Source organism: Erithacus rubecula (assembly GCF_903797595.1).
Source record: "Erithacus rubecula genome assembly, chromosome: 3".
In the NCBI taxonomy this organism is placed as follows: Eukaryota; Metazoa; Chordata; class Aves; order Passeriformes; family Muscicapidae; genus Erithacus; species Erithacus rubecula.
Window position 1 is genome coordinate 119,570,837 of NC_136689.1, and position 72,089 is coordinate 119,642,925.

General features: G+C 38.0%; 1 protein-coding gene across 1 annotated transcript; it reads left to right on the forward strand.

Annotated features, from left to right (window-relative positions):
- The first annotated feature begins 6,805 nt into the window (after positions 1-6,805).
- Positions 6,806-53,044, forward strand: PKIA (cAMP-dependent protein kinase inhibitor alpha). Its single transcript, XM_079301119.1, has 3 exons — positions 6,806-6,980; positions 45,509-45,686; positions 50,520-53,044. Exons 2-3 carry the CDS (start codon positions 45,536-45,538, stop codon positions 50,597-50,599), a joined length of 231 nt encoding a protein of 76 aa, XP_079157245.1. The 5' UTR covers positions 6,806-6,980; positions 45,509-45,535; the 3' UTR covers positions 50,600-53,044.
- Positions 53,045-72,089: the final 19,045 nt, after the last annotated feature.

A 72,089-nucleotide genomic window follows, 5' to 3' on the forward strand; every position in this document is an offset into this window, starting at 1 on the left:
ATTTTCTAATATACACTCAGAAATGAAGAAACAAAATTAAACCAAAAAAACTTACTAGTCAATTAGTTTTTATACAATTGGAAAAGAATATTCACAAGCATTGATACAAAATCACTACAGTACTTGGTTTGGGAAATTATTATTTTTAAGCAGAAAGCCCTAACACCCTGACTGCTTTAGCAAAACCACCCAAACAGCTTTTGGCACAACAATTAATAATGAATTTTCTTTTTTTTAGTCTGTAGGGAAGATTAAAAAATCACAAAATATACATACTTGTACAGCTAAGAAAAGATTTCTCAGGAAATAGACAGCTGTCTTAACTGATAAAATATATTCCTAATGATGACTTATCAATCAACTTGAACTCCAAATATCCAATTCTGTCCTGATAGCACTAAAGTTAGGAAGAATTACACTTGTACAAGAAAAGGCAGGAGGAGGACCTACTCAAAAGTTGCGAAAGATGGTACCCAAAGAAACAACCAAGAACTGTAAATGCCTTGAAAACCAGAACTGGATATATTTAAATGCCACCTACTCACCAACATTAAAAAAATGACAAGAAACCCACAAGCTTTTTTTATTTAGAAAACTGAGATTAGTTACCATCCAAAATAGTTAGGTTTTTTATTTATTTCTGAACTGAATTTTTTTTCCCAAGAATACTAAACAGAAAGGGATACAGAAAGGGAAATGGGAAGCAAACCTAATATACAGAACAAAACCAGGCAATCTTAGTTTTAGAAATTACTTTAGACAAAGTTTTAAGGGTGCTGAGACATTACTGAGAAATGAGTTGTGCTAGATCTGGAATTACAAAAATACGTATTTTCTCTGGTGAGATAGACAGGATTCTCATGTTTCTTAGCTGGTTTTTATTGTTTTGGCAGAGAATAATAAACAAAGATATACAAAAACACTGTGACACATTTTTGCTGTCAAATTTTCTGCATCTGCACAGGCACCGAGTTTTGGCAGCTCTCATGGTCTTTGCTTCTCTCTTCCCTGTTATGCACTGCAAATTTTAGTAGCAATCTTTTCCTTTTTTTTTTTTTTTTTTTTAATTAAATATCTATGTTGCAAGAGGCTGCTGCATAGTAAATTAAGAGAAGACAATATTTTGGACAAATCTCTTTTTAGAGGCTTTTACATAACAAGCACCTGGACTCACAGACTTATCTTAAATGGGTTTCTTCACTAAAAAAAACCCAAAAACAGGTGTAAGAGAAGAAATCTGAAATCAGGATTTAAACTTTACAGAACTTAAAATTTGTATTAAAGACAGTCAAAGAAATAGGCTGGTATAGGAAACTTGTAGATGGGAATTAGGTGGAATATCCAGTAGGATGCAAAGACAGAGTTAGAAGAGGGCATGAACAATGTCAGGATTTTTCCTTTTTTTTGTACTGTTGACAAACAGTAATGGAAGCAAAAGGTAAAGTACTACATCTCACTTTAATGTCATACAATCATAGAATTGTTTGGCTTGGAATGGACATTTACAGATTACTTAATCCAAACTCTCTGCCATGGGCAGGGACAACTTTACACCAAGTCACTAGATACCCATTCACATAAGTAAACACACTGAAGACCTATGCAGGTATCAGAATTGTCATGACAGTATTTTTTTTTTTTTCAAAAATAACAGATTTCACATACTACTTTGAAAAATGTGAGAAAACAGAGGCTGACAAATCAATAACTCAGAAAACATTGTGGCTCATGCCAGAATTGAGATCGCTTAATGTCTTAACTTCTCCCCTTATGGCATATGCATTATAGCAACAACATATTGTTACAAGTTATTTTTCCCACTTGGAAGGACGCTTTTTATTACAATTCTAGTAATGTATTTTTAAGCATAAAAAATGTTATGATTGTTATATTATTTGTTGTAATATTCTTACCAACTTTAGAAAACATATAAGCAAGCAATGAATCTGACAGTGGAAAATGAGAGAGCCCAAGCAGGTTTCAACTTAAAAATTAAGAACATCAGACTCCTTTGGAAGTTCCAAGAGTAAAGAAAGGAGAACACATCTGTTCCTACTGACATCAAGGAGGAACAGGGCCAGGCTCTGCCCCTGTACACACCCAACTACCATTACTTCCAGCTGAAATAACTTGTAACTTAATGTTCATCTGAGTCCTGTGCACTGAATTCAAAAGTTCATAGTATTGTTAAGTGCCATTAATTATTACCAATGCATTTTACTCATGTCTAACAATGTTGTACAATCTAAATCTTTGACAGCTCCTACCTTGAAAACTTGAGTATCTCAAACTAACATTAAGAGGAGGATACTGAGAAACACTGGCTGTCTCCATCCAGAGTTTGGTTATTCTAAACTATGTACAACAAGATCACATTGCTTCAAATTTCCTATTGCAGAAGATTAGAAAATAATTTACTGAATGCTTTTCAATTAATATTATTTTATTAGTTGTTGAGTAATCAACCAGAATTTACTTCAAAAATTATTCCCTTCCAAATGGTTTGCAGAAATATATCACTACTTTAAAAATGTTTTCTTGATAATCATTCAGTTATAAAGAAGTCTATTTGAGTATTGTTGACACTGCAGCTCATCTTGAAATGTTCTTCTTCATCATAGTACTTTTGAGTCACTGTTTTTGGCATATATATTAAACCTTAACTAACTGAACAAACTATGTTAATTTACCTAATTTACTTAACAGCTTATAAAGCTATAATGGAACAAAAGAATAAATAAAGAAAGGAAGAGTTAGGAAATGAAACAGTGATCACAGAAAAAACAGCTTATTCTACTTGCTTTTTAAAAATATCTGCAGAAAAAATATGTGCAATATCAAGATTTTTAAATATTGTCTTTTCTCAGTAGAAAGCCTTTAGCAATTTTTATTATGTGCATAATTTTATTTGTGGGACCCAAAATTACTTCAAATAAACAGTTCCAGATGGATCAGCTGGATATTGACATATTAAGGGGTTTAACTAAGGGTTCTTATGGTGCACTCCTACACTGTATTTCAACATAAGACTGTTTGGATATCCAGTAGGAATATTACTGTACTCTACTATATTCTCCTGTACTCTACTATATTCTCCATGGGAACCATAAAATAGTGTTCAGTATCTTAAACTGAACTGCTGTTGACATGTGACAATTGGCTTTTTAGTCATTTTTTGAATGTTTATGTAAAATTTTTCCCACATCTGTTAAAAAAATTGGTAAAAATTATTAAAAACTGTTTATCCATCGTCTTGCTTTCATTTAAATGCAGTCTGAGGACATCCAGAAAAACCCGTTATTAAAGTGTACATTAGTACTCAGTTTAATATTAAAAGGGGGAAAAAAAGGTTATGGCAAACTGAGGATAAACTGGTTATAAAAAAATTATTTTTGCTCTTCAGGAAACAGCACATTGGTTTGCACTGCAGAGGCTCCCAAAGTATCAGAATTTTGGAAGACATGAATAACATAAGCAGGTCCATAAGAAGTAGGCTATTTAGACAGAAAAAAAAATGGATGGGAGATGAGAGTCCTTTTTTTATACCTCAGTAAAACAATTTTTCTCCAGTTTCGGGAGCATAAACCTTAAAGAAGCCTGTGTGCAGTGGTCCTTGTCTCATGTTCTTGTACTGCTGGCTGTGTTCTTGCATGCTATCACCAATTAGGCCATGTAACTGTAAATTCCTAGGTCTCTTCATTTCCTAAATACTGCCTGACAATCTCCAGGAATGGGGCAGCAACTCTGACTTCACAAATTTAGATGGAGCTTTACTCCTCTGATTTGAACACACTATTGATTTTAATTTCCCTGTGAAAACAGTAACATCCATTTCTATACGTTCATTTAATCCCCTTCATTTCTTTTTCTTTTGCTTCACCTTTTATTCCAGTCAGTAATTACTGGAAAGCCTGTACTCAGTTTGAGTAAGAGAGCCTTGATTTTTCACCCCTTCCTCACTAAAAAAATGGCTTCTTTATTTTAGGATTTCTTTATATTTTTACAAATGATGTGCCTTTCTCCTCCTGCTACTTCTGTTACGTTGTTTTAAGTCACACCCTTTGTAAATAAGCAGTCTTCCTTGTACAATGTTCTCACTTACCAAAGACACTTCCAGGCTTTCCCCATATTCAGATATTCAAGAGATCCCACTATTTCCTTTTATTTTCCCTACAGCATACTTTTTAAAGCTGAAATGCTTAGATTTCAATCAATTTATATCGACATTCATTTTAAATTGATTTAACCCACGATTGCTAAATGAAAGACTATATCCTCTGAGTAAAACAGGATTTTTGAATGCTGCTAAATGAGGAATATCTATATGTTTTTCTACTAAAATAAAATCCTATAGGTGTCTCATTCATTGCCTTTTTTTTTGCAATCATGTATATTGAATAATACTAATTAAAGCCCTTGGGCCAAGAGCATTTACTTCTCTTGACTCTGGAATTTACCGCTACCAAAGAAATTATAAACATTTAATCATAGTAATTCCTGCATTTGCACAGATCTAGGATTTTCTAGTATGCTAATCATTTAGTGAATTGTGCTATGAGTTGCTGAACCGTACAGCCCAATAGAAGACAGGCTGCCATAGCAACGTTTCCCTAGGCCTAGTCAGTAGCAAGTCTGAACACATATTCCTAACAGGCATGCACACACAGAAAGTGTGTACACACAACTGTATATACATATACATAAATAAGCACAAGGCCAAACCCACAGATCAACACACACATAAACAATCAAGTGCAGACGGCATGAACAGTGAAATCCTGTCCTCCTCTCTGGCATGAGTCCCTGTAACCTGAGGTGTGACCCTTGCTGCTGGCACTTACACCCATGCAGACACACATAGAGCACAGGGAGACCTCTCACACAGCAACATTTAGAAACAGTCTAGTCTAGGAGACTGGTCTAGGAGAGACTGCGCTGATCAGGTGCAGGGCATAGCCAGACAAGCAGACTCACCAGCAGTTTGTTTACACTGGACTAGACATATTTACTTCCTCATCCCACTATTTTCTCACACTTGCTCATTCCCATATCACCTTGATCCCTTCCTTTCCCCGTCTTCAGTTCTCGCCTAAACATCCTGTAAGTCTTAACCCCCAAACGCTCTATTATCCATGCCATAATGCGTCGTGTAGCCCTAGGCAGGAACACCCACACAGAGATTTTTGGTTGACTGCTGGGCGTGTCCCCCACCTCCATGGGAACTGAGGCTTCCCTGGGAGGGGCTGGGCATGGGCTCCCTTTGCCCGACCTGGCTCCCTCACCTGCCAAGTGCCCCTAAACTCCTCTGTGCATGTGGAGATGAGCCTTCAATCACCCAACCTAATACCGGGATTAAATATCACTGCTGAGATGCTGCCGGTGCTGCACACTCAGGTCTGGAATGCCAATCAACAAAAGAGGTTCAAGGCAGGGAGTAAACAGGAGCAGCCCAAAATAGAGCAACTGCAGAACTGCACAAGGGGAAAGCCATACCATAACCACTATAAAAATAAACACAATTAATTTCCAAAACGGAACTTAGGTTCAGAGCTTTTATATTTCATCTCGGACACTAAGAACTTTTTACCTTAATGAGATTTTTCCTTGCTGATTTCCTCTACCACTACAGACGATCTTCCTACCTATACCCAGGCCACTGCAACAGCTTTTTACGTTTCAGACCTTGCCACAAAGGAAATCATCAACATTTCTAGCGTAAGTCTAGTCTGAAACTGAGGCACCACTTGACCACGGGGTCAACTGCAGCACCTTGGAAACTCCCGTGTTTGTTTTTCCTGGGAGCTCATCCAGCACGGCTTCTCTCGACCCTGCCTTGCTCGTAAGATATGAAGAGCTCTCAGACTACAATGATTTGGCTTGCACCGGTGCCATGCATTATTAATCCAAACTAAACTACTTGGTGTCATTTATGTACCAACATAGCTGTGCTTGTCCCGCACACGGGGATGGGTGATGGGGTTGTAAACTGTGATAGGAGCCCAGCCTTCTCTACAAGCCTGTCGGTCACTCAGTATGCGCACAGCACTCTGTCACTAACAAAAATAGACACGCTGCCCACTGTTGGCTCTCAGAAATATCAGGTCGCCCTTGGTAAGGGGGAAGCATGCCCAGGTGACCTTGAGCACAGCACAGCGTCTGTCCTCTGTTCTCCCGTTCCAGGCACAGAGGCCCCTGCCAGAGGAGCTGCCCTGCATCCCAGGGAGCGCTGCCTTTTTTAGGGGCACGAGCTCGGGAGTGCTGGAGCGCCCTGAGGCCGGGAGGCGACAGTGGGAATAGGGAGCGCACACACGAGCACGAACAATTACAGCGCCTTTTGCTCCAAACGCAGGCACACAGCTCTCCCCGGGGACACTCCCCCTCGGCTGCGACCTTGCCCTCCCGCTTTCCCCAGCGCGGCACGGCCGGGCACAGCGCTGGGAACGGGCCCTCAGCCCCGAACGCCGGGCGGGAGAACAGCGCTGCCCGCGCAGGGCATTCCCGGGAGGGCATGGCCGGCCGGGGCGGAGCGGCCCATCCCGCCGCCGTGCCTGGGGAGGGACCCCCGGGCCGCCACCGCACCCGGGAGACGGTACCGCCCCTCGCCGGCTCCCGGGCAGCCGGGCACGGGTGTGCCCGCGGGAGCGGCGGCCCCTCCGGAGCGGGTGCGGCGCCGGGGCCCCGCGGAGCTCGGGCTGCCGGGCGGCGGGGCCGTCTCCCCCTCCGCGGCGGGAGCGGAGTGCGGCGGCCCGCGGAGGGGGCGGGGAGGATGACTTCATGCCGCCGGAGCGCCGTGAATTTAGGAGCAGCAGCTGCCGCCGCCGCCGGCGGGATGTGGGGGTGAAGTGACAGCGGGAGCTGCCGCCGGCTGAGGGAGGAACAGCGCCGGGCACCCGCCGAGCCCCGGGGCTCCGGGCCCACCAGCAGCCGCTGCGGGAGAGAGGCCGGGAGGGAGGAAGATGCGCTGAGCCGGTCGCTGAAAGGTGAGCGGGAGCTGCGGGGGCGGGCGGCGAGCGCTGCGGCGCTGCCCGGCCGGAGGAACGCGGCGCTGCCGCTGCGAGCCCCCGCTCCGGCTCTGGGCAGCGCCGGGAGCCGTGCTGCCACTCCTCTCCCTCTCCTGCCTTCTGCCGCGGTTCCCTCCAAAAGCCGCAAGCATGCCCTCTCTGAAGCGCCACAGTGGTGCGTTTTATCTCCCGTGGCCAGGATGTGGCGTGGCCCGGTGCCAGCTCCCGCTCGCTGCTCTCGGCGCCCGCGTCGGTGGCGCAGCGCGGGACGGGGCGAGGGCGGCGGGGCTGCGGCAGGTGCGGGATGCGCTCCGCTCCGCTCCGCCGGTGCGCCTTCCGCGGGTGGCGGGGAAGACATCTTAGGGCAGAAGGGCTGCAGGGCAACAGAAGCAGAAAAAAGATGTCACCTCGTACGCATTCCTGGATTTGGAAGTCGCTTCACAGGAGATTAAAGAGTGTAGAAGTTGGGGAGCTGGCCCTTACACCAAGATGGATTTTGTCGGTTTTTTCGGAGATTTGCATGGGTTTTTTTCCCCCTTTATTCCTTTTTGTCATCTAGCCTAAGGTTTGCTGCAAACAAAATAGCAGCAAAATTCTAATGCATTTGATTGTTAATGGAAGAATTAGTGAGTTGCTGTTCCGTCATATCACCTGTAGAAGTGGAAAAAGCAAGAATGTATGCATATTGTAGCTTGGCAGTTAACATTGCACATTGTGGTGTGTCCATAGGTCTTAACAAATGAATGGTGTTTTGGAATTGAGAAGAAGGGAAGAAATCTGCCTGACCTATTTCTGTGCCTGATACACTGGTGGTTTTTGTTGAGTTGGGTTTTTTTTGTTGTTGTTGTTTTTTGGGGTGGTTTTTTGGGGTTTTTTTGGTTTTTTTTTTTTTTTTTTTTGTGCTGTTGGTTGGTTTGTTTTTATTTTTAAACTTTGTTCTGCTTAAAAAAAAGAAAACTTGCCCTGAAGCAGGTATGGCAGTACAGGAGGTTGGCGTGCAGAGGCAGCTCGTTAGCATAAGCACGGTCTGCGTATGTAGTGGTTAATGGCTCTGTGTGGTTTGGAAATGGAAGCAACGACTGTGTCTCTGGCAAGTAAAGAATTAGGAATTAATCGCTTAATGAGAAAGAAAGCAGGATACTGGAAGCTAAAGGTTATTTTATTCAATGTCTGCTTACCTGTATGTTCATCTTCAAGGATCCTGTTACCCAAGTGTTCACAGAGAAGCTCAGACAGTTGTGTGATTCTTGGTTGTAGCTGAACCCTCTGGTCATGGTGCTAGAGTGACACAAGTAATACTCAGGGAGGTAAACAGGGAATTGGTTTATTTCTTGTCATTATTTCTGGAAAGATATTTAAATACAGTCAGTACTGTTGCTGGGTATGCAGAAGGCAAATGACAGCTACAGAGACAGAAAATGTGTATAAAAAAACAATTGAGGCTTCACAAGGTTGAAACAAAGAGTGAGTGATGAAGTGCGGAGTCAGAAATCAGTCCAACAGACAAATCTTTTCTCTGAATCAGTCTTTAACTATGATCCTGTATAGGCTTGTTGCTTTAAGCATGTCATGGCACATGCAATGTATGTATTTCAAACTGGAAAGAAAAAACATTTTATCAAACCTGTGTCTTTCATCTACCATGCATTTAGTTTGTTCCTGTAAAAACTTTGAAAAATTGGTTACGATGTTTCTATTGGTTTTTCCTTTCTAGAATTAAGCATGGCTGACAGTTTCAGAGTTGCAGTGTTTACATTGTTTGGCTGATTTCCTCTCTAGTTGCATTTGGTTGGAAAAAGAAATAATGTAGCTGAGTTCAGATGCTTCACATATTAGCCCACCCATTCTATATAAAGTACATTTCTTCACCAAAGTGAAGAAATCAAGTAATGGTCTCCCCATCTGTCATTGCAAGCACAGGGTAGTATGAGTACTCACTAATGTTGACACCTGTTACCACAGCCAATTTAGCTCTTTGTGCTTCCGGGAAAACCTAATATTTCAACACTCTTAATTAATGTTTTTTTAAGAACAATATGGTAGCACAGATGAAGAGTGGTTAACCAAGAGCCCCTCTGCAAACTTGAGTTGGTTTTGTTCTTTCTTGTGTACTCTAACGGCAAATGGTGTAATGCGCATGCGTCCACAGAAGAAAAAGTATATCTAATTATCAATGTGAGCTTAGTTATGGTGTAACTGATGTAAATCCACTTCCTACAGATTTCTTTCCCAGAACTCTTCTTGCTCCTTCTGTTACTGTAACTTCCATACTTCTGCCAGCCAAAGGAAAGCATCTTTATTGTGGTTGATCTGGGACAACATCACCACTGACTTGGAAGAACAGCCTTGTTGGCCAGCTGGTTGGTGCCAGACAGACTGGGTAGCAGCTGAGATTTAGTTGTCTTTTCCTCAGAGGTTCTTCTATTTTGGAATTCTTCATCTGGGTTTGTTCTTCAGATTTGTAAGAGTTTAATTATCTTTGCTGTCAGCCTTTGAACCAGCAGGTTCATTTACCCAGTTTTATTAGTGGGGACCAGATGGGTATGTTTGTGAAAGGCTTGTTTCCTCAGTAGAACAAACTGGAAAACGCAGTGACCTTGAATGCACTTGAAGATGCAGAGGTTTTATTTCACTTGTAGTCCTTTCCAAGGGCTGAGATTAAATACTTCAGTTAAATATATTTTCTATTTTTATGAGAATTTTAAAAATCATGTTATGAAGTGCTGTTTGAACTAACTGAAATAACCATATCTCAGAGTGAGCCAGTCATTTTTCATTTATGCTGTTACTAGGCTTTCAGTTGGATTATTTTTTTCCAATTTAAGAATTCTATTTAAAAAGGCTTGAGCAGGGTAAAAGGGGACAGATATTACACAATGAACTTAAAACTATTTACTTTAGCATGTTCAAACAATCAAGAATATTTCAACAGTAGTAATTATATTTTTAGTTTGAAGAAGAAATGCACTCACACTTTCCAAATGTATGTTCTTTACATGCAGTAGCTCCTGTTTCAAGGACAGAAAAAAAATTATTTCTGAGAAATAAATGCCAGGGACAAACTGAAACTTTGTCTCCTACTATGCAAATGGATTTCATGTTGGACTAACAGTCAATAGAGAATCTTTATGTGAGTGCCCAATCAACTGCCAAGCTAGCAATCATTAGGGAGAACTAAGAGTTTTATCCATTTATAATATATTAATGGTGGCAGCAAGATAGGTCTTGATAATTTTATTTTGAATTTGACACAGTCAAGTAAGTCAGCACTTCACAGCCCACATGAGGAGCCACTGAGTTAAATATGAAATATGGAGATAGAAATGCAAAGTTCATGCATGCTTCTTGCAAAAGAAAGCTGCTTGAAGGCTTTCCCTTGAAGGGGACTGCATGTAAACAGCAGCACAAGCATGGATCTATTTATATGCATTGCTTTCATGATGCATCGAGAGACCAGCTCTGACAAAGCCTCTGGATTGTCTACTCTTAGAAAATTATTAAGACAACATTATACAAAAAAGGATCTGATTGTACAAGAAGGTTTCTGGTATATATCCCAATCTTAAAATATAATTCCATCAGAGTAGAAAGTAACAAAAAATGGACTCTTATAGGACAGTTGGTGCAAATGTTCAGCCAAATGCCAGATCAAAAAATTTCTTTTTCCTTTAATTCTTACGGTAGAACCAGTAAGATATGATAGTGGTTTTTGTCTTCCCTAAAATACTGAAGACATGCTGCATTTCCGAGCTGGTCATATTTCTGTGATTGTAAAGTGATTCCAGGGCGTCTCTGCTCTTCTTCCCTGGTTGAACCAAATATAAAATGAACTATGAGGAAGAGCTCCAGTAGAAGAATTCCCATGTTGGGCTGGGGTGTTGTTCTCTCTTGTGGAATTTGGTTTGTTTTCTAACCTTTATTAAAATGAATTTAAAAATTGAATACATTTTTGTTCTTTGCCTTTACAGGACTCATGGGGAATTTAACCTGCCTTTATGGCAACTGTCTGGAATTTGCACGGTTCTGTGTGTCTTTCTGCACTCGTGTCCCAATCATTCATCAGATGTGATAGGCAAATAGGTCTAATGCCAACATACATTTTTAGTTTCTCTTATTCTGACTGCTTCTTTTTGTCACATTTTTGTTCTAGCGATTATTCCAAAAGATTCAAAGGTATATTGAAGTTATCTTGGCAGATATTAGCTTGCCCATTAAATGTGCTGCAGTTTTAATGAGATCATATAGATCTTAATATATCCATATAATTATATATATTATATAATATATATATATTTGCTAACTATTCACTCATTTGCCTTCTACCTCCTACAGTATTTCCACTCACACATATGGTGAGCACATAACTTTGGTGAAACGATCTCACCACCTGTTGTTTTAAAATAGCACAGATGCTTATTAATGGTCCTTCCATGATACTGTTTATAGTACATGTGAAACCTCACTTAAAATACTGTGGATCATGTTGGTAAAGGATATTATTACTTCAGCAGCAGCCTTAAATTGATTCCTGTTCAGCATCTTTACTTAAATTGTCAGTGTTAGTAGGTAGGAGAGAGGTAAACTCCACAGAAGAGTCAAAGCTGTGATGCTCATCAAGTGAGCAGTCATTGGATCCTTCACAAGGTGTTCTGTGGAAATACCTGCTGCCTTTTGGATAACTATTTAACCCCAAGAGCTGCAAAAATCATGAGCACACAGATTATCTGCACTCGTAAATCTTGCGCTCAGCTGAAGTGAATTCCTTCAGGCCAAGCTCAACAGCACTTTCACACTTCAAAACAAGGGAAATAAATAACTGCAGAACTTTAACCTTGACCAATACTATTGTCTAATATATATGTATATTTTTGTCATAAAAAATAATTTCTAAACTCACTGAATTAAATTTAGGTATATAAATGTTCCATCAATTCCTGTTTTCTCTCATGAGTTCTCATGAGCTCAATCTCATGAGTTCATGAGAGTTCAGTCTCATGAGTCACTTGGATTTCAGTTTTACTTTCAAAGAATTTCTAGAGTTCTGCCTAATATTTCTGATCTGCAGCTTGCTACATTTGTCTTGGATTTTTTTTTTTGTCTAACCCAGTCAAAGTGGAAGTTAAAAATGTATTTGTCATTTGAAATCATATATCTGCATGTAGAGCAAGAAAAGCTCATTGTTAAGAGTCACTTTGCTGAGATATAAATTTTAAAGTACAATCCAACTAAACAGACTCAGCTATCTTCAACCCTCCCAAGGTGCTCACTTGAGGCCCAGAAAGTTCTTAATATCTGTGTGATGCTAGTGAATTCCAAGACAACACAATTATACACTGAAAAAAAAAATATAACAAAAAAAAGGAACAAAAGATGTTTCATTCCAGTTTAGACAAAACTCCTCATAACTACTAGTATGAGTAGCTCTGGATTTTTTTGTGATTTAAAAAAAAAATAAATATGTAACAAAACTTTTTTTTTTTCTTGTGGTACATGACAGATGGCATTGATTTGATTTAGTATTGCTAATAAATTAAAGAAATAGTTGTTCGTGTTAGAACAGTGACTGTCAGATGCCAGTTCCAATTCTATAGGATGGGCAAAAAACACTTTTTGTTCAGTAAATAAAAACTCTGTGTCGTATTACAATGTAGCTTATAAGAACATAAATTTGCTATTAAAATAGGATGGCTGGCAAAATTCCAGTGAAGGATGCTTAGATAAGTAATGACTAAATTAGGTGGAGTCATCATCTTTTGCTACAGTCTCCCAGAGTTTGGTGCTCAGATTGATTAGGAGTTCCTTGGGCATAAAGCAGTGTTTGCACTGTTATGTTTAATTGCAGGAGACATCGTGTCCTCACTGCATGGGTTTGGTTGATCTGTTTTCTCTTCACAGTATCCTTTGGCATGATTCAGAGCATGTGGAGTGTAAGGAAGAAAGTCTCTTTGTTTTCCCTTAAAATTTGTTGCCTAATGGTTTAATTGGGCGCCTTTTTAATTGACATGATGTGAGTAATGTTAAACAATTTTTTCCTTTTCAGTTTCTCACTAGTCAAGATTTTCTGTCGCATTCTTTTTCAAGAACAGAGTCATCTTCATGTATGTACTCTTTCTGTACATATAAACTCTATTTAATATTTTATTTATTCTTTAAGACTATTTTTATACTTCCTGATTTTTTTTCCTGATGTGCAGGATTTAGAAACTATTTAGTAGTACAGTAATTTCATATAAGTGTCTCTTTTCTTTCCTGTTTTTTTCACTATGCATATTTTTTCCAGTTACTAATTACATTTCAATTGGACTGATCTCTTGTGTCCCTGTGAGCTTCCTTTTTATTGTAGGATCAATATATGTTTGCATGCCATTAAGGTACTAGTGCCATGAGCAAGAGACATAAAAGTTGATAGTTGGATATCAAAAATGCATTTTAATTGTAGGAAAGAACTAACTGTAGTGTGTAGCCTTACAGAGAAATTCAGTTTCTTTGTTTTGTGTTTCTCTTGTTTTAAAACAGTTGGATGATGACAGCTTTACTGAGTTGGGTTGATGTTCTTGAGCTCGGGCATGGGAAACAGAAAATAAGTGAATAGGTTTGTTAATACATATGAGAATTGGAGCATGTGAAAATAATTCAGACTCTAAAAGGCAGACATAATGTGAAACACTTTATATAAAAAAACTCCAAAAACAAACCACACAAAGCCAAAAATAGACTGCTGCATTTTAAGTAACTGTTATTTGTAAGGTCTCATGGAGTTGAAGCGTGATAAGAGATGTGAATGGAGTCTGCATAAATATAGAAGCTGTATGACTTGAGAAAGAGACATAACTTATCAAAATTATTACAACATGCCTTTACAGCCTAAGGGAGCTACAGCTTTTTGTCAGAGAAATAAGCTCATTTTATCATGTATTTGTTTATATACTAGCTAATAATGTTTACAAACACCAAAACCTTTTCCAAGAAAAATATCTACCCTGAGTAGGAAGTTCTCTTAAGTTATTCTGAATAGCTTTAGGCTTTGTGGAACATTTTTCCTCCCCTTCTCTCCCTTCCTTTTCCTATGTGTTCATTTGCTTGCAGGGGCTACAGGTGTTGATTTATTGAATGGCAGCTATAATATTATATGATAGTAAGGATTGTATTGATGCTAGGGTCATTCACTTTGAGTGACAATATGCAAAAACAATGCCACCACTGCTATGTGTCCTTTTAAAGTTTAATTTTTCCTCTCTGTATCTGATGTGGTATTGCTTGAGTCTGACTGGGGCAATAGCAACATTCTCTTCAGTTTTACAAAAGCAAAATCCCTGCTACATGGTGAAAAACAGGTGCAAAGCCTTCAGTCATCCCCGACTTGTGCACAAAGCATCTCCAGAACAGATAAAGTTTGAATGGGTATTTATAGAAGATGAACATGATAGCCTGCACCCGGAGGAACACAGATACTGTATAAGAAATTTAAGCATGTAATATCACTTCCTCACTGATACTTTAGTATTCATTACATGTTCATGTAACAGTAGGCTTTTAATATTAGCTAAAAATGGGGAATGACTTCATTAGCATTTAAGGAAGGACTTGAAAGTGTTTTACATGGTATAATTCATTAGCTAATTGTCACTCTAGAAGATATTTTTCAATTGTACACTCTACACGCTTAGAAATTTGCTGTACAGACCAAAGAGCCAGAAGAAACATTTTTGCTATTCTCTTTTTTTCACATACTGGAGAAATGTATTATTTATGTGGCCCCTTTCATCATGGAGGATCTCAAAATGCTTTTCAGCACTTCCATTTTCACTGACAATATTTGGAAATAATGGATGAAAGCTGTTATTTAAGCGTTGTTTTCCTGTAATTGTATAGCCAATAAGGCAGGAGATCTTTACTTATGCAAGTCTCCAGGAAAAGGTACTGATTTCTGATGACTGCTGCAGCACGCTGAACCGTGCTGTTTGCTTCCAGGCAGAAAATTCTCTTTCCTTTCACTTTTGTGCCTCATAGAAGCAATTTTTGAAGACCATTCATCCGTTACAGGCTGCTGCTCTGCTTGTTAAGCAGTGTTTCTAGTGGGGTAACACACTATGCAAATATATTTTGTGTGAGTTTTCTAGGTCTTCCAAGTCCACTCTTTGTTTGCATTTCTGTTCCTCCATCCCCCTCTAGCATTCTTTGTCTGGCTGAGACAGGGACTGGTACTCTTTTTGTGAGTATATTTTTCTACTGATTTTAGTGTAAAATTTTTGAGCTTAAAGTAGTGTCCCTCTTGGTAGCATCATATTTCTTAACCAGTGTCTTAAACGTTTATTTGGAGACTAACAGTTTGTGTACCTTAAACAATTGCATGTGATTTCTTAAGCCAACTACAAGGCAGAGGAGAAAGAAGACTTCAGCAGTGTTCTGAGGTCAGTGTCCAAATGAATGCCCATCTTCCTGTGATGTGCTTTGTTGCTTTTCCTACTGCAGTGGGAGAAAAGAGATTTGCCAAAAACATCCCAATCTTCGTCTGCTTTCCAGACTGTGTAATCTGAACATTGTGTATTTTTGAGCTTAAGGCAGCACCTGAGCAGTTCATTTTGATGTCCAAGCATGTTTTTAGCAAGTGAGCTCTTCTGTCCAGCTCTTCTGTGTCTCTGTGCTTAGTTGTGATTTATTACACTCTCAGGGCTGCTCTTCAGTGTCATCTTTCATAATTCTATTCTTGTATGAATTTTGGTGGCAAGTATGGAGTTTCTGAGTCGGGGTTGGGTGGTGGTTTGGTTGTTTTTTTTTGTATGGAATGGCTGTCAGCAGGTTCAGAGTGGCAATCTTTGCTATAAGTTAAACAATGTCTCTGAATTGTGATAGGCTTAGGACAGTTTCATATATGACTGTTAAATTGTTGCCAAGGATTTTTGTGCATTTTTTACTTGTGTCAATTTCTCTTCTGAACAAGGCAAAACTTGTTCTTGGAATTGTTGTGGGTTAGATGCCATTTTCCAGTCAGTGATTTGAATGTTGTTTAGAGAATAAATTCTCCTTTTGGAAGCCTCTTAGCTTACCTGACTCTCCTTTGATGTGGTTACTGCTGAAGCAGGTCAGATTTTTTAGCTAATTTGTTTGGCTTTTCTCTGTTCCAATTGCCAAAAACAGTGGAAGCTTTCAATGTGTCCTGCATCCTGTGATTCCTGTCTTTCAGCTAATGTTGTTTCAATGGCATTCTTCTTGAACACTTAATCATATCTGCCATTTGTTCTCTTGAAGAAATTTCACCTTCCCATCCCCCTTTCTGAAGTATTCCTGCTCTGTTTATTGAGCAGTAATTGAAATCAAGTGTTCTACTTTATCTCTGTTTTTGAGCATATTTGAAAGCTTTGTTAAGGAAAGCAGAAATATTTTGGAGTATCATGGTTTTCAAAGTAATAGGTATAGATACTTTCAGTAGTTTTACTTTGTACATGTGGGGTTTTGCGAGGAATGTGAAAATCCAAGATAAGTCATAATTTAACACTTTAAATTTCTGGACTGTCCCTATATAGTGTTAATTTATAATGCAATTAACATTCTGATAACCATGGCCAAAATACTAGACTTTTATTTTGTTACCAAGACTCCTCTGTGATAAGAGATCCTTTTGTAAGTAAGGATATAGATGTGGAAATTTGTTAATAGGAGTTAAATATCACCAGAAGAATGGGAGGGTGGCTCTAATGCATGTCCTTCTGGATAAGTCAAAAACTTAAGATCTAAAATCTTGATTGTATGCACATAGTAATGTTGATGTGTTAGTTGTTTGTCCAGTGGCTGACTTTTTTTTCTCCCTTCCTCCATATGAAGTGCCATCTCTGCAGAAGTAACAACCGTGAGCCCAGTATGAGTGAAGGAGTAGTTCCTTTTATGAAGATTAGTAATAGCAAATTTGGGTAACACAAAGTAAAGGTAGATGTGGTCTCCACTCTGAACTTTTCCCCTCCTTTATCTTTTCTGTATGTATATGTATCTTGGTATTAATTAGATGCTTCTATCTTACAGTTTGGGTATAAAGACCGCTTACAGGCTAAGGATGAAAGGCTTAATGTAATGTAAACCCATTAATGTAATGGGTTTTCTTACAGGTTTCTACTGTTCTCCCCAACCAGCCAGCTCACTGGAAGCCAAAATCTTATATTTGGCTTGAAGGTTGTTTATAGCTAACCCAGCTGATGTATCACTAAAGGAAAAAGTATTCAGAGAAGCATGAAAAGATTCAGTAGGATTAAATAGCAAAGCATAAAGGCTTATTCCATGCAGGAGCAGCCTTTGAAAGCTAAAAGCAAGCTAAAGAAAGAGGCATTAATTGTGGGAAGTTAATGTAAAATAGGAATCAGAAAAGATGATTTTTCAAATCCTTTCAGCTACTGAAAGCATTGAATCAGGGTCTTAGGTTTACGAGTGATCAAGTATAAAGAAAGATAGAAAAGAAGTCTATTAGGGATAAAGTAAAATTGTTGAAGTGGCTGTAATGTACCTGCACACAATCAGCTGAGTGTAAAGAGTATAAAGCTCTTCTCTCTTACCCTTGAGGATGGTTTTAGACACATTTGACCAGAATTATTGGTTATTTAAAGTGGCATGAATGACATCTGAGAGTGAGACAGAGTTGAAGTTAGTATCCATGTGGTTCTATAAATAAAGAAGGTTGCATGCAAGGCCATACTGAATGATGGCTTGTCTGTTAGCTGAAAGGGCTAACTCTCCCCAGTTAAATTCAAGTTTTATTCCTTCAAGTGCTTGATTGTTCAGAACCTAACCAAAGCAGAACACTTGCTGCTTTCTTTTTGTATTTCTCCTTCCCTATTTAGTGATTGCTTCCAGAGCTTCACATCAAACTTGATGAAAACATAATTCTTGCTTTTGTAGTCATTTGATTGATTTCACTTGGGAAATCTGCACACAACTATATCTGACAAAAACCAGTTACTCCTGAAGGATCCTTTGTCATCCTCTGAAAATCCTTTTGTGTCTGAAGACCACAGGAATAAACAAAGACTGGAATAAGCTCTAAAGTGCCAGCTGACTGCCTCACCATGTGCACCTGGGTAATCCATAGCACAGTTGGACTGTGCACATGTGCATGTCCTTTCCATGGAAACTGGAATAAGGCTGCAGAGAATGGGAATGCCTAGGTCTCATCCTGACATGTAATCATGACAAATCTGCAAAGTAATCATGAAATATGCAACTTTATTGTTTGGTCTCTCTGACTGTTACATTTTTCTGCTTTTTCTACAGGTACAGTTGTGGTATTTTTAAATTTCTTGTAATTTTTAAAATCACAAGAGCTAGTCTGCTACTTGCACTGAGTAATGCTTCAAACCTTTCGTTTGCTGGAGCAGATTCAGTAGGATCTATCAGATAGTATGGTTTAGCCCTCAATTGCTGATGAAAATACCTGTTTTGGCAAGTAGTTTCCATTTCCACAATTGCTTGGAAGAGGATGTACTTGATGCTTTCCCATCTCTCTGAAGCTGAATAAAAAGTACATACTTACAGTTACAAGACTTATCTCAACATGCAAACTTTCTGCCAGGTGCTTTGAGGAAGCTAAAATTGTGTTCCTTCAAGTAACCCATTTCAAAAAGTAGTTAACCAAATTGTTATTTGTAGTTTTCACTACTCAGTGTCTTTTTGAAAAGATACTTCACCTAATAACTGAAATGATTTTGACTCCTTCCTCAAGCTTCCTGGGAGAAGACATAGGAAAGAGAGGTTTTATATTCAAAGGAGATTTTTCTATGGAACTTTCATGGCATTCTCATCTTCAGATAGCATCTGTCACAAATTTTCTAGTCTTTTTCTCCTACTAAGTGTATATAAGCTACCAAAAAGAGTGGAATTTATTTGTCCCATATTGTTGGATAAACTTACTTAAAAAAACCCAACAGTGTCATTCAAATTTAAATTAAAATGTTCACCATTTATTCTTCCATGCTTATGTACTCTTCTCTTAAATTTTTTTGAATAGCAAGGAAATTACAGAAGTCAAAAGAAAGCTAATCTAATATCTTCTACAAAAAAAGTTGCATATAATGACTTGGTTACCAAGGTCTGTTGATCTGATAAATCCCAGGCAAAACAGTAGAAAAAGCAAAGCTTAAGTGTGAAGTATATTGAAGGACAGGATTATAATTAATGCAAATCACTGACAGTTAATGAAAAAAAGATCTTGTCAAAGAGACCCTGACATGCTGGCTTTACATATTTTGGAGGTTACAAAAAATACACTATTGAATACACCATGAAAGTAGAAGTTGATGTAATTTCCCCTATGCCAGGCAAACAGTGGTAATTTCAGCACTGTTCAACATTCAGATGTGTTCTGTTCATACCTATGACTTATCCACTGTAGCTTTTTCGTAGCTATCATATATATGTGTGATAACTTGCCAAAAAGTGCTCCATATTGCTGTTTAGATCAGTACTGGCCCAGACTGTAAGCAGCTCCTTCTGTATCCACTGTGAAAAGATTCCTAAAAAATGGAGTTAAGTCTTGCCTCCTCAGAAAATACCAGTGACTATCTATTTGAAGACAAATGCCTTTTTCTTCCCTTTTTGCTCTGTCTCTGCAATAGTTTGCAATATTTATGAGTGTTCTCTTACCTTTGTCTCTTCCCTGACTACCACTACCTCCCTCACGTGCCCTGCCAAGAAATAAAGGCAAGAGGGAAGTTTTTCCTACAGCAGAAAGTAGAAACAGAATTTAGAGGTTCTCAAAAGAGCTGTGAATATCTGGAGAGCAACATGATGCCATACAGCTTCTGTTCTGTACCAGCTGGAAAGAGTTGTTTTCCTACTGATAACTTACCTTGACACAAATATTTCTTTTGAAATAAAACTCTGAAACAAAAGAAATGTGTGCTAAGTTTACTTGTTCAAAAGTGTTGGTTCTCAGAATATATAAGCATAGCAAATTTCTCAACAGTATCTTAAAAATACCTTTTCATAAGGCTCACTAAGAATGTCTGTTAGATGAATTCAAAGGCAGCACGAAGCAGATTAAGAGCTCTCCCAGACCATCTAAAAGACCTGCACAGCTAGTGCAGTTTTGTCTGTTTACATGTAATGCATCTGTGATCCTGTTCATTGCAAACTTACTTATTAAATGGTCCCTCTTTTGCTGTAAAACTGTCAAATTGTTGAAACACTGAAACTGGACATCTCTGTTTCTTTCAATATGACTCATCACTTTTTTTGCCTCATTTAAATGTTTTGCACCTCATTAATTTCTTGTCGTTATTTTGTGTCTTGGTTTCTTTCCACTTTGTTTGTAGTGGACAATAAGAACTTTGTTTTATTTGTCTTTTTGCATTTTAAACTTGGGTACAGGCTGTTCTCCATTACAGCTCCTTGTTTCATCTGCAACAGGGTAAGATTCTTCCAGACATCATGTTGCCTAAAAAATCAAAGAGGAGGTTTAATGCCCCAGTATTTTCATTACTCCTCTTGTAGGAGATAGAACAAAATCTTGACTGCTGTGAAAACAGAAGACTGCCAGCTGTGCCTTATGCATGTTGTCTAGTAGCATGAAGAGAACCTCTTGTATCTGTTACAGTCAGAGCTTGCTGATTGGGTCTTTCACATCAGTTACTGAAACTGGCATATGAAATACAAGATGAAGAAATGCAAATAAAAAAACTCACCAATTGTAATGAACAAGATCTTTCAAGGAGTCTCTGAGAAGCAGCTTAATAAAAAAGCACCAAAAAAGCCACTAAAGAAAATACCCAAACACCAAATAAAAAGTCACCAAGCCCTTCCAATTTAGAAAATACATATTTTGCAGTGCTGTGGCCAGAGCACTATATGAGAGTTGCTTTTGCAGAATCCTTTATTTTCAGCCTCTAGCAGTTCTAGATCACTCTGTGTTTGTATCCTTCCCCTTTCTTCTTGTATTTTCTCTAAGAGTGAATATGAAGGTCATCTCTGGGCTCAGTCCATCTGTCTATATATATCTACTGCTTTTTTTTTCCTAGCTTCCTTCACAAATTCCTAGTTTGAAAACAAAAGCTTTGAAAGTTCATAATTGCAATATACTAATGAGAAGGCATACCTGCAAAACTGCATAATTATATTTTTTTCCAGATGCTGTTAATAGATACAAATTCTTACTAGTTTGTTTGTTTTTTTTTAATTTTGCTACTTCAAAACTCATTTTAAAAAGAAAGCCTTCTTTCAATGCCTGCTTGCCCATTGTGTTCCAAAGGCTCACTTGTGGGCCATTTTATAAAGATCATCATTCTGCCTTTTGTACTGAGCTTGTAGGTATAGTATATATGTAAGAGTTTGTTAGATAGTATATTTATATTTATTAAAAGCAAAATGCATCACAGCCTTTAAGCTGTCATCAAGCTGAAGGCCAGAGAATGTTTGTTCTTGCAAGTTTAGGAGTTAAGTATGCAAATCCTCATCTTCTTTTGAGAAATTACATATTTTTGACTGTATTGGTAGAATCTGAAGAGAATTCAGCCAGTGAAAATTCTCCAGTAAAGTTAATTAAGGCTGGCATCCTGAGAACACTCTGCATTAATTTTGTGTCAGATTATACTTCTACTTTCTGCAACCTTAATTAATCAAATCTTAATGGTTAGTCAATCTGTAGCACAGTTTGGGGCTTAATAATATCAAGGGGTATGTTTCTAATTGAATACTGTTATGTGGGAGGGGAGGGATAGGTAGATATTGGTCCCCTTTTCTAGCAGGGAAATAGATTCTGAGCAGAAGGCAGAGAGAGACAAAAAGGGCAGCTGGTCCTTCAGGACAAGAAATGGCAGCAGAAGGGAGGCAGCAAAGTAATTAACAGGTCTTTCTCCACATGAGAAAGTGTCTTTTTCTGTGCCTAATTACACAGACAGTAATTTAAAACATGTCTCACAGTTGGATCTCTCAGAGCCTGGTTCATGCAGGCAGCCTCCTGGAGTCTCAGGCCTGTAAGCAGAAACCCAGGTTGTCTTTGCATGAGGCCACAAGCTGAGAGGACAGGTTTCTTGTGAAGAGTTAGAACTCTCAGCCTTTGTGGATTAATGTTGTAGTTTAATCCTTTGTTGATCAATGCCCTGTAATGTTACCATTTGCATTGCACCAGGATACAAAGGAGTATCAACCTCGGTGTAACCCTGGGCTCCAGTAAGCAGAAAGCTAATATCTGATTTTACAAACACTGTGCAGATGTGTGATTAAATAGAAAATACTTAGGTACTTGTACTATATGTCAGGAAGGAGGAAGTCTAGAGCAGGCTGTACTAATGTGAGGGAATCATCTTGCTAAGACACAGCTGTGTGTCTAAGCTGAGGGCAGTATTTCACCTGTGGCATGGTGATAACTTAAAACTTGCTGATCATGGATTAACCAATGTTCATCTACCCTTCACTTCTCCAGTGCTTTTAATAATATTGGACTCTTGAGCCAAGAAAATATCTGGGAACTACATACAGTCTTTAGGAAACTGAATCCAAGACTCTAATCTTTCCTGTTTTACTTAAAAGCAGTATCTAGGACTGCTGGCCAGACTCTTGGTATCTGTATAGCTTTGTGTTTGTATCACCTAAGATCTGGTAACTGGATCTCTCTGATCTTGAACTCATTATGAGACATCAGTGTGCCAATCAGTCACTTGGACAACAGGGATATATTGACATGCCTACTCAACTTTAGTGGAGGCTACAGAAAACATGAGGCTGGAGCACGTGATGCACAAGCAGGAGCTGTGGGAGCTGGGTTTGTCCAGCATGAAAAGGACACTGCAAGATGTGACAGCACTGCCCAAGGAGGCATTGTGGAGATGTTAGAGACTTTTCTTGGAGTTATGCAACAAAAGGATAAGTGGCAATGGAGAAATTCCAATAAGAGAAATTTCAGCTACATGGAAGGAAAATCTTTCACTTAAAAGATGGTTTAGCAAAATTCCTGGGGAATCTCCAGCCTTGGAGATACTCAAAATTCTTCTGAAGTCCCTGAGCAGCCAGGCTGAAGTTTGAGGTTAGCCTGCCTAACCTCAAGTGGTTGTTTGACTTGGTGGCCTCCAGATATCCCTTCCTAAGTTTTTCTGTGATTCAAAGCGTGGTGGTTTACTAGTTGTGCCATAGAGACCTATCAGTCCTGACTCAGGGTCCAAATTTATCTTGTGTGAAGGTAGGGAAGAAATTAATCTCACTGCTTGTCTTTCATATAATAGCTTCATTCTAAGGAAGGGGAAGGCTTGGAATCCAGACAGTTCTCAGTCTCAAGGAACCCATGGACAGAACCATCAGTATAAAAGATTTGTTGAAACTGGTTTATCAGTTACAAGCACAATTGTTTTTTTTCTGGTCCTGTGCCTTTCTGCAAATGAAGATGCCTAGCTCTGTAGTCTTATGATTTGTGTGCTGAAGACCAGGAAACTTCCACTTATGGGCCATGTTCCTGAGATTAAGTGCTTTGATTTTAATGGTCTCTGGAGTAAAATACATGAGCAGTTCTGGAAGTCCTCTTAGCTTTTGTTGTTACTCTTAAGGCAACCTTTTCCATCATACAGTGCTTATTTCACAGGAATAAGCTGATCTAAGATCATGCAAGAGACAGTGCTTTAGTTACACCTGAGCATATCCAAATGCAGCAGAGCAATGCTCAAGTTCAGAGATTAAATGAGTCTCAAACTGCTCTGTGTAGAAGAGAGTGATGGCAAGCTCCTTTTCTCCTGGATCTGCAAGATGTGACCACAGTCATTTTTGTGAAGAGATGACTTCTGTTTTCCATATACTGCCACGTGTGTTCTTGCTAAGTTCTTGCTAAGACAATGAGATATAAACAAAATAAGCAAATCCATATTTAGATATTAATGACTTTGTCATTGTTTAATGTATCTTACTGTGGTGCAGAAAAGCACAGATATGAGACAACAGGCCTTGCAAACTAAATTTATCCTTCTGTAAAATCCACCCACGTAGAAGATATTCAAGAAAAGCTCCGTCACATGCTGAAATCTGTGAAACATAAAAGAACTCTGGGAAGTAAATTAATTTAAATTAATACCAGTATATCATATTATACTGGGAGAGAATAACAAGAAACCACAGAAATCCATTAAAAAGTGTAGAATTTTAAGACTGGGGGTTTTTTGTGTTTTGGTTTTTGGTTGCGTTTTAATTTTTAATTGTGAATATTGTCAACATTATTCTAGGAGACCCTGTAGCTTCTTCTCCTGAAGTGTATTCACTTGAAACAACTCCCAAAGTCTTTCTGTACAGACCTGTTAAGGAAAGCTAGTAAAAAATATTCATTCTGGATAGGGAAAACACTTCTTTTCTGATTCTCAGAAAAAACAAAAATTGCATTTGGTAATAATGTTGCCAGTGGCATAACATAAAGTCATCACTTTGTATAGAGCAGGTTTTTTATTTTTGCATGCTGCACTATTATAGTTTATATTTTTTTTTTCCTATTTGTAATTCCCACTTTTGTATAGCAAAACTATCTTCCCAATTCTGTCCAGATCTATTTGGTGTTAACCATGATCAGCACAATATTTTTCAGTCGTCTTCAAAGCAAATAGAAATACCCTTGTGACATAGCATATTTCTGGTTCTGTGTGTTTTAAGAAAAATTATATTCAGCCCTATAATGGCATAATGAGAGTAATTTTCTTAATGAAGCATGTGAGCTGACTTGATATACTTATTCTTCTAGATGTACCTCATCACAATTTGTTTCTAAGAACCTTCTTATTTAGTATGGCATGGTTCTGTCTCTGGACCTCCTCTACTCTATTACTGTTGCTTTAGAGTGCCCAAGATTAGTGGGAAGAATGCAGAAAAAATAACAATATGAGGTTGAACAGAGCAAAAATTACCCTAGTCTTCTATGGTTTAAAAGACTTGGTTGTTGCTGTTGTAACATCTAAAATACATGATGCTGTGCTGCTTCATTAAAACTTCATGCAGTAACATTAGAGCTCAGTGGAATCTTTGATTACCTGCTTAATAATCAGACTAAACCAGTTTGCCTTTGTTGGCAGTGTAATCATAATCTGTATTTAATCAAATTACAGGTGGTGATTGTTTTGTTTAGCTTATATGGGTTATTTTTTCTTCAAGTTGTCATTTAACCAGAAAATTAACTGAAATTGTTCCAACTAAACCTTATTGGGTAAGAAGCATTTGTTTGGTCTTGTATGTGATGAGTGGAAGAGTTGTGTTTGTGTTTGTGTTTGTGTTTGTGTTTGATTTTTATCAATAAACATCCCCCCCCTTCTTTCTGGTTATCTTCCTAGAGTGAATATGGTGAATGGCTTTTCCTGTTCTACTGTTTTTATTATGAGGATGATGTAGCACTTAATTTATTCCTGTCTTCATATAATATCCTCTTTTGATTGTCAGACTTGGAGAATCTGTGCATATTTCCATGTTCTCAGCAGTCCAGATGTATCTTTTTAAGAAAAGGAAAAAAAATCCTTCAGTATTTCTTTTTTGAAGGGAAATTTTGATTAAGTTTGATATTATTTTCTGTTGAACCCATTAGCTTTTGAAGTCCCTTAAATAGAATCCTGAAGTACACCAAACAAGAGGAGAACTTATGAAAAATAGCTTTAATGAATCTAAGAATCATCATGTTATGTGTATGTGTGTACATATTTATATACACATTCATGATATGTATATATATATATAATGTGATAGATGTGGAGTTTCACACAATAACCAAATTTGACTTTGCAGATAAATTTGCTTCATTTGGCTTATGAGTCAATGGCTAAAAGATTTGTATTGATTCCCAAAAAAAAAATCTTGTCACACGTAGATCACTGCTGTCTGGTTACAAATGTGTTAATCCTGTAATGACATCATGAAAAAAAGCTCTGGAAAGGAGGGGACATGTCAAAACGTGGATTTAGAAGTGCTTCACACAGAAATGTTTGTGAGTCTTCAGCCAAAAGTCACCTCTGAGGAAATAGTTTTCTTGTAGGTAGCCTTCCAGATTCTTGATTTTTTTTTGGCCTTTTAGTGCTCTGCATGTTTAAATTTTTATATTTCATAATTCATAACATAAGTGTTTTTGAATGTAATGGATTTTATTATTTGAGTGCTGTAGTTTGAATAATCTTCACAGGGAGTTGAGCAAGAAAAGGTGCAAAATACAAAAGAGAGAATATATTGCTTGGTTTTGAAAGTAGTACTTTAAAGATATTGCCCACAAAGGGTTAACAAGCAAGTAGGGATAGTTGGGGAGATAGAAGCATTTTGTGAAGAAAGATGTCAAACGGACTTGGAGGCTGAGCATGGTATAGTTAAGATGTGTCATATAAGAATGTTATTTCATTCAGACTGCTGAAAAGATTTTCTGAACTGAAGATACATTGCCTTTTCATTTTTAGCTTGGCTCTGAATTCATTGGAGTCCGATGAAAATAAATATGGAATGTTATCTGTTGTGCAAATATCAGTGTTATTTGTTTAAAAATACTGGGAGTGTTTCTGCTGGATCAGAGGAGGCTGTAGGTATAAGGTATGTAGTAGGAAAGGAAAATCTTGTTAAAGGGGAGGGTAGAAAAGATAATTCTTGGTGGTTGAGATAGCAAATTTCAAATGCATTGCACTAAAAGTTAAAATTTATTTACCTAAAGGTAAATATGTACTCTTTGGAGTACATATTCAGTGAAGCTTTTAATCCAGCTGTAAATAGGCAGGTTAGAAAATGTGGACATTAATTGTTTAGGAGAAGAAAAAAAATGTCTTTACCTTCTCTCTCCCATCCCCTGTATTTTTTCCCTTAGAGTTTTTTACAGTCAGGATGAACTTCTGACTGAGCTGAAATCTAAGTGGGGTTTTTCTTCATCAGCATTTGTTCTTGAAATTTGCATTTTATCTTCAAATGTCATGGGTGGTGTCCTACATTTCTACATTGCATTAAGTTGAATGTTCAGAAGAGATAAAAGGGCTTGAATTTGCTAGTTTATTTCACTACTTATCCCTAAATACTTTGACAAAGGCTAGTTCATACTAATCTCTGAAGCATAAGGTTCTTTGTAGTATATCATGTTGGTCACCTGAAACTGAGAATATGAGTCTCTATATATTTTAATTATTCACAGAAATTTGGCATATGGGCAAGTGTTGTCTTTTTACCTGTTGTTCTTTTGGAATGTTTCCTGTATGAACAAGCTAATCAATGCTTAGAGTAGACTCAAAAACAAACATGTTACCTCTTGCAGTGTGTTTGCATTCTTGGCACTTCTGGCTGTTCTGAGAGGCATTTGTTCAATTGAATAATGTGGTGTGATCTTGAAAAATAACTTGTAATTTAGTTTCTATAGTGAATGATTTCTTGGAAGTAGCCATTAAGTTAAAAAAGCTGGCATATACTCCTTTTTTACATTTCTCAGTACAGAAACCTAAAAATGCCAAAGATAATTTTGTATTAATATTAGTATTTTCAATAAGAGGAAAAATTCATTGTCCTCTCTAATACAGAACAGAGCTCCAATCTTTGGGAAAAACACATTGATTCTGGTGCTATAAAAGTCACAGCTACAGTGATCATGAGCACCGAGTTTTTCTCAGTCTGTGATGGTGGATGCTGGTGAGTAGAGAATAGTGTCTTACTGTCTGTCTCTCGTGGTGTTAATGTGCTTATCCACATAGCCTTTGCTTGGAAAGAGGCTGCCTCTTATCAGCTTGAGACACCAGGGATGAGATCCTCTCTGTTTGTGATTTCTAAGTCTTAAGTGAAGGAAAGTGGCAGAAGGGCAGTCTCAGCAATTAGTGGAGTTTAAGGAAGACACTGGAAAGCAGAGTAAGTACTTCTGGTCATTTGTAGCCACTGAGTATCTTCTGACAGATGTGAATTTTGTTGTTGGGTAGGTGTTGATGGTAAGGTGGCTTTAGGGACAGCCTCTGTGAGGAAAGGCCAGGCCCATGCTGGGCATAGATCAAGTCAGCTCCATGGATTTACTGCTGAGCCCTTCAGCCTGCACAGTGGTGTCTCTGGGAAAACTTATTTAAGCAAAGGAATAAAAAAACCAAAAACAAAGGTAGAGGAGAAACAAAGATAGTGATACATAGCATAATGGTTGAAGGAAAAGGAAGAAGTGAATGTGTTGCTCCAGGCACTGGAGCACAGGTTCCACCGCAGCCCCTGGAGGAGACCACAGTGAAGTAGGTGTAGAAATAAGTATTTGCCTTCCAGAGTGTGCCACCCTGGAGCTCCCTGGTGTTTCCTGAAAGAGTTCCAGCCCACACTGGAGCCTGTGGGAACAGCCCATGGGAAGGATCATGCTGGATCAGGGTAAGAGCGTGAGGAGGAAGGAGCAGCAGAGAGGAGCTGTTATGTGACTGCACATTCCATTCCCATCCCCTTGGGCTGCTGCTGGGAGATGGGGAAGGGCTAGAGCGAATACTAGAGAAGTAAAGCTGAGCCTGGCAGAGGGGAATGAGGGAAGGTAAGGGACTGATACGGAGGAAGGGTGTTGATTTAACTTGTCTCTGTTTCTCACTATCCAAACCTGTTTTAATTGGCAGTAAGTTAGTTTCCCCCGAGTCAAGTCTGTTTTGCTAGTGCTGATAATTACTACAGTATCTCTCTGTTTTTATCTCAACCAACTGGTTCTTTTCATTCTTTAATCTTGCCATCATCTCCCTTGTCCCCCTGTTGAGGGAATGAGAGAGCAGGGCTAATATCAGCCACAAGTGATTCTTTAAACCTAATTATTTCACAAATAAATAGGCAAAGGTTTGGGATATTAGACAGTTCTCTTACAACTTACGGGACATCTATGAAGCTACTGCTAAATATGTCTAGATGAAAGTAGTTATGCAGATGGAGTTAATATTTAATGATACCCATCTTGGCCGGTTGTCACGGTATGACTTGGGTTTGTCAATTTTAATATATTCAGTTTCTTTTAGAGGTAGGATTTAGGAGCAAAAACAAGGCAGACCTGAAACTTAAAAGGATATAAGAAGAAATTTAATAATAACACACCAAAAAAAAAAAAGAAATTCAGAATAAGATTTCCAGATTATTCCCTCCTCCCACTTCCTTCATCTTTCACATTTCTTAACAGCAACATACAGAGAACACTTTATAGTCAGTTATCTACTTAAATAATCATTTCAGTTCTCTCTAGAGAGAAAAGTTCCTTTTTTTTGGTTTAGGCTTAGGGGGTGTCTTCACTTTCACGATGTGCATCCACCTGGAGAAAAACTGCAAACTATGAACTTCTCTCATCTTCGCAGTCGTTTTAGAGCTGTGCTACACACTTGGGGTACCACTTTTAAAGGCAGGCTGCTGAAAGACAAAATTACCTTCATCTCTTTTTCTATTAAATGTCTTTGTTCGTATTTCCAGTCCCAAAACAGACAGCCCCATTCCCTCGAGGCAAAAGATCCTCTTCTCAAGCACTTTAACCTCCCCAAGTATATTTCACAGTTTAAAGGAATTTCAGTGTAGTCACAGTCACCTTATAGCCCACAGAAAAAAGGTTTTCAGCTGCTCATCAGTGGCATCTGTTCAATCTCTTCCCATCTGGAAACTTAATCTTCATTTCACTGACTTCGGTAGACTCCTTGCTTTGTTCTTCTCATTCAGGGGCGCTCAGGAGATCTAGGTCTTATCCAGGCATTAAAACAGTTTAATTTGCATCCAGAAAGTGAAGAAGCTGGGCCAGGCCATGCTGGAAAAACTCTGGGTGACATGGAGAAGGCTGGATGAAAACTCCAAAGCTCAGCTGCACCTCCCCACGCTGCACGGTCAGCTGGGGGCCTCTCTTCTCCTGGCTGCTTCTGAAAACAGCGGCAGGAGCCCGACCGAGTCATGGCCACACTTGGGAGAGGGAGGGGAAAACAGGACCTCAGCAAAAGCCTCCCCCACCTGGCCACCAGGGCTCCCCAGCAGAACAGGGGAGAGGAGGGGAAGGGAAGGGAAGGGAAGGGAAGGGAAGGGAAGGGAAGGGAAGGGAAGGGAAGGGAAGGGAAGGGAAGGGAAGGGAAGGGAAGGGAAGGGAAGGGAAGGGAAGGGAAGGGAAGGGAAGGGAAGGGAAGGGAAGGGAAGGAAGGGAAGGGAAGGGAAGGGAAGGGAAGGGAAGGGAAGGGAAGGGAAGGGAAGGGGCTTCGGTGGCTCCCCCGCCCGGCCAGGCCGCATGGCCCCGCTGGCTGTTACCTGCGCTGCCAACAGAAGGGAAACCAGGACAGATTGGCTTTACCAGTGTAATTTATGAAAGCAAAATAACTTTTAATTGGTTACTCAGTTTGTCAGCCACTAAACCAGCTCTCTGACTGGTCCCCACCGCCCACAGAGGAAGTTCCCAGAGAGGGGACAGCCCTTCTGTTTCTGTGCCCTGTTTTCTTCCCCCTAGACCCCTCTCAGCCAACCTCCCTCTGTGCAAAACCAGCACACTGGTATACATAGATATTTTTACAAGGGTGGATCAAGTCATATTCAAAGTTCTCTCACCCTGAACACTCAAACTGTTGCAGAGGAACGTTACTGGTTTCTACCAGTTTTCTCTGATGTGATGGTCCATGTTTTTCTAGCTATCCAAGTGGACAATTGTACTTGGGATGGGATAGAGACTTACAGATAGCTGTCAGCATCCCAAGATTTTTTTGCCAGGGGGAATGACAATTATAAAATAAATAAGAATAAAATAAGTCTCATCTCTGTCAGGAGACACTGTTGACAAGTTGATTTTCTTCCTGCTCAGTCTGGGAATCCATTTGGGTTTGTTTTCATGCGCTTTCTTACTGTGCTCTGCCCGTATGTCTTTTCATTTGCTCCCACTTGCTTAATTATTTTATTCTCGTTATTGCTAAAGTTTAGCTTTTACTCAAACAAAGCACTTCCTTAGTGACTATGAGATGTGGGTTTCGTCACCTCAGATTTTGAGCAACTTTTTTTGTAATTTTACCTTCTTCTTCTGAATTTATACCTGCAGCTTTCCTTTTATGAGGAATATGGTATCCAGGAATTCACATCTTTTGGTGATTCTTGCTCTTAAAAGGTTTTTCCCTGTGCCAGAATTTAAGTATTGGAAGTCTTAAGAAGTATTCTGCCCACATATGCATTCTTACTGTAAGCAGACAGCTGGTATTTCCTTTCATTTTCCACAAGCAGGTAGTAAAAAGGAGGAAATCTGCAATTTGCACGACCCTGAAGCTCAAGTAAGGTATTCAAATACAGAGGAATTTGTGTAGTCTGACAACGTGAATTCCTCTCAGGAATTTTGTAAGGGTTTCTGTAGGTTCTGCTTATACCTGTGTGATTTTGCTCATAACTAGAAAACAAGACTTGAACTTTACTGTATTTTATTGAGTTTATGCATATGGCAGGAACTGTATGTTCAGATTCTTCTTAGGCTTTTCTAATGTTTCTTAGTGGTCAGCAAATTCTGTGAAAGGGAGAGTTGCAAGGTAGATTTAAGGAGTTGAGCTGCAGGAAATATGTGTTTGGTTGGATAACTTTTCTTGGCATGAATATAAAATGTCTACTGTATGTGATTTTTAATAAGCCATCTTTTAAAATGATTGAGCAGTTTGTTAGGGTTGGCTGAAATCAATGAGCTGTGTGAGAATCCACAAAATTCTTTGTTTATATGCTTCCATCACTGACTTGTAAATTGCCCAAACTGGCATTTTTGTTTTGTAGATGAAGAATTGGGACATCAGGGAAATATGAGTTAAGTATTTGAGCTTTAATTTCACTTGAAATTGGGGCAATGAGAAATATTTGACCATCAGGTTCAAAGCTGTAACAGTGATTTTAAGTCACTGTGGTTTGCAAAACTTGTATGTTCCTTGATTGTGGTTGGGTATTGTGTTTGTCCGACTACCTGGGTGTGCATCTTAAATCTGAGTATCTTAAATCTTACATGCATCTTAAATCTGAGTATCATGGACAGATTGTGTAATGCAGCAGAATTGCTAATTAAATATTAGTATATGCAAGCAAATTTTTTTTTTTTTTTTTTTTTAGTTTCCATCTAGTTTTAGTACATGGAACCTTGTCAGAAAAGTACTCTGTAGTGCATAGTTTTCAATACAAAGTGTACAAAATGATCCTAGGTGACAAAGGATTATTTAGCAAGAGAATTCATGTTTGTTTTGCTTTTTCCTCTTTATTTAATTAGATTGGACATGCAAAAGAGATTGCTAAGGTTTCCATCTTCATGCATATTGTGGCAAATATAAAGGACTTCTTTTGGGTAGATTAGAAATTATTTGACCTGTCTTTGAAATGCCCATAAATACTGCAAAATATAAAATACAAACTTCACATAACAGATTTCACCATTACAAAGAATTATTAATGCTTTCTCCTTCTCCACGTGATTCTGGGTAATTTTTGAGGTTTCAAACTGGCTATTTGCCAGGAGATCCTTCCAAGTGTTGCTGCTCTTCAGGTCTTGATCTCTTTGCTTTTAAAACAGTATCATTACAGATTTGAGTGTGAGCTGTACTACTTACATGGTTTTAAAGAATACAGTCTTGAAGTCTGGGAGAGTCCCACTCACTAAACCTTGCTGACTCATATTCTTGGATAGCTTGGCTATTATGTATGTATGTAGTTATGCATATGAATATGGAAAATTACCCCTTTAAGCCACCTCCTGCATTTGGTTTTGAGAAGCCTAGCACAGTCCACTCTCTTTAAGAAAAAGTCATCTTTAAGACTTATGATCTTGCAAACAGTATGAAATTGCTGCTCTCTTCCCCCTCTTCCTTTAAAAGACTGCAGGTGGACTTGCCTCTGCAGGGACCTTAATTTAAACCTTGCCTTTATTTTATCTCGCTCTGGCAAACATCCTTCTCTTTACCATAATTTTGGACTGACAAACGGCTCTCTGTAGATGCAACTGCTGCTGAACATGCTAAAGTGAACAAGAGAGAAAAAAGAATAAGAGGTAAAATACTTCCTTTCACTAAAATATTCTGTACTGTTAGACCTCCTTCCTTTGATCCCTCAGCTTGATGTATTGTAGGTCGTTTGGCCCTCTGGAATTAATCCATGCTTTTTAAAAAGATTTGTATTTATATTGCTCTATGTATTTTTGCAGAGATTAATTAACTTAAAATTCCCAATCATGCCAGCTCTAAGAAAAAACCACATATTTTTCCACTCTTGAAGCAGGAGCTACTAGAAGGTTCTAACAAGAAAAATGCTGTTGAATACTAGGAAGATTGAAGGTTTCATGGGACAGTTTCTCAGGGGCTGCTTGATGATACCTCAGAGAGCAAATTCAGATGAAGTTTGCGGCATCGCAGTGTGATTTTAAAAATTTGGGACCTTATCCTAAAGAATTCTAACATCAACTTACTTGGTAACGAATTGCAATAAAGAATATTTGTATATGTGTTCATTCTGTTGAGATGATTAAATTTATAGTATACTTTATATAAGGAGGGTTCATTTTTCCTGAGTGGTGGGTGACATACTATAAATAGAGAACTCTCCTTTTCCCTTGCATGAAATAGAAACAAAGAAAAATAAAGAATATTTTTTTCCTCTGATAAATATATGGTTCTCATACATAAGTATAACATCTGGCAAAAATATAGGGATATTTGTGATATTTACCTCCTTGTGAAAAAGTAGCAGGTATGTCTGGAATTTTGCAAGCAGTAACATTGTTTTTTTTAATCTTAATTAGCTACCTATGCTTCCCAGGTGACCACTATCTAACATTGTGGTAATATCAGTGGTCCATTATAAAGAATCTGTAAAGTATTCCTGCTGGAAACAAGTCTAAAAAAAGCACATTTGAGACAATTATTTCAGGAAGCCCTAAGTAGGCTATGCAGTTGCATAGCAACAGAGCCTGGCAGTCCTTAGTCTCTAAAGTAGTCAGTGTACACATGGGAACAGAATGCAAAAATGATGGAAACCTTGAAAAATGTAAGGCTGAGATTAGGAGAAACTAAAGTGAAATGATATACAATAGAAAATGTGAATCTATTTTGTGAGGTATAATAAATTGAACTGCTTTTAAGTTGAAAAAACTGAAATGCTGTTAGCCAAATTGTTCGCTTTTTTTTTTTTTTTTCAGCTTCTAGATAGTAATTAAAAGGCAGAATGTCTGATGGCTGAGAAAACTAATTCAAATGTAAAGTAGGTTTTAAATGCCTGCCACAGGACAAAAAAAAGGATGGCAAAGGCAATTTGTTATTAACAAATCAAAAAGCCAGCCAGATAAACCAGGAATGTGAATATCTTTGTGCCGCAATACATTAATCAGTATTTTATAAATTGCCTTTTCCATCCTTTTTTTTTTTCCCTGTTCCAGGCATAGAAAATATACTGTAGATGTCTCATGTTCACAGGTCTTCAGGCTAGCCCAGTGGTATTTATTTTTGCAAGTACTGAAAAATGTGATGTCATTGAGTGTATTTTTAGAAACTCCAACCTTGCACGTGAAATGTGAGATCTTTACAGAAGCATATTATCCTATAGCAGTTTTATTTTTTTGGAGAGGTAATTGATTTTTTTAAAAGCAAATAGGAACCAATATTTAATATTTAGAAATCCATGGTTGTGGTTGATCTTGCTATCAAAAAAAGGTAAATCCCTTCCTTTCAGTACAATGTTTGCCACTGCCCGAGAAGAAACAGTAATAAGCTCAAGCTCTTCTGTTCTGGATGCTGCAACACATACTTTATTGATGAGTCATGACTGCATGATTTTGAAAGGTAATCACATGCAAACAGTTGAGCTACTTCACCAGAAATTGCTGAAAAGATATGTAATACAACAAGTGCTGCTTCTGTTTAGTAGTTTACATTGCCCTGAAGATTTGAGGGAGCTGCCTTGTGAGGAAGACAGCTGTTTATTTTAATAATAAGGACAATTTAACTGTCGAGCATATAGATAGCTTGAATATTTGATAGCCAGACTATACATTGTACTGAAATACTGAAGAATCCTAGCAAATAGTTGTGGAAGAAGGCTTATGAAAATGCTGGTGTTTCCTCCTGTTATAATGCTGAGTTACAAATGCTGTCATGATACTGTTGTCTAGAAATTTTCTTTTTGCTGTTCTAACTGCATGCTTTCCCTTTCAAAGGCTTTTGTTACCTGCAAACGGCTGTTGTAGATGCTATAAACATATCAGTCAAATTGACAGAATGCAGAACATCACAAAATGCAAACTTTAGCTAACTTGGGAATGTAAGCAGCCCATTGCAATGGGGGAGCCAAGCCCTGCAATCAAATCAGTGGTCCTGTGTAAAGTCCTTGAGTAGAGTTACTCTGCTATGAGCTTTTTGGTAGAGCAGCTGGAATAGTCCACCACAATCTTCCATTTTGATTGTAAACTAGTTTCTCTAACTGAACTCTTGAATTATCTTAGACAATTGCTGCCTCCTCCCTATCTCCATATGCTTTTTTCTTCCTTTCTGGTCTTGTTCTGCAGACTGCCCTTTCTGGATGGTACCTCCCCACCTGAAATCTGATTCTTCACATCCATACTGTGTTTTTATAATGCCGTCATCCTCCCTTAGCCCAGCATATACATAGATAAGTCCTGGCAGTGCTAGTTAATCTTCTTGCTAGCCATTACTTTTACTGATATTTTAAAACAATGAAAACATAACAAAACAAACAATTGCAAACAAAGCAACATTTTGCAAACATTTGCATAACAAAGTATTTTACCAGGTTGGGCGTAAGTTAATATATAACAGATGGGCTACATTTCTTGACTTGTAACAAAGAGCAATGAATCTTCATGTTAGTTTCATGGTTTGCTGTTAGGAATTGCAACAACTATAATGAATTACTTTGGAATGTTCAGCCATTCAAATCCATAGTTCTGCTGACTATTTGAGCCCTTACAAAGAAATGGAGGCTGCCTTGTGCTATGGAGCTAGTTTTTTGGAAAACACAGCTGGTTCCCATTTAAATGGAAAAGTGCAGCACAGTGCATACAGTCTTTGTGCCACTTTGGGGGGTTTTTTCTTTATTTTTTTGTTATAAGAATGAAGGCTTTTTCTTTTGTTTGTTTGGGTTTCTTATCTGTTTTTCCTGGGGGGTTGTTGGTGTTGTTTTGACCTCGAAAGTCTTAGTGCTAGTAAAGTAATATCTAGTAAGATGTATAACTTCAAATTAAAAAAAAAAAAAAAAAAACAAAAAAGATAGTGAGAAAAATAAATAGATCTTACATTGATAAATATTTTATGGATGCTGAATTTGAAAACTCAATAGACCAGAATCCTTTTAGGTCATTGCGCTGGTTGCACATGGAAGGTTGGGGGGGCAGAGGGGCTGTCCCCCCTCTGGGGGCTTCCCATGTGGGATGCGGGGCCCAGTCGGAGGCTGATCTGGTGGTTGGCATCCCAGGTGGCCAAGAGAGAGTTGTTTTGTTTTCATAAATCACATTGGTGGGGGGTGGGCTGTGCTCTTTCTGTTTCTGGCCTCCCTGGGGGTGCGGTGGATCTGGCCCTGGCACGGCCCCGGCTCCTGCCCTGGCCCTGGTGACCCTCTCCACATGGTGTGGCCAAGGGGGATATGAGGGAGCCACCAAAGTCTCTCCCTTCCCCCCTCCCCATTCTGAGAGAAGAGGCCTCCAGCTCACCACGTGGCTTCTTCACGTTCTGGATGCAATTTTAACTGTTTTAATGCCTGGATAAGATTCTCAATCTCCTGAGCTCCCCTGAATGAGAGGAAATAGAGCATGGAGTCTACAGAAGGCAGCGGAATGACGATAAAGTTCCTGATGGGAAGAGATTGAAAAGATGTAACTGATGAGTAGCTGAAAATCTTTTCAGTGGGGCTATAAGAGGACTGTGACTACACTAAAATTCCTTCAAACTGTGAAATAAGGTTTGGGGAGGTTTGGGTGCTTGAGAAGACTTTTTGCCTCGGGGAAATGGAGCTCTCTGGTTTAGGACTGGAATATGAACAGAGACATTTGATAGAGAAGGAGATTAAGAGAATTTTGTTTTTTCAGCAGCTTGCCTTTAAAAGTAGTACCCCATGTGTGCATCATAACCCATAACACAGCTCTGGAAGGACTGTGGGAATGGGAGGAAATCATAGTTGTAGGTCCAGGCGGATGCAAATTGTGAGAGTGGAAACATCCCCTAAGCCTAAACCAGAAAAAGGGACTTCTCTCTAGAGTGAACAAAAATGATTATTTAAGTAGATAACTGACTGAAGTGTTTCTGTATGTTGTTGTTAAGAAATGTGGAATGAAGGGAGGGGGAGGAGGGAACAATCTAGAAATCTTATTCTGAATTCTTTTTTGTGTCATTAATAAATTTCTTCTGATACCCTTATAAGTTTTAAGCCTGCCTTGCCTCTACTCCTGAATCCTATCTCTAAGGAAACTAAATATATTAAAATTGGCAAACCCAAGTCATACCATGACAGTTTCTATAGTTAGGATTCATGGAATCATATGATACTAGGTTGGAAGGGGACTTAAGGATCATCTAGTCCAACCTCTCTTGGCAAAAGCATTTCTAGACAAGATGGCCCAGCACCCTGTTCAGCTGAATCTTATAGGTGTCCAATACTGCAGAATCCACCACTTCCCTGGAGAAATTATTCCAATGGATGAGTGTTCTGATTGTAAATAATGTTCCTCTTGTGTCCAACTGGAATCTCTCCAGTAATTATTTGTACTCATCACCTCTCATCTTTTCCATGTGACTCCTTGTAAAAAGGAAGTCTCCATTTTCTTTCTAGTCACCCTTTAGATACTGAAGGATGGTGATAAGGTATCCCCTAACACCTTCTTTTCTCAAGGTTGAACAAATGCAGTTCTCATGGTATAATAGATCTCATTTGTAGCCCCTTCCACAGTATTAAACTTCTTTTCCAGAAAATGGGAAATCTGTTTAATAGAAAACCCTTTATCTGAGTGGCTTCCACGTTACTGGTGTGATGTACCAGTAATTGGAATTCTAATACCCATCTGTGGGTAATTCACAGAACTATCTTGCTATCAAACCTTCAGATAAAAGTTTGCTAAACTTGTATTTTTAATTTATTTTCTTTTCCACTGGGGAGCTGTCTGAGGAAGACAGTGGCTCACAGAAGTTTGGCCCAAAATATTTGCAGGTTACTGATCATGAGTGTTCAATGTTTTGGAGGTTTTTTCCCCCATGAAGCCGTATACAGACTGTTGTATATGGTTTCATGGGGGACATGGCTTCATGTCACAGGCAGTGACTAAAGGAGATGTGTCTGTTACAAAAATAGTCACTACAGCACTTATATCAAGTTCTCTAAGGAACAGAGTCTCAGCTAATGAGACCTGTGTTGATCAATGTCTTTAAATCACTGCCTGTGAATGCTGGCGCTACTGACAGAAGCGTCTGAGAGAATAAACTTGATTACAGCACGAATCCTGAATTAAAGGCAGGGTTACGAAGATACAGAGCTTCATGAGCAAAGCCCACACAAATTTCCCTCCTCCCTAATCCCCATTGCCTCTACTAAACATCCTGATCCTAAGCAGACATCAGTTTCACATTTCTGCAGAAAGTCTTGTCTTTCCTGCACCGAGCATTTCCAAGTTGCCAATCAGTTGTGCATTCTCAGTAGACTGGTCTTTTCCAGGATCTCAGCAATTGAGCAAGAGCCTGTTTTTGTTGTTGAGGGATGGTTTTTGTGTCATAGTCGTCATGGGCTTCTTTCCTCTCTCTGTTCTATAAGACATGCTTCTGGATTGCCATGTAAACACCCCAATAAACACACTTTCTCCAAATGCCAAAACAAGTCCTTTTGAACAAATGCTGTACTTGTTCAGTGTAGTGTTTGGTTCAGAGCGCCACAGCATTTAAGGTGCTTCATACCTGGCCTCATCCTCCCAGGACCTTTAAACATCAGCCTCCTTTCAGCTCAGGTGGATGTGTGAATGCTCAGCAGGCTGCCAGGTGTGTGTCATGTGAGGAGTTAAAATGCTCTCATCTGGTTTGAGGCCTTTATCTGTCTCTGTGGTTGTAAGGTGCTTGCAATGGGTTTTGTTGTTCATAGAGAGTATCAGATTGTCCTGAAAGGTAGTGCTGTAACTTGCTCCTTTCCTTTACAAGGCAAGAGGCTCCTTCACAAACTGCAAGTAAAAAGTCACACAGCAATGGAAGCCTTTTCCCACAAACAGGTTGCCTGCCTTTAGTATTCTTTAGGTTAGGCAGTGAACAGTGATGGTAGATTTTAAGTCACCCTCTTTTGCTCTGTAGCAGAGTGTCCCTATGTAGTTGATTAAATATTGTGATTGGTTTCTTCCATAGGGTGTTAATTTCAAAGTATAAAAACATTTTTTTTTTATTTTTTAATTACTCCCTAATCCATCAATGATATCTGCCCTGGATCTTTCCAAAGAACCAAGGTCTCTAAAGTATTGCTTCATTGGTTATGTTTGCTTTTTTTCCTAATTTGCTGCTGCTATTTCACTGCACAGTTTTATGGAACAGTGGAAGCTAAAACTAAATTTGTGAATTCAGATTAAATGGTGGATGAAAGACCAAATTCTTATGGTCATGGGCATAATAAAATTTGCCTGAGCAAGGACATGGTAAGAACTGTAGATCAGTTCTGTAGATCTCTTTAGGAAAACTGCAACTCAGATAACAGAAAGAAAACCTATTAGCTGTCTTCATGAAAGATCTCCTGAGTAAGTTGAAAGCTGAAGGTCATAGTGGTTTTTCATGCAGGTTTAAGCAGGCTTAGTGTTTTCTGGAAAAAATCTCAGGTGGTGATTTTCTTTGTTCTGTTTTATTGTTTAACCAGCTGATTTGCCTGCTCATTTCTATTAAGGTCTTAGTAGTACTAGGATTGCTACATATAGAATGTGAATCCTAAAAGCATGCTAGTTGTCAAAGGTAAGTGACCTGTTCTGCATTACTGTTTTAAAGAGCTGGTCACTTCAGAAACATCAGACGTAAAAAACTACACGAGGAATTTTTGAAGAGCAGATTAAAATACTGCCCAGCTTGGTATCTTGCATTGTTATTAATATTTTCTTTAACTAGTTCAAGAGTTAATGCTATTTTCCTGTTCATCTGTGTCCAGGCAAAAGCACATTGTTGTATAACACAATATTTCCAATCTCCGTGAAAGAAAAATGCTTTTGTTAAATTATTCCTCTGGTATTACTTTCAGCTTAGGAGACCATGCATGAGGTAGAAATCTAGGTACAGGTTGCTGTGGAATAGATCTGTATGCTTACTGGAAAGAGCCCTGTAGCCCTGTCTCTAAGTTAAGGCTAGATTTGGAACCAAAATTTATTTTAAAAGCATAATTATACACCTTCTCTAAATCAGACATGCTATTAAATGACAAATTCTCTTTCTCCTTTTTTTTTTTTTCTGTTCCCTTGTGAAAGCTGAATATAGATAATTACATTTAAATAATGTGCTGATCGTGATACAACATTTAGCAGCCAAAGCCTGGGAGAGTTTTATTTGAAAATCTCTTATTTGACGCTGCCGTTAAGAATAGATGGAGAAGGAGCAGGAGCACACATTGAAGGATTGTGCCTCTTGCCCTTACACTGCAGGTTTGCCAAGACAATAGCAGCTCTCTGGTGCTTGCCAGCAGCTTGTGCCAAATTCACAGACAAGCTCTACGTGTGTCAAATGCCTGCTCTTGTTCTGTCTTCCTTCTGAAATAATAATGAATACCAATTAGCACAGGTACTTCAGATCCACTTGGGCTTCTTTTAGGTATCTAGTCCCGTAACAGACTTAAGTTCAGCAACTCTGGGTACCTCTAGCCCATAAGCAGTAGAGACACTGATTTTATTAATCCATGCTGGTATATCACATAAGTTCTATACTTTTCCTCCCAGACCCTTGAGATCAGTGGCACTGTGTAATACTGGCTTTCACTGAATGGCTTTCACAGTCAAATTTGGATTACATTTGTGAAGTTACATCAATAACTTTTTAGGATTTTTTTTTCAATTATAGAGATTTGACAGTTATCTTCAGAAACTTGTGAGAAAACATTTGCTATATATAGTATGGAAATGGAAAATTTAACATAAATTGGATTGTGGAGTTAAAGGAGTATTCTGGTAAATTTCTGAAAACACAGATACTAATTCTTTTTGTAGGTGTTAAGTTATAATGTTCTCATCATAGAATCATTAAAGTTGGAAAAGACCTCTGAGTCCAACCATTAACCAAATACTACCATGTTCACCATTAAAACATGGCCCTAAGTGACACATATACATGTCTTTTGAACTTTCCCAGGGATGGTGATTGACCCTTCCATGGACAGCTTGTTCCAATGCCTGACCACCATTTTAGTGACCAAAGTATTCCTAATATCCAATCTAAAACACCCCTGGTGCAAGTTGAAACTATTTTCTCTCATCCTGTCACTTGTTACTTGGGAGAAGAGACCAACCTCTGCCTGGCTACAACCTCAATTTAGAGTGATAAATTCCCCTGAGCCTCCTTTTCTCCAGGCTAAGCACCCCCAGCTGCCTCAGCCACTCCTCACAGGGCTTGTGCTCCAGACCCTTCCCCAGCTCCGCTGCCCTTCTCTGGGCACACCCCAGCACCTCAATGTCCTTGCTGTGAGTGGTACAAAACTGAACTCAGGATTTGGGTGCAGCCACACAGTGCTGAGTACAGGATGACAATCACTACCCTGAACCTGCTAACCACAATATTTCTGATACAGGCCAGGATGGCATTGGCCTTCTTGGCCATCTGGGCACTCTTTGGATCACATCCAGCAGATACTGACCAGCATCCCCTGGTCCTTTTCCACTGAGCAGCTTTCCAACCACTCTTCCTCTGGTCTGTAGCATTGCATGGGGTTGTTCTGATGCAAATTCAGGACCCAGCACTTGGCCTTGTTGAACCTATCCTTAGCATCCTTTTTTTCTCCTTCTGCATTAGTTGGATACTTACTCTACCCCTTATGTTCAATACAGAATATTCATTAACAGTACAGGAATGTCTTGATAGACTGGCTAAAATCCAAGGTAACAACTCTACCATTCTCATCCTCTGTAATTTCTTAAGTACTTACAAATAACTTTTAGCACAACATTTTGGGAGGAAGGAATTGGGACAGGAAAGAGGCAAAAGTCTAAGATACCCACATTTCTGTGGAAATGAAACCAAGAATCTGAGGAAATAAAAACACTGTATGAAAATCCCCTGTGCTGTGATGCAAACTCTAACCCATTATCAGGCATAGTGACTCTGCATGGGAAGAAAGGTAAAGCACAGCTGGGGGGATTTCTGATGGGATAGTATCTTGTCAGTTACTGAGGAATCCAATCTTGCAACAGCAGGTTTCATTAATCCTTATTCTCCCATCTTTCTTCAGTTTGCTGGTTCAGCTGGCAGAGGCAGTGAGATTTGTAGCCCTCTTGTTTCAGTTTAATTCTGCATAGCAGAGTACTGGTTTTGCAACTTCTTGAAAAATTTAAATTAATAGAACTAGTGACCACAATCTTTAATGCAGGAGTACCTGTTAATACAGTTATTTAGGAAATTCAAATTATATTTCCCAGAGTTATTAGAAAATTCCACTCCTTCCACAGAGACTGAAGGAAAAAAAAAGATTTTTTTTAAATGAATGTTAATTCCTTAATTATTGCTTCAGTGAATAAGCACAAACTGCTGGGCACTGAGCCATTCATTGGAAGGGGAGCTCTTGGGTGATGTCAGTGGAGTTCCACATTTATGCAGTAATGTCTCAAGATAATGCCAATACAAAACAGAATGGTATTTGATATTTAGGAGACACAGACAGGGAAATTTGGAAGTGTCATAAATGTATGTTTGATAACATTCTTTTTTGATCAGAACATTGTTAGTAATCCCATATTGAGCATACAGAAAATGAACATTTAGAAACAAACTCTTTACAAGTACATTTTTCTATGGTTTTGTAGCTTGTTTCATAGCTAAAACTAAATAAGCTTGACATTTCCCATGGTGTTCTCCATTTTTATGGAATGCTTCAAGAGCAATATAATCTTACAGAAGCATATTCAGTGGAGTGCATTTTGTACATCCAGGGAATTTCTCATGGAGTACAACCTGGATTATTTTGCAAGTCTTACAGCCCTGCATCTTATTCTACCTCATTCAGAGTCTTCTCTGGTTATTCTGAGCCTGATGCACTCATATGCACTTTTCAAAGAAGAAAAGATAACTCTGTGGTGGTTCATTCTATTCTAAAAATAAATTAATGTCTTCACAGGGGTGAAAGCTGTGGTGACTTTGGACTGGTCCTACACTAATATGAAATCTAAGCCTGTCAATTTATTGCTTTCACTGTTTGCACTTCCTTTTCTACAAGTCAGTTGCAATAAAAAGCATGCACAAATATAAGTTAATTCTTCTTAAAATCTTTTAGTCTCTGATTTTGGTGGATTCTATTCAGTGAATGGGTCAGATAAGTCTGAAAACTTGTGCTGTTTTCTTATAAAAACTGTCTTCATTGTTTCCCTTCACCTTTGCAAGTTACATCCTAAATTACTACATGGTTGATATATTTGGCATTGGAGTGTCTACCTTGGGCAAAGAACAAATAGTAGGCTCCTCACTTGCTTCATTATTCTTTCAGTGTTTCAGTAAGAGGGTAGTTCAGGGAAGAAATGCACATGGTTTCATTCTCATAAAAGCTTTTGTTATTAAACAGAGACACTGCACTATTTTATGTGTGTCAGGCAGGCTTTCAGTCAAGGCTGACCTCTTTTCTCTTCCTAAGTGGTGGTTCTAGGTTTTGTGGATTGATTTTTTTTTGTTTTATTTTGTTTTTTTGGTTTGTGGAGTTTTTGTTTCTTTGTTACTTTGGTTTTTTTGATGCAGTTTCCTGTATCATAGTGGCTGATCATAAGAGTAAAATTAGCCTTGTCAACCATTCAGTGTTTGGCATGGGACACCAAGGCTTTCAAGCCAGTCAGTCTTGCAATGATACTTGATATAGTTATATTTAGACTAAAAAAAAATATGGTGTAGAACCCTTTTCTTGGCTTCTCACACACATCATATGTATACCCTCATACAGCTGACTGAATTTGGGGAGGTGAGGAATAGAATGAAGATGAGGAGTGAGCAGGGTTTGTAAAGTTATTCAGAGGTGAGGGTGGAGAAGGATTGGCTATTGTCTTGTTTTGTATCTATTTTTTAAATAAAAAATGTTTATAGAAAATGAGGGGTTATTTCGTTTATTTGAAGGGAGAAAGCTGAACCTTTTGCTGCTGTTAATGTTTGTGATGACTTCAAGAGCTGCTTCAGTGTCCAGCACCTGCAGCAGGAACTGATTGAAGAGATATGTGCATTCTATGCAAATGTGAAATGTTGGCTGCTTTAGTAATAACAACTAAAGCTTCTTGCTGTAGGCAACTGTGAGTTGCTGCCTATATGACCATGTCTTCTGTCTGCAATGTGCAAAACCAGAGAAATTCTGCCTGAAAATGAAGGAAGCCTGTAACTGTGGGGGTACTGATTTGATTTAGTAGTTCTGTAGTGTTTCTTTTCTTTGGAGTACTCCTCTAGCAGAAAGCTTCCCTGATTCCCCTGTGACATGGAAACAAAACATGAGGAAAGCAGGGTTGCCTAGCATTTTGCAGGAAACCTTAGACACATACACATGAAACTACTGTAAAAGCAACGTGATCAGCGAGAGAAAGTGCTCCTCCCCATGCTCTTTAACATTATATAAATTAAGAAAAAAAAATTCTGATAGCTTACATCTGTAGCATATGTTGCAGCAGGGAGGCAAATCTTTCTCTTACCGAGGTTGAAATAGCAGCTTGTATTCCTTGTATCTTTGTCAGATCTTACATTAATGCACATCATCACATTATTCCATAATGACATAAGAAATAATTGTTTTCTAATGAAAATAAGTTCTGAATTTATACCTAGCTTACAGAGCACTGCTTTCAAACCTCTGCATTCTAGTTTAGCTATTCTGCTTGCTGTGGTAGCACGTCTCCACTCATTTCAGGAGCATTATGGTAATGCATTTACTTCAGGGAAACTACCACACCAAAATAAGTTAGTTGAACATTCAGAGGTCTGTATACAGTGCCAAAACTAATACTAACAGAAAAGAAAATATACAAAACATAACAATGTCTGTGTATGAGCACAGGGCTCTTCATACAAAAGCATTATCGATTTGTACTTTCTTACTCTTTACACTCTGCTTTTTGTAGAAAAGAACTTTGTTCCACCCCCTTCCTACCTCCTACATCTCAGCTAATATTAAAAGCGGAGACAACTCTATAAAGAAATTATGTTGCTGAGGTCATTGCTTTTATAAAGTACTCACTATCATTTTATGAAGCATGGAATATTAAGTTGGTTAAAATACTGTTGAATACAGATGGTATAAAATACACACAGTGTTTTTGTTTTTTACTCTGTTGCTTCTCTGATTTCTCCAAATTTTGAGGCTGACTAACCCGTGAAAGAAGATGCATCAATCTACCCCATAATGGGAACCTTCTAGCTCTATTCCAATCCTTAAACTCACCTGTTTTGCTGATGGTCTAAGTGGTGGTTTTTGTTTTTCTTTTTTTTCCTCCCATCCAGGTACTGCTATGTGGATATTTGTTAGCAATGACTGATGTGGAATCTACATATGCAGACTTTATTGCTTCAGGAAGAACAGGTAGAAGAAATGCATTACATGACATCCTTGTGTCCTCTCCGGGTGGGAACTCTAGTGAACTAGCCTTAAAGTTATCAGAGCTTGATATAAACAAAACAGGTGAGTATGTTTTGGGCTTTTATGATATTTATTTAAAACTAAATTGAGAATTAGTACGCAAAGCATGGTTTATGTGCCCACATTATTCCCTTGTCCCTCACCAGTAGAAATATTTTTTTTTCTAATCAACATGGGTTGCCTGCATGAAGAATCACAGATTTCATCAACAACAGAAAGGGTGGTTATTGGCAGGTGCAACACATCACTGGAAAAAGAAAAGTTGTTCTGCAGTGAGTGCCTAGTGGCAGGGTCCAAATCAGGATAAATTGTATGAAAAGTAGAATATAAGGAAGAAAATAAGGAAGTCTTTTTGAAAACCCAAGTCTGCGTGATATCCTTTAATGGAAACTCTCTTTTTTGAAGCCTGTAGGAGAAGCCATGTGTCTGCTGTGAAATTACCTTTTTATCAGCTGCCAAATGATAGAGAAATAGGAATGCATTATTGTTTGTTTTATCTGGATCTTTGTTTCTGAATACATTTCTCTTTTCTGGTGATACTTGTCCTTCTTTTAAGGTGACAAACAGTAATGCAATCTTAAATCTTTAATATTACCAATATTTTTCAGTGCTTGTGCATATTCAATTCAGAGGAAGGAGGAATGGTGGACCTTACATGAAATAAAAATAGGAATATGACTGGGTGTTTATGTTAGATGAGTAGCAGCTAACAAATGGATCTTACATAAATTAGAAAGACCTTTTCAGATGTTAGGGAAAGCATGGTTTTGCTTATTTTAATAATAGCAGAAGAAAATAATTGCAGCAAAGAAGAAACTGTTGATAAGCAGGTGTCCTGTTTGTGCACACACTTTTCTCAGAGCTAAAGGCAAGAGTTCTGAGAGGCAGTCTCTTCACAGGACAGTCACGTGTGGGCAGCATGTGCTGAGGTGGTTGTAGTGCTGTTTTGAAGGAGAGCTTCTTTCTAGTGTACATGCAAGTCATTCCTTTTGCAGATACCAGTTTGGGACTTACAGATTCTAGATGCATGCAATTCTAGCTGGGCAAGGCCTTTAGTTCATTTCTTTTTTAAAAAATGCTTTATAAGTATGTGTGTAGGCATGTCTTTTTATTTTAGTGGGGACAGGTGTAAAATGTTGGAAAAATAGAAAGTAGGTGCTATTTGAAAGGCATAATGCCAGCGTTCCTTTGTGCTTTAATTTTCTTCAGTCTCAGATTTACACTTACCAAAATTGTCTTTAATCTTGTCCATGTAGAAGATAAAAACATTCCCTATTTTTAATTTAAACAGTGGAGTTATTATTAGCCCGAAATGTGTTTCCAGGAGTCTCTTTAGTTCTTTTTGGTAATCCCTTTTGAAGCCCAGGTAGCTTAATCAATTGCAGAAAAGTATACAGAACTGCTCATAAAATCACCTTAGATAGAGAAACACAGAAATGTCTGCATACTTCTTCAGAAGGTTATTCAGTTTCCATTATAAAATGAAAATGCATTTAAGTTCTGTATTATTAGTACAACTAGGGGCCAATAACAGCCTGCAAACCAGAAATACTGGAAAAGGCATTGCCTTACCTAGCATTCATGTGAGTATTAGTGTATTATCACATCATGTCATTCCAAATCAAGAGAGGCTAAAAAAATATTTTGCATGTAAAATCCCAGAATATATTAATGCTTGTAGTGTGCATATGTACATCACACCTGACAAGATTAAGAAGAAAACACATGTTTGGGAGCTATGCCTTATTTCTTTCAAGGAGCATGTCAAACAATTTATGCTAAATACAATTTAATTATATAAATATAGACATCAAGTTTCGATTTTTTCCTTTTATTCCTATTACAGCTGCGTGCATTTTCTTATAAAACTGCAAGTGTGTTTGCTTTCAACTGCTTGGAGTAATGGCAGAGTAGGATAATGCAGATGTTTAAGGAAAAAAAAGGTGGTTATAAAACATATGTAAATTAAACTACCCAAGCATATTTAGTACATTCACTTTGAAAAGCCTGCAGATATGTTTCCTAAAAAAAACAGAACAGCTTTTAACAGCATTAGATTTGTTCAAAGACAATGTGTTTTTCTGTTACTCAGTAGCTGATACCTGAAGTGAGAGTTGGATAATCCCCTCATCAATGAGCCAACAACACATAATCAAGAGTTTACTGCATAATTATGTATAATAAGTATAATTACCGTGTGATACTCTCCCTGCAAACCAACTGTCCCAGTTTTCTTTGTCCACAACAAGCTAACAACCTGTTATTATTATCTATGCAGTGGATATATTTACCAAACCCCAGAATGCAGGTTCCAAGGACTGTGTAAACACGTTTTATCTAAATTAAGTAAAAGCAACACTGTGTACATCTGATAGATAGAAAACAGGAGGAGAAATCATAAGACAGAAGTGAAAGAAAGATTTTTAGCAGGGAAATCAGCAGGTAGCTCTCCTGCTCAACACACTCAAGGTAACCAGTGCAGTCCAAGAAACTTGATCATCTTGCAGGTTGTAGCTAAATGAAGTAGTGAGGAAAAAATACAAGGAAGAATGAGGACAAGTCTCTGCAGATCTAATCTCTAAAACAAACTCCTGGTGTTCTAGGTGCTATAGAACACAGAAGTAAAAAGGACATTTCCTTGTAAAAGTTGCCATGATCCAGGCATCTGCAAATAAGGGGGGTAATAGCATGTTGAAGACATATGGTACCAGAATAAATAACTGATTTTATAAATTAGTAATTGAAAGTAATTGATTTTAGTCCAGGGTAGAAATGTTTTGGGTGTAAGCTGGAGCAATAGTGACAGACACTGTAGCATCAGTAATGTTAACAGGAAGAAAATGGAGTTAAAAGCTGCACATTAGCAGGACTGGTAACTGTAGCCAGCTGACCAAATCACACAATTGTATTGTGGCTTAGAGTATTGTATTATTTGGTTTTGTTTCTTTCATTAATACTTCCTGCTGGTTTCAAAATGCTGTGTATAAATTACAGTCTTGCTCTTGAGATTTTCTAGCCATCAGGTTTTAAAGGAAGAACAGCAATGTGATTAGCAGTTTTGGGATTCTCAGAACTTAAAAGCAAATTTATCTCTGTAAATATATTTTAAAGCCTTTAGTAGGAGAGCACTGCCAGTAGAAAGAAAAAGCTGGTAGCAAGATAGTGTATTACAAATTAAAAGGATTACATTAGTGAGTTTTTTTTTCCAGCAAGTTGAGAAGAATCTTTCAAGAAGTGGTATATTAGAACCTTAGTGTTCTTTCTCTGGATCTCTGTGGTCTGTTTAACACTAAGGTAGTGAAATGTTTAGGCTTTTTGTCTAGAAGTGATTTTTCTTTTAAACATAAATGCCTTGCAAGGGTGTTTTTTGCTCTTCAGTTTTGGGATTCTTTTTCCTATTCTTTTGTTAATAAGATTTCCACCAGGAAAATTTGGCTTGCCCACGTAGTAGTAGTCAGAATAAATGGAGGGCAGAGCAGGCAAAAAAGAAACAAAACCCTGGAATTACACTCATCACATCTTCTGCACAATCAGAACAAATGTAGGAGGCTTGTAGAAAGTGTTTGGACAACTGGGGCGAAAGAGATTTCTGTCCAATAGTAAATAACCACATATAGATCCATGTTCATGGAATCCTTTCTAAATTGAGAGGTGAAAGTGAAGAAGAGTTTCCTGAGAAAGTGCCTTGCAAAACAATTTTGTGTTTACTACTCAAACCATAATGAACAGAACAAACCTCACTGTTTAAGAGGTAATCAACTTCCACACAACTTTTCTTCAGGTTGGATGTGATAATTTACAGTACCATTTAAGGCATTTTCCTGCCTAAATACTCAGTGCATGCACAAAGCACAGCTTGTCATATCTAACTGTTTGCAATGTTCTTTGCAAGGCAAAGAACTTTTTTCCACTGCCAATGTGCCCTTTCTTCTACACAGAAAAGAGAAGGCGTTTATGATGCTTATTTCTATAAACAGAAATAAATCTTCAGATGTACCATATGATCTGAAATGAGGAAACAATAAATATCTGCATTGAGAACCCTGCCTTCATTCTACAGATCTGTAGATTAAAATTAAGAGGCACTGCATGTATCTTGACCTCCTTACAACCTAGCCATGGAATTTTCTTCCCTTAATTTATCAAGCCATTTCAACACTGCAATGTACAAGAGACAATGTATTTCTTAAAATTATTCCTTGTTGTGTATCTATAGCTGATCAGTCCTGTGTTCAGGGACTTGTGTCTCACTTGCACTTACCTTCCTGTTGCCTGAACCTGTGAGGTCTTTAATTGTTATGTAAAATACAATATTTTGCATATAGATAGTAAAAGCATTTGACAATGCTTTTCTTAGCCTTAGTTAGACAGACTGTGAGTTGCCTGCTCACTGTGCCTCTCTAGGGTGTGATCTGCTCCTCAGGTCATTCTGTGGTTTGCAGTGAGACAGCTGGACTGGACACTGTGGACATGATGCTGAGAATGGATGCACAGAGCTAAAGCAGCTTTAGCAAGTTATTGCTTTTATTGAAGTTTCATCTCTTTGTAGCAAACTCTGCTCAGATTGGTGCAGTGAGGTTTTTTTCTTTGATACTGTTGTAGCATCATAGTGAAGATATTTTCAACAATATTTTGTTAAATGCATTAATTTTTAGCTACCTTTGGTATTTATTTAAAGTGATACTTGTGATTGCAGCTAGGAATTTGCGTCTCAAGAGATACTTTCTGAAACAGAGTACAGCTATCTTAGTAGTAAAGAGTTTCATATTTCAGTTTCAATTTCAATTTTTACTTTGTTTTTGAAACTGATGGATGAACAATCAGGGTTCTCTTTATCTTAGGGTGGATTACTCATCCTTTTTTCCTGTGTTATAGAAGGAGAAGGAGATGCACAACGAAATCCAAGTGAGCAAACCGGGGAGGCCCAAGGGGAGGCAGCAAAACAAGAAAGCTGACATCCGACTTTGACCGAGTGGAGCAGCTGCTGGATGTTTTCAGGCTACAGGAGTGTGCTGGAACAAATTTGTTTCCATGAGCAAGCTGGTAGAAAAGAAAGTGCATGTGTCTTCACTGCTGGAACCCACTCAACACAATGCTAAAAATCTGGGTACAAGCTGTGACAGAAGACAGAATTTTCTCTACCTCTGTCATTAGCAATGGTTGAACATGTATTGATTTTTTGGGATAGTGTCATCAGATGGATCCCTTCATAATGACTACTCGATGGGAACACTTTTAGAAAGTAGAACAGGTAAATCTTGTAGCAAATGGCCTTTGAAGCATCAGAGGATCTAATTGTGTATCTTAAGCAAAGGCTTGTGTGATCCTCAGAGTCTAAAATTCTCTGGCCAAAGTGTTTGCCCATTATAAGAACTGTAAAGAAAGCACTGTTTTTAGAACTTTGCATCTGTTTTACAGCTCTGTTATTTACAATGGTTTTTGTATTGTACGACTTAGATGCTCCACACTGCCCCTTCTCAACTGCTTATGAAGAATATTTCTGTTACTGTGAATTTTTCTACCACACGTTTTGAAAGGGCTGGTTTTCTGCATAAGGTGGTGATGTGCACATGATAGATCTGAACGTCAACCGCTAAATTGATTATGCCTAAACCTAAATGACTCAGCAACACTCTAATTTGTTACTAGATGAGCCTTCAAAACGATTTGTTAATGTGAATACTTGAGCGTGTGTTGTGTCCTTGGTACAGTTTTGCCACTCGCCTGTAGTTAGTTGCATATCAGAGACTCAAATTGAATCTTTTATGTTATTCTTCCCCATTTTTCTAATTTTGGTCCCAATTTCTTAATCTTTCTCTGAGATATTTTTTTAAAATGTTATTCCAAGTATTTTATTGTTACAGTAGTTTTAAGAATACATTTATAACCTTATATGGGTTAAAATTCAAACTAATTCCATGGTGCTAGAGGTTTTCCTGATTCACATTGTAAAAGATAGGCCTTGTTTACACATGGGAAAATAACTGGCGTATGTTATTGCCAATTGTGAATTCTGAAATGAGTTTCAGACTGCAGTATAGTCCAATGAGTGGCTCCTGGACTGGATCCAGCCAGGGGTTGGATTTTTACAATTCCTTGCCTTTGTCTCAGTTGATCAGGCTGTTGAATTTGCACAGCCAGTAACCTGCTACTGATGCACCAGAACAGCCAAGTGCTACAGTCTACTATAGTAGCCTTGTGGCCTGCAGCTGGAAAGGGAGGTGAGAGACTTGGCATCTAGCACCCAAAGACTAGGTTTTTTCCCATTTCATCTATTCCAAAATGACAGCCCAAACTGGGCCTCCATCAAAATACCAGGATAGCTTGTCCATCCAGGACATCACTTAAAATACCTGCAAATTAATAACCTGTTCTGCAGTAGCTATTGCTGATTGATTTGTTTTTCCCCTCATCCTGCCCCAATAGACAAGGCCATACATGAGGCTGAATGCTGCAAAATGGGGCAGCCACACCTCTGTGTGACTAAGGTGAGTGAAGAGAGTGACTGATAGTAAACCATGGCAATCACACAAGCACCAATCACAAGGTCAGAAGATTTGTTTTCTTTTATTAATAGGAGGTGATGTCACTTTATATATAGTATATATATATTATATATATTTTTGTGTTGTTGGTTTCAAATGTTATGCACTTTTTAATGTTTGTAAACTTTTACTAATGAATAGTGTGATTGCTTCCTGAATATATTAATCATCAGTTAACAAAACATCTTTGTGGCCACAGCTGTTTGTTTCTACCGTATGTATCATAGTATTTGTCACCTGAAAATCTTTTGTGAGAAATGTGGAGGGAAAAAACCCACTTCTGATCAGTATTATGAGATCATTTATTAGTGTTAATAAAAAACAAGCCGGCCGTATGCTTGTGGCTCATGCGTGTAATATTAACTCTCACCTTTTAGTGTTTGGAAGCTGAATGCCTTGCTGTCTTATTAGCTGTCAAATGCCCTATCTTCTTGGTAAGAGAAGAAATACTGTTATCCTTAAACAATTTTTATTCATTTGTTTCACTTGGTGTTCCTTTCAAACTTAACACATTATTATTGACCCTTTTTTAATTATTTCTCCCCCTTTCGCTCTTGCATCAAGTCTTTAAGCTGAACTGGTTGCCCGTTGTCATGGACTAGTTACTGTCAATCTAGCACAAATGCCAGAAGGAAATAAGATTCTAGAGTTTTTTTATAGTGTTACTTTATTGATGATCCATGAAATATCATCAGTAAAATGTTGCAGAAAAAGGCAATAGTGAAAAAGCATTTACAGTATATTAAAGTGATGGTTTTCCTTATTTTCCTTCACTGCTTTTCTTTATTTCACTATCGTTTCCTTCTTAATTCTTTTGTGTTGTTAAATAAAATTAATTTCAGCCTTTCCTCTCTATTTTGTACCTGTTTCTTCTGTTTCTCATCATTTTTCTTATTTTTAAATGAATTATGGATGCCTTTGCTGTTTTTTTTAACACATCTCTTTGTGATGGAAAATAGCATTGTTGATTTTAGTGGAGTAAAAGACTATTTATGTTCCTCTTTCCCCAAAAGTGCATGAGTGTTTGATTTATCACTTGAACTGTGCTTGCTGTCTTAATTTTGGATATTTCTGTAGCATCTCTAAGCAGGCCTCACTTAATGTAAAGATGTGGTTAGTCTGTGCCAAGTCACAGCACTGTATCTTGAGTATTATTGTTACCAAAGCAATTACAGAAGACCTGCTTTAAATATATTCACACCTTTACTTCTGTGTAATTGCATCAGGGACATTGATCATATAACACTGCATCATATAACAGGGACACTGATGGCAGAACCAGTCTTTGACTGGGTTGTTTTGTTTCTGTTAGTTATCTTTTTCAGTTAACCTGACACTCTGGCTTCTCTTCCAGTATCTTCTTTCTATTTTATTTTGTTCATGATAGTTAAATGTCTGTTTAATCCATGCTTATGATAGAAAGATCTTCCCAAAAAGCTAAATAGACCCAACAAAGTCAGGTCTGGAAAAATCAGCATAATAGAATGCTCCTTATCCTTTAAAGGTTTGGCTTTGGTGGGATGATGGTGGGTTTGTTGTTTCATTTGGGGGAGGGGGGTTTACAGTCTCTTTAGATGGATGTTTTCAGTGCTTTGGTCACTCTGAAGGAGACCATCTCTTAAGAAGTCTCTTGTTTCCATATGTTCTTGTGTCCATAATAGAGTCTATGACTATATCCACAAGCTTTGCACTTGCAGGGTTCCCTGTCCACCTGAAACAAACAGAATTTTTAGCACTGTAATTGGACAGAGATACTGGCATTTCTTTCTTCAGCTTATTTCTTTAATGTTGGCCATGTGCTTCAAAAAGTGTGTTAAAACCCAGCAGCAAGCACACACGTTTGTTAGCTCAGCAAACCATCATTTTAGGGCCAAAAGTTCACCATGACCTTTGATAACAGGATTATTGAATGAGAAAAAATGTCAGTCAGACCAATACTTGGTCTTCATCTGTGTAATTTCTCTTGCCATTTTTTCCAAATTTTTGAAGTGGAAAAAGGTGTATCCTCATAGGAGTGCAAATGGATAATTAATTATCTGATGCCCAAAAGGAGCAATTATCAAAGGGGTAAAGATGGAATTTCTACAGTATAAATGCCTTTCTCAGTTAAATTGGAGAATTTTGGGTGTTGTTTCAGAAATATCACTAGATTTTTTTCAGAGGAAAGACTGGGAGCTGTTGTGGAGACAGCACAGTATAGTAACCTCAGCTTTTACAGTTTGCCTTACCTCAGCAGTGTTCCTATGTTGAACTGCTGCATTTTTGCTAACTTGTTACTTTGTTTTGCTCTTCATCTCTTTCTGGCTGGTTCATTTCTGCCTTGTGGTTCCCTGATGTAAAATAATAGAAATGCATGGAGTGCTGTATTACTGTATATTGACTGACTAAAATCTTGAAGTGGAAAGGTTGTTTCACTTAATCTTTTTGGTCAATGCACAGATCAGGGATCTGTTTCAAAGTTCTTTTCAGGAGAGAAGCAATGGAGCCAGGAAGGAAGTGTGAATTCAAGAACATAGCCAGCAATATAAGGAGAATATAGTTTCTTAATAGTAAGGCAGGTGGGCCCAGTGCACAAAATACCTTTCTCCATCATATGATGACCAGTTAGGATGTGTTGATAATAGCTAAAAAGAAGACAAATTGTTCAACTTCAGGTTATATTTTGATTTCAGAACCAATTTCAGGTTCTCAACAGTACTTTAGAACAGAAGCATCCATAAATGGATGTGGCATGTACTCTTGAGACCAATCCTAGTATAACCAGGTTCTAATGAAATCAAAGATATCTCTTGTTCTCTAACTAGAACACAAAATGCTCTGAAAAAGCAGTAATACTTAACAGATAAGAAAATTATAGAAATAAAGTAGTGGCAAGAACATTCTTACTACATCTTCAGGCTGAACTTATTTTTTCCTGCAAGGGAGTAGGGACAGGAATGATCAATGTGGATGAGTGTTAACTCGCTGTCTAATAATGAGTTAACAAAATATGAATACGTTTTAAAGCAGAGAGTAAGGCCAAACAAAAATATAATTCACTCATGCTTACAAAAAGCATCCCCATCTTCTGAAAGCAGCAGGACTTCATATTCTATCCTTTTACATTGATTTTTACATTATGGCTTAGGATCTGGTGATGTTTTAGGATGGAGGACAGGACAGATTTGTCACCATATGACATGTGTATAAACGATCTCTTGGTATATCCTGGCAACACATGCTTCAGTGCCCTGAAACAAAATGTTTATAATAAGATCAGTGCTAGTGTTGACTTGCTTATGAGGTCTTAAGGTAAGCTTTTAGCAAATTAGCCATCAGTATATACTTTCAATCCTGTTTGCTGTTAGGAAATTCCCTGGTGCTGATCCATGAGTGTAGTGTGATAGCAAGTAACTTTACAAAAGTTCAACTGAGGCAGATGATCTTGAGGGCTCCCAAAATGTCTGAGACAAAAGCAGTCATAAAAAATCCACACCACCTTCTTTCAAAGCAAAGACAGATGATAAGTGTTTTTTATTTGCTAAACAATAAACCTATTTTATCAGTGGTTAATCAGTTAATGCTTAGATCTAGTTTGATGAAAATGACCCTTTTGAACCTGAAAAATTAATCAAGTGTTTGCATACAAAAGGATAAGAGATGAAATTTTTTAAAAAGATAGCTTGGCAGTAATTTATAGGAAATAGTGACATATCACCTACAAGAGGTATGAAAGATCCTTGTTGAGAGATGAAATCTTGAGTAGCTTTGCATTCTATGTCTGGTTTGTTGCATTAGCATGTAAATTATGTCTCATTGTGTTCTCAAACAAATACACAAAACAGTTTTTAAGTATGAACCCAAAAGCTAAAAAAAGAACAACACATGATTGTGCAAAGAAATTCAGTATTAGAATGTGCACATCAGCAAAACCATGCATTTCTCTCAGTAGAATTCAGTTATTACTAAGGTCCTCAAATGGCAAGTATCTAGCCAATGTGTATTAGCCATGTCTTTGATGTGGGAATCTTATCATTAAGTCTCAGTGAAATTTCACTGTGTTTCCTGCAGTTCAGTCAACTCACTTGCCTGTAAAATGTCCTCTGTTATCCATGTTCTTTCCAGTTCAGTGAGAACCTGGCTATTGGTGCAAGGACACGTGTTGTAATGGTATGTATCTGCTGCTGTAATATTTCAATATTGCAATTCAATAGAACAGAACCTAGCTGAGTCCTTGGGGTCAGGATCTGCTTTAAAACATCCTGGGACTGCCATCACTTGTGGGAATCCAATAACTGGTCCTGGAAGAGGCTATACTAGGTTTCTGGTGGAATGCTATTATAGTTACAGGTTAATATAAAACACCAACACTATGCATAAATTTGTGGAGGGAGGGGGACATTAATCTTTAAGTGTAACACAGGTCCCTGAAAACCATATCCTCACAGAAATGTGGCTACTAAATTAGATTAAATTTTTTAAGCAAACTTAGAAAGCTTTTAACATTCTAAGAAATCTTGCCATAACCCATACAACACATCATTGTATTTTGAAATTGTTGTCAGGCTGACAGTTTCTTCTCAACAAGGACTGTGTGCCCTTTATCAAAATACATTGGTTAGAAGATGCAATAAAAAGTATGAAAACTCAATCTGACTGTACAGCCATGAAAAAGGTGTCATTCCTGCACATGGAATGTGCACAGACACAGCATCTACAGGATAATGCTTGTGACTGTTGTGACACACTGTATTGTAGTTTGGTTGGAACAAGATTTTCAAGAGACCCTGTGGAGTACAAATGAACCATACCTTCTATCACCAGGCATATTTTATCAATTAATTCTTTCTTCCTATCTGATGTTCAAGTGAAAATAGATTTACTATCCACTCTGGTATATACTTCTGAATAAAAATGGCTCTTTTTTAGGCTGAAGTATAATAGAATTTCTTGTAGTTGTTTGTAATGTCCTATGGATCTGTATATATTTTATGCCTGTATTTGCACTGGAACTACACTATATACTTCCCAATTAAACATCACAGACTAAATGGGAATATGCAACATAAAAATACTGTGAGAGATTTAGCTTTTTGAAGTATACATTCCTGTTTTCCTGGAAATTATACACAAGTACAAGTTAAATGTTTCAGTAAAAAATCTTTGTTTTCACAGCCTCATCTTTGATCCTGCAATGCAGTCAAAATGTAGACTGTGTAACATCTGATTATAGTCATCATTTCCCTAGCAACAGACTGATATCCTCACTCAATACATTATACAGTATATTTCAGAGAACAGGGCATGCCAGAAGGGAAGAAGATGGATGACTCAACAGGTCTTTTCATCTGTAATCCTCATCTGTGGAAAAAATAATGAGCTCTGGACACAAACACATCCTCAATTGTTTGGAAGTGCAAACACCAACAGTGTGTAATAATATTAATGATAATGGTTATATAAAAACTGCTACTAATATGGCATTATTATGGACCTCTGCCCCAAAAATAAAAAAAGGCAAGCATCCTGGAAAGTAACCAAAAAGTGGCACACGGACACCTCCTGGTGGCACTGGGGTGTATTTTTAAATAGAAGGATTCGAAATTAAACCAGCACATAGAAACAAAGGTCCAAACAGCCACGATGGATAGAGAGGGATTAAGGGATTGAGAAAAATCTTGGAAAGTCATGGCAGTGGAGTATTTTAAATGTATCTTTTACATTATTGAATTATGGCCTTGGCTTTTGTACTTAATCTCTTAAAGCACATTGTTTTTCAGAACTTCCCCATGCACTGTGCTACCCCATAAATAAGATTTCCATAACTACTAGAAGTAAACCTGGGGTTTTAAAGTAGGCCTTACAACTGGTTGCAGTAGATGAACTGAAATCAGAAATGCAGAGTATGCCTTCTGCAAACTCTGACAGCTCTGAGAACAACCAAAAGAATTTCAGCTTATGTTCACCAGTCTGGCAGCACAGACAAAATACTGTACTTTCCTGGTGACATTTACTATCAGGAAATTAACTAAGTATACCAAATAGACTAAAAACTTAAATAGACATCATAGAAAAATCAAAGAATCTGAAATTTGTGGAAAGTCTGTGCTTACTAGAATTCCACCCCCCCCCCCCCCCCCCCCAAAAAAAAACCAAACCAAAACAAAAAAATCCCTCAAAACACAAAAAAACCCCATTAAAAAACAACAAAGAAAAATTAAAAAAAAAAATAAAAATAAAAGACCCAGATAAGCAAACAAACTCAAAAATGTCATCAAGGCAAATTCAGAAGAAGGCAAATTCCAAAGCATTACAGAGTGTTTATGACAGACCTCCATTTCCTTGTGCTATTCCCATGATGTGGGCCAAACAACTGAGTGTTAAAGTGACAAATGATGAAGGGATTTCATGGCTATTACTATAAGTAACCCAAGATGTTTCAAAGAGAAGGGCTAAACAGAAAAGAGCTCTGGTGAGTAAACCTATTTTCTACCTTCTTTCCTGATGTCTCAAAGGTGTCTCAGTGCTGCAGTGGGTTCAATTTTATATCAACAAATGTTTTTTCTTTTCACTCTCTGGAATATGTTCTTTCTCCAGCAAGTCTTGTGACACATCCTTTAGGATTATGAAACAGTTCTGCATAAGACAAAGCCACAGAGAAATTTTATTCCCTCTAAGGTAGCCTATTTATGCTTTTACAAATACAGAGTCCACAGAATATTGTAATATAAATTATGACAGGGATGGTAGTTGTTTTGCAATGGTACTTCCAAACAATCATAGAATGGTTTGAGCTAGAGGGAGCCCTGAAGATCATCCAAGCTCCCTGCCATGGGCATGGACACCTTCCACTAGACCAGGCTGCTCAGAGCCCCACCCTTCAATGCTCCCAGGGAGGGATCCACAACTACTGTGGTTAACCAGTTCCAGCACCTTGCCACCCTCATAGTAATGACTTTGGTCAATATGTCACAGAAGTGTTATGGTTGTGTCACTCAAAAACCAAAAATTGCTTTTTAATAATTGCAAACACAGTTCTGCATGCATAACTTTTTCCCAAGGAGTTACTGGCAGCCTGAATGTACATAGCCACCTGAATCAAATCAGTTGTGAACTCTTATTGCTTTTATTTGGGAACTCATTCCTCTCTAAAACTTCATGTTTTTTCAGAGCTGAAAATGACAGATCTATCTGATGAAAACTATTTACTTCCCATGTATGTATATGTGTGTTTGTGTAAGTATTCAAGGACTGGAGAATTAGGCAGACATTCCATACCCTCAGGCACTCTTAGGGATGGTGCTGTGTAGGACCAGGAGCTGAATTTTATGATCCTTCAGGGTGCCTTCCAACTCAGATTATTCTGGGATTCTGGGATTCTTTTTCAAAGAAAAACAAGTTCACATATTAAATATTATAGAAAAATCCAAATCCTTTAATAAATAACCTTCTATCTATCTTGTTTCAAATCAAATTTTGGCCATAAAATATCTGACACTACTGTAAATGTCAGCACCTTGTACTGTGCTGTCCTGAAGACACTGTTTTCAAGAGACAAAGTACCTTATTTATTCTACCATGGTAGTTTAGCAACCCCAGCCCTAATTACAGTAGTTTTGCAAAACCTGCATGCAGATCTATCAGCATAATATTTTTATCACTATTTGACCTGCAGGAAACCTACTTTCATGTTAGCTACATACAAAGCCAGTCAACATCTTCCCAAGACCTCACATCCTCTTTATGGTCCCTCCTTACTGTCTTCCATTAGGTATTTAGGGGCTCTTCTCTGAAGCATTATTCTGTTTCTCTAAAATACTGTTGTTCAAGTGCTGTGAGGTCAGAAAATATTTAGAGATTACTACTTTTATCTCCCATATTAAAACTGCCTTTTTTTTTCTCTCCTGTTTTTATTTCTTTAGGAGATGTAAAACTATTCTGTAAATATTCCAGCTTCCTGGATATTTTCACAGTAATACTGAATGTAAAGAACTGAGCAGTTAATTTCAAGCTAGAAGAAAAGGCAAGTAACTGCTTTTAGTTTTATGGCACAGTCGGCACAGTCCATATACAGTAATTACTAGACTGTGCTCAGCACATTCTGCAAAAATAACACTTAAAAAAAAGAAGGTAAATCTGATTTATACAGGTTATAGAGAAATCTCATAAAAACTCTCTTCACTAAAGATAACAGATTTGGAGAAGTATAAAACTCATATGGAGATACCCTCTGACTACCAGAAGCAGATTCAGCTGATAATTTTTGGTGTTCAAGTTTCAATCACAAAGAGAATTAATGGGGTATTTGTTACCCTGAGGTTTCACCAAATAAATTGCCCTAGCTCAAACCCAGAAATTCTTATCCCTCATCTACCCAATTGCACTGGTTTGGGCAGACAGTCAAGAGAGAGAGAAGCTTCTCCAGGGGATGATTAAGGAGCACAATCTAGTTTAGATTTATTTGAATTGCTCCCTATAAAAAGTGTTTGGTGGGACTTCTGGTTTACTTACACAATTCCCTTCAGTGTCTAGCACAAATGTTTCTTTATACCTATGCAGTGAAGAATCAGGACTTGTCTTTTCACCTTCACTTTCTATTAATTTTGCCCTTTGTCATGAAATAAGATAGCAAAGGCTCAAATCACAAGTGGAACAGGTATTTCAAACGTATGTTCCAATTTCACTATAATCATCATGTTTTACAAACCACATTATGGTTTATAAATGGTGAATGGGGTTTTGCAGATTTAGACACAAGATTATTCACAAAAGTTTGCAGTTCATAAACACAATGATCAACTGCTCAACATGACAATATATCAACCTGAAAAACCCAACTTGAACTGGCAATCCAAGCAGTACTACAAAAGACACTAATTTGACCAGCAGTGCAAGGTTCTAAAGGATGTCAATAACTCCAGCAACAGGCATCTGGAGTTTGCTCACTTTAGCAACTGCATTGCACATAAAATACATGACTGAGCTGACAAAATTAAGTGTCATCAGTCATAACACCTACAAGCCTCTGCTTTTCACAGAGTCACAGAATGGGTTAGGTTGGAAGAGACCACAGTGGATCATCTGGTTCAGCTTCCCTGCTCAAGCAGGGTCATTCTAGAGCACCTTCACTGGTATTTGATGTGAAATGATGACACTGCTGTGTTTCATACTGTCTTATTTCTTTGCACTCACCTGTAGAAGGAGGTAGAACGTATATATCAACTTGGAAGGTATTTCTTTTCCATCTATACTGTGTTCTTTTCTATTTGAGTAGTGCAACAAAGTGAATGTAGCAGAACAAGCATAAAGAATTAAACCACTGGTAATACCTGAAACTGAATATATTTTAAAGATCCCAATACAATTAAATATAATCTAATACTTTTTTTACCAATATGTCTCATAAATATTAGTATATTGATTTCCTTTTTTACTATTTCTGTACCATATACTGACATTTCTCTCTCCACTTTCTGAAGACATTGCTTGCTTAAACTTGAGACATTTATTTTTGATGCTTTAAAAATTAGCCCATTTGGCTTGTTTAAGTCAAATATGAAGGCTTTTTGAACATGGAAAGATGCAGTTTCAGAGCAGCAAGTGCACTCTGTAAGTAACAAGTTCGAGGCAATTCTGCTCTTTTTTCTACAGCAGAGGGAACACTTAGGAAGGGTTTCAGAAGGATACTGATGAGGCTTTTTTTCATAATGTGGGGGCATACTGACTAAGAAAATCAATCTGTTGTACTACTCAGCCAGGAGCAATAGCTTTTTGCCCACTTAATATGTGAATGAGTTCAAAGCACTGAAAAGTGCTCTGTCTTAATACTTGTTTCTTGAACCATGCAGAGCATCAATAAAATATCTGTATTTATCTTTAGATCTATATATCTTTATTTATATCTCTATCTAATCATATGGATTAGATATAGCCATATAGAGATACACTAGCCACATTTATACAGATATAAGCATATAGATACATAGGGATATTATAGGTCTATATTGCATATCTCTGTAATCTATAATGAGTAGAACAGTACAGTTTCCAAAGCAGAGAAATTGCCCAACTCACCAACCATAATAGCAATTCAGTTATTATTTTTTTTCAGTGTCATCAACAGGAAAAGCAGAACATTTTTTTCTTGAGTATTACAATACGTAACAAGTCCAGATAGGACGATATTATTTTTTTCTTTGTTCAAACGTCCTTGTTGGTTTTCATATTCCAGTAAAGATAATACATAAGCTTTTTGAAGCTTACAGGACAAGGAAACAATTTTATGTTAAAGGCATTCAGGGTGCAGTTTGACAGCTTGGGCTCTGAAATTTGTGATTTCTATGAACAAGTCTGCCAGGCTTCATCATGAAGAAGTATGAATGTGCTGTACATGAAGTGAGGGTGCCACATACAACCTTGAAGCTTCACATATAGGAAAGGTTAGCCCTCTCTTTCAATTACCATCTTTTAGCCATAAGCCAATATGCTCCTCATCCTTGCCAGAGAGCTGAAACAGATGTTTGGAGGGAGGCATTCTTCTCAGGGGTTGTTTTTGACTAAGCTCTGAATATGACAACCACTGAGTACAAGATTCAGAACTACTCCCTAAATCCTTTATTATTCCAGAAAGTCAAGTTCCTACTCTTTTAGACAGCTGTTCATCACTTTTACCAATATCTTTTAAGGTCAAAACTCAAAATGTTAAATAAGAGTTCTAAATATAACTCGAAGTCCAGATACCATGTGGACCTTTGTGGCTGAAGGTGAGGTCTGTTCCTCTTTCCTACTGAAAGCCACAGGAACTTTGGGGGTTGCTCTTTAAAGAAAGTACCTTAAATCTTGCTCTTTAAAGAAAGTACCTCAAGCATACACACAGGAAAAAAAAAAAAACCAAAAAACAATGGCTAGATGATCATGACAATACACTGTGTCTCAATCTAGCAGTCATTCTTTCTAGGACACCACTTTTTTAAAGGATGTAGCAATAGTGCCTGTTTCCACAATGGTTGGGAAAATAAAGCTTTGATCCATGGCATCAAAGGTTTAGCATAATTCCTATGCTTTGTCTGAGGCTTTGAATCTCCACCATCTACCTTCTAGACAAGAAAGTATTCTGGTGCTGAGATTCTCAAGACCTCCTTTAAAGGCATTTCCACAGTGTGTAAAAAGAAATTAAAGGCCTTACTTACCTTCTCCCAAGTGAATGCCATAACCACTAGATTACCTCACAACAAGTCCAAAACTACACTGATTATTTTCTTTAAGGAAAAAGACCAGGATTTATAATCTCATCTTCAAAGGGAACTAACAACTCAAAGAAATTTGCATGCCTAATAAGAGCAGTCCAGCCAAAGAAGAGAAAGGCATCCAAGCTCAAAAGGAGACATTTCCATCCTTGACAAGCAGGTCTCAGACATCACCTTGTGCTATTCTTTACAGGCTTGTGTACAGGCACATGACTTCTGCAGATCCCATTTCTATGCCCATAACCCAGGGTCAGTCTAGGCATCCTCAAAGGACAGAGAATTGCAAGAGTTGCATCTTCCTCATGAACACAGTCCATTTATTAACCCTTCTCACAGGAGAGATCACAAGCTGCAACTGATCTGAAATTTAGATACAACCAACATCTTCTGTCCAATAAGAAAAATAAAACACCCTTCAACTATAACTATTCAACCAAGCATTGACATCCAGGAGCACATTTCCTTCCAGCATTAATATTCCAGGCTAATTTTGGGAGAGGTTTTGAAGCTGTCAGTTACTCACTGCTTCTCCATTCTAGGGTCTTTAACTTAATAACACAACCTGCCTTTTTCATGTATGATATTGAGAGTTCATAAAAAAAGCCCAAAACACTCTTTACCAAGAGAAACATGCAATTGAAAGAATGAAATCTGGGAACAGAAGAAGAAAAAAAATCTATAAAATCCTTGGCATTAGTCTTTTTCTGACCTGGCAGTTGCTTTTATAGTATTCCAAACAAATATTTCGTCAACACTTTTAAAAATAAAGGCCTATTCTTCACTAAGAAAATACATTTAAAACTAGTAGGAAAAATATAACTTACACAGCTGTGTTTAACAGAAAGATTTATCTCATGTGCATATGAATAGGTATATATGTGACAGAAAAGTATGCCATAAATCTATAAATAAGACTGGAGAAATTGATGAAGTGAGATACTGAAATTAAATGGTCATATGAAAAAAGAAAATTACAAATGGGCAATTTCCCTTGAGTCTCTCTAAAATCCATTGTTCCTGAGTAGATGTGAGACTTCTGAGGCAAATTCAGCTCCTGTGATGTAAATTTAGGGTAATGGTGTTGAAGTGAATATTACATTTATTTATTGGCTTTTAGGGCAGGAATCTACTGTACCCTGTAATTTCTGCATCAAACCCATGTTGTAAATCAGATTAATATTTTATCAGGATCTAAGTCTGTGCATAGATGTGTTTATTCTTAGGGCATTTGCTGAAAATTGCTACTACAGGTCCATCTGTGGAGGGAAGGCAGAGGTGTCCAGTGGTGTACCAGGGTTCCTTTTAATGCAAAATGTCTGTATCCCTGAAAATTATCCTTAACAGAATCCAACTAAGATATTTCAGAGCTCACTTCTTTTTTTTTTTTTTTTTTTTTAACATATGACTACAAATAGTGCTACTGTTTACAGCCGTATGGCATTATCTGGGAATAGCATATTGTTCTGAAAGTTCAGAAGAGCAAACAATACATTTTAAACACAAATGAAATTCCCATTCTTCAAACAACACTTGATTATTTTCATTCTTCTCATATTTATTTGGCATTCAGCTTTGAGACTTTAAGGAATCATGAGGGGGGTTACTATTATTATTGCTGCTATTGTTTTTATTGTATAATAGTGAGTTCATTTTCTTTCATCATAGCTTGATTATGCAAAACTTTCTCACAAAATAGTCACCTAAATGGCACCATGGTGAAATCCATATAACAGTAAAAAATAAGATCACTGCAGGAGTATATTTAATACATGACAACAAATTTAATATAATGGTGTACATTAGCAACAGACATCTACATGCCTCCAAGTTTTATTCTTAGGACAACCTCACGCAGACTGACATACATGACATACATGAACCTGAGTAATGACACCATTCCACATCATCCTCAAGTCTTTTTTACTGGGAAGGGTAAAGAGGAAGGTGTCATATACTAAATCCTTTTTATCAGAAACTAAGTGCTTTTGGAACTTACTAATGATATTTTCTGAGGTCACATGATATCATCAGTACACTTGACTTTCTCATTGTCAAAAACAGGGGCTTTATGGGACAGCAGATGTGATTTCCTTCTAATGGAAACCATTTGATTGAGAGTGAACAGTGAGCTGGTACACACAGAACTTTTACTTCCCTGTAGGATCAAGGGCCCAAGCTCACAAGCCTGAGTCCTACAATTTAGCTTTTCAGCACTGTATTCTAGGAAGGCTCATCCCATGCTTGCTATACACTACAGACCAGATCTTTTCTAAGATATGATGTCTGGTAACTGTTCCACATTTTTGTTCGGTCAAAATATGCAAAGAGGAAGGTAACCTTGTCAACATCATATATTTCCAAATTGCACTACTTCATGATTCGAATGTTTTAGAAGAGATGACAGAGGACATTTGGAAATTAAAACATTGATTAAGCAGAGAACACAGCAGACAGACAGACAGTGTGCACAGAGACTCTGGAAACCTGATAATATCACACTTCAGGGTCAATCAGAGCAACATACAGCAGCATTTTTGAGAAAAGGGCAGGACAGTTAGATTTCTTTGCAATGACAGGTCTTATTTGCTGCTTCTCTGAGGACCCTTTCTCTGACTTTCCCAGCTTCATTCTTCTTTTTGAAGTGTGCAGTTAGCAACTCTCTTCCAGCTGGGACTGGAGCCCTCCAACAGCAAATCCGACATCACAGACTGGAGCCTCTTGCAAGAATTATATAGACAAGTCAGCATTTTGTTTTCCTGAATAACTGTAGATGAATCTTCCCTCTTAAACATTTCACCTTGTCCTATTTAATCTTTTAAGTCTTCCAAGCCTGAGTTATGAAGTGAGATCCTTTCCTTTGAGAGTTTCACAAAGCCATTTGTAGTCACAGAGCAGATGGATGCAGCATAGCGTTCACAAGTTATGAAGTCACATAGCAGATGGATGACTATTAAGATCATGACAATCTCTTCTTCTTCCTCTTTTTTATAAGAAAAACAAAAAAAAAAAAAAAAAAACAAAAAAAAACCCCTACATTTTTTATCAAGTTTCTCAAGCATTTTTCCTGACTGCATTGCACTAAGGAAAGAAAATTTACAAAGCTTGTTCTGTAAGCCAGTGCTGTGTAGCAAAACAATGACAACTTGCTGTTCTGTGGACCTGAGCAGAAAGGTTGCACAGCCAGTCAGGCAGAACATCCTCTCTGGGCAGAGGCTCAGATGCCAAAGGACCACACAATCACTTTGGCAGCAAGCTTCTCATAAAGTCTTGTTTGGAAGAGGCTACTGCAGAGAGAGCTCTGCTCCCCTCACAGCTCTTGACCAAGCCATAGGCTAACAAATGTGGAATGAATCACTGATGAAAAAGCTGCAATGGATCATTGCAGTTATGGTAGTTGTAATTGGTGACACATGTTTTTTGTGACCTGTGAGTAAGATCTGGGTAGAGAATGATAACCCTTACTAAGTCTTACTGGCTAACTAAGCAATGTAGAAGAGAAGGCTATGGAACAGTCCCTTCATGCCTTACTAAAATGTTCTGGGATTGAATGCCTTGGCTGTAAGAAGGAAAAGGAGTACTCTTCAAGGGCATGCTTGGATTTCAGGAGGGTTGTTGGGCAAATACCAACAGAATTTTTGTAATGGCATTTGACAACATCATTGTTTCACTCTCTACTCCTACTTGCAAGTTTTCTGACTGCACTGAACCTCTACAACTTCAGAAATTCACCTCCAGTAAAGAACAAGAGCATTTCTGCACAACTCCTTTAAGCAAAATCCTCTTTGAAATGAAGGAGAGGTTTGCATAGTAACTATAAGAATCTCAGAATAACATATGGAACTGTAAGAAGGTGAGGTCAGATCTCAGGCTGATGGCTTTGGAAGCACATACTGAATCCATGAAAGGATAAAACAGAGCTTTAGTATCTGCTGATAACAAGGGGTCACATTTTTCTCTACACCAATTATGTGGGTGTATACACTTTCTGTCTATAGCAAGCACCCAGGTCAAGCCTTTTAAGAACAATTTTTCCAGCTGTTTTAAAGGCAAAATACATACACATCTTTCAAAATGAAAGGCAGAACCTGAAAACAAAAAAACAAGATTTCGTAGTTTGTTTTTCTACCCCACAGCAGATAGATAAATAGCCATAGACAACATGATCAAAACAAATAAAAATCTATCACATCTATTCTCAAGCATAGAGAAGAATTTATAAATTTTTATTATTAATATTTCTGTAATTATGGAGTTGCTATGAGAAAAAGGCACAGTAAGCTTCTTTTGTTATTCTGATATTCAACAACTGTGCATGCTCATATTGATTCACCTGGTTTTCACCTAGTTTTGGTTGGATAGTACTTTTGAGTCTTGATTATTTAGCTAACTGGTCTAAGAAATTTTTTCATACTTTTAAGGGTACCCTTCCACTCACACAAAGACTTTCTACTGGTCACTTAAAAGAACTGTAGCTAGAAGTGATTATTGGGAAAGGAAGAATTTTTGTTTCTAAAAAAATATCTTGTCTATCTGAAAATGAAACTAAAATAGTTTCCTTGCCAAGGCCTACAATCATATTGCATGTAGAAAACCTTGCATCTGTTAATATCACTTCACAAAGCATTACTAAAAGAAGCATAAAGACATAAATCATCTGTACAACAGCAGCATCCAAATTCAGCTTGTCTGCTATTTTCATGGCAGTTTAATGATCCATGGCAGTAATAAGAATATTTTATAAATAAGCAATGTTTTTTTGTTAAAATGGTATTTCCTCAAATGAGGAATAGCAGGACTTCTAAAGCTGCAAACAAAAGCCTTGAAATGGTACCAGGAAAGAAAGAATTTCTCTGCAAACAAATCTTTCTCAGATAACAAAATAGGGGAGAATTTGCCTTAAAGGGTGTGCATATGCTATTTTGATAGCAAATGCAGATTTCTGAATTTGCAGTGCAAACAGGAACAATGCAGAACTCCTGTAAATTTCTGTATCAAGTAGAATACTGCATGCTAATCCATATCTCCATACATATGAAAGTGACCTCATCCCTCCTACTAGAACTATGAAATCTGTTATACACAAAAATAAATACACAGTAATTGTAAGCCATTGGCAAAGAAAAACCCAATTACCTCAAAGAATGTCAGTGCCAGCATTTGCTTCTAATTTTTGTTTCTGTTTGTGTCAAAAATAATAATCATTTTGTTAGCAAACCAGATGTTTATGCATCAAGTATATTAACTGAGCTGGCATGCACACAGCTATAGGATAACATACACAAAAGATGACTGATTAAGATAATGGATGATTAAACACATCAGCTGATGGAAATTACATTTGAGATTTCTGTGGAGGACTCTGAGAGAAGTACAGAACTGGAAAGAGCTAAAATGAGAATTCAAATACAAGGTCCAAGATCCAAAAAAGCTTGAGGTCTGAACATAGGGAAATGGAATGACCTAAAGAGATATCTACTCATTCATATAATACTGCAGTTCTGGCATATAAATAATAGTACAGGAGAGTGGTTAGGTTCTGGCAGGAACTGTGCTGGACTTTCATGTTTGAAATTAATTATAGAATCACAGGATGGTTGAGAAGGGACACTGGAGGTCATTTAATCCAATCCCCTTGCTCAAGCAGGGCCACATACAGCATGCCCACAACCATGTCCAGGTGAATTTTGAATATCTCCAAGAACAGAGACTCCACAACCTCGCTGGGTAACCTGTGTCAGTGCTCAGTCACCCTCACAATAAAAAGCTCTTTCCTGATGCACAGAAGGAACCTCTTGTGTGTTGGTGTGTGCCCACTGCCCCTGGTCCCATCACTGGGCATTGCTGATAGGAGCCTGGCTCTGCACTCTGTGCCCTCTCACTTGAGGTATTTCTACACATTGATGAAATCCCTCTGACCCTTCTCTTCTCCAGGCTGAACAGCCCCAGCTCCCTCAGCCTCTCCTCATCAGAGATGAGCAGCATCCTGAGGCCCTCCACTGGAAGGCCCAGTAGGTCCATATTTCTGTAGCACTGGTGTATCCAGAACGGGATGCAGTACTCCAGATGCAGTGTAGCACTCACTGAGTACCAGTACTGGTACCAGCACACCTGTACTGAGTAGGGCAGAGTTTCCTCCCTTCACCTGCTGGCAATGCTTTGTCAGTGCATTCCAGGACATCATTCCCTCTCTTTTGCAATAAGGGCAAAGACCAAGGCTTGAGGTAACCCATCCTGCAGGACTGGTCAGCAGGGAGGACATGCCTATCTGTAAATATGGGCTAAAATATATTCAGCAGGTATGCAAAGTGCTGACTTGTAAGACATAAATGGGGCTTGCTTTACAGTGACTCAGCCACCATGCTCTAAGCAAAACTCCACATTTGTCTGCTTGTATACAGGCACTTTGAAACCCACTGAGACAGCCCCAGCTCCTCAAGACATGGCTTAACAACCTCCACCTACTGCAGCTGCTGATTTTATGTAGGATGCTGGACAGGTGAGAGAACTTGGAGTAATTTGAGATACCCAAGAATCTCCTTTCATGAGGTAAAATTACATTTATATGCTTAAGTTTGGTTTCAGGAAAAGGTAGGTACAAGTAGTCTCTACTGACTCTGCTGTTCCAAATTTTGTTTATGGTGCTTAAATTGCACACAAGGCATAATATATAGTCATCCAAGCCAGATCAAAAGTGCAAATGAGGAGCTGGCCTCATTTGATTATGCTTACAATACAGAAATCAGTAATAATAATGGGGAATAATAATGGGAAGGAAAGGGAGGGAAATAATAATGAGAGGGAAGTGAAGAACCTGAGATGGCAGGAGCAATTCTTGAAAGTTCTGGAAACAGATGCTTGAATATCTTGAGAGAGTACTTAGGATATAGCCTATCCTGAAATATTGAGGGAAAATTAAGCCAAGAAAGAAACATGAGAGTCTGATTTTAAAGTATTCATAGGAGCAACAGAATTCAGTGGGGTTCCTCCCAGTTGCACAGCACTGCTAAGCCAGCTCTTTCAATTCTATTGCTAATGAATTAGGTCCACAAAAAGCAAGAATTTCACACTGGTAGAAGTTGAATGAAGTGGTCCCTAGAATCAGAGGGAGGTAGACAGAAATGTAGGTAAGACGACCCTGTACTGCAGAGCTGTAAAAGATTTTTGCTTGCTTAGTTGCAGTTAGATGCACACAAAAAGCATATTCAAAAATACAAAACTGGGCTTGAAGCTCAGTTTCAGTTCCTTGTTTCTCCCTTCAGTTTTAATTAGACATTTAATAGTATTAGTTCTCCAAAAGTATTTAAAGAAAAAATCAAAGGGAGGAATCAATAAGAAAAGAGACAACCAGCAGTGCCCACCAGCAAAACACTCTTTTTTTAATATCATTACTGCTTATGTTTGATCTCTGACTATCCCATTTGCATTTTAATTGACGAGGCAGCACCTGATACATTTATGATCTAAATGGCCTTCCCAAATGGACACTGAACACTTAAAATGTGTTAAAGACTAAGAAGAGGCCCATAAGAAACATTGATGTACAGAGATACAAAATTTTTTTTTAAAAATGATTGAAGGAATTTTGCCCGGCCCATTTATTCTTATTTTAGATATAATCTGTTCAGAAAATAAAATTGAATCTCACATAAAATCAACAAAATCCTCACAAATATCATGGAAGTGGCATCAGGAAAAGGAAACAAACAACAAAAATCCCATCATAAAGTTTTATAATCAATGTGGAACAGATTGATTCTACAAATCTCCTTTGTGCCCATTATTAAATGAAAGCCAAAATCACATACTTAAGTTTTTATTTTGCAAGTATTTACCTCTCTTCAAGCAGAAGGAATATGATTGGGAGTCAGAGAGAGAGGGGACAATTTCAGCTCTTTATTCTGCTTGTGGATTTTGTGCTTCCATTTCCTTTTTCCATGTCCTCCTCTGTCAGTGTCAGTAAAGGCTTGAGATCAAAAAACTTCCATAGTTGCTGGATATTATTTTAATAAGTAACAGCTTCTATATCGAAATAGGGGTTTTTTTTTACACTCAGGATCTTAGAGGAAATATCAGCTTAATCAGGCTCTGAATTCAAAGTGTCTCTCATGCTGTTGAATAAAACCAGAAACCTTGACTCCCTTTCTGAGATCAATGCATGTAAATCTTTTAAATCAATATGAAATTTCACATTAAGCCAAAGAAGAGAATCAGGGAAAAGCTATGTCTAATCAAATACTAACCAGTGAATCAAATCAAAGATTTTTTTTTGCATCTCTTAAATTCTAGAGTTTGATCAAATGGCATGAAATATTAAAGAATATATTGTGAAAATTATTCTGACCTAGCATGTGTCCCTTCTATTTCTGATTTCTGTGATTAAAAATACATCTATGCCACTGCCCAGTTGCTGATATATTCCAGTATGATGCAATTTGATGGGCCCATTCCCCAAAGTGAAAGTATGGACTGATATTTCTGTGTTTCTTGCTCATGCCTGTGCATACTTGGTGAGATTTTATAAAGACATGGAAATGAAAATTTCCTGACAGATGGCAAATTAGAAAATAAAATGCAATATTCTTCTTCTTTATATTAAAATCTACAGTAATTATTAAAGTCATTCATGAACAACCATTCATCAGCACAAATAATTTTTTACAATCTAGTATGTGCCA

What these genes read in the sequence shown, in the direction of transcription:
- PKIA (XM_079301119.1), top strand. Translation starts at nt 45,536, where the DNA reads ATGACTGATGTGGAATCTACATATGCAGACTTTATTGCTTCAGGAAGA. An exon ending in GCTTGATATAAACAAAACAG is followed by an intron (nt 45,687 to 50,519) that starts GTGAGTATGTTT and finishes CCTGTGTTATAG; the next exon opens with AAGGAGAAGGAGATGCACAA.